The sequence below is a fragment of the Cherax quadricarinatus genome, chromosome 12 (assembly GCF_038502225.1).
Source record: "Cherax quadricarinatus isolate ZL_2023a chromosome 12, ASM3850222v1, whole genome shotgun sequence".
Taxonomy (NCBI): domain Eukaryota; kingdom Metazoa; phylum Arthropoda; class Malacostraca; order Decapoda; family Parastacidae; genus Cherax; species Cherax quadricarinatus.
The window spans coordinates 49531726-49603814 of NC_091303.1; positions in this window are offsets into that span (position 1 = coordinate 49531726).

Genomic DNA, 72089 nt, shown 5'->3' on the forward strand with positions numbered 1-72089 from the left:
TGCAGTTTCAGGGCCCTTAGTCTATCCTCATAGGGAAGGTTTCTGATACATGGGATCAACTTTGTCATCCTCCTTTGTACATTTTCCAGAGAATTTATATCCATACCCCCGGCCGGGATTGAACCCGCGGTCATAGAGTCTCAAAACTCCAGCCCGCGGGTTCAATCCCGGCCGGGGGTATGGTTTATTTGCAATCGTGTCATTACGATTTCTTAAGTCAATTTATATCCATTCTGTAATACGGTGACCAAAACTGTGCAGCATAATCTAAATGAGGCCTAACCAAGGATGTATAGAGTTGAAGAACAACCTGAGGACTCCTATTATTTATGCTTCTTGATATGAAGCCAAGGATTCTATTAGCTTTATTGCGAACACTTATGCACTGTTGTCTTGGTTTCAGATTACTGCTAACCAGAACTCCTAAATCTTTTTCGCAATCCGTAATATTAAGATCTACATTATTTAGTTTATATGTGGCATGGTTATTGTCCTGTCCAACATTTAGAACTTTGCATTTGTCTATATTAAACTGCATCTGCCACTTCTCCGACCACTGCATCAGTCTATTCAAATCTTCCTGGAGTGCTCGAATGTCCTCGTCAGAATGAATTCGACGGCCTATTTTGGTGTCATCGGCAAACTTGCCGATGTCGCTCTTTATGCCCTCATCTATGTCGTTTATGTAGATTGTGAACAGCAGGGGGCCCAACACTGACCCCTGTGGAACACCGCTCGTGACGCTTCCCCACTCTGATTTCTCCCCATTTATGCAAACTCTCTGCTGCCTATTTGTCAACCATGCCTCTATCCAGGAAAAAATTTCTCCTCCTATTCCATGTGCTTTAATTTTCCTCAATAGTCTCTGATGTGGGACCCTGTCAAAAGCCTTACTGAAGTCCATATACACAATATCATATTCATTACTATGATCTACCTCCTCAAATACCTTAGTGAAAAAAGTTAATAAATTCGTAAGGCAGGAACGCCCCTTTGTAAAACCATGCTGAGATTCGTTGATTAATTTATGCTTTTCAAGGTGGCTACGAACTGCCTCGGCAATTATTGATTCCATAAATTTTCCCACTATGGAGGTTAGGCTTATTGGTCTATAGTTCGAAGCTAAGGACCTGTCACCTGTTTTGAAAATAGGTATCACATTTGCCATTTTCCACTTATCTGGCACCATGCCAGTTTGTAGTGATATGTTGAAAAGATTAGCCAAAGGTGTGCTAAGCTCCTCTTTACATTCCTTTAGAACCCTTGCATACAGTTCATCAGGGCCTGGGGATTTGTTAGGTTTTAATTTATCTATTTGCCTAAGGACCATGTCACTTGTGACCCTAATAGTGCACAGTTTATTATCGTCCTGTTCTACATAATTTATCATTACTGGAATATCGCTGGTATCCTCCTGTGTAAAAACTGAGAGGAAGTATGTGTTAAAAATTCTACACATTTCCTTATCACTGTCAGTGAGCTGACCCGAGGAACTTTTGAGTGGGCCTATCTTGTCCCTGATCTTACTTCTGTATACCTGAAAGAATCCTTTTGGGTTAGTCTTCGATTCTCTTGCAACTTTAACCTCATAATCTCTTTTGCTTTTCTAATTCCCTTTTTTATTTCTCTCTTTAACTGAATATATCGATTTCTCAATTGCCCCTCTCCTCTTTTGATTTGCCTATATATGCCTCTCTTTTGACCAATCAGATATTTTAATCTATTGTTCATCCATTTAGGATCATTTTTGTTTGATCTGATTTCCCTATTTGGAACATAATTTGACTGAGCAGCTAGAACTATGCCCTGGAAAGCATCATATCGGCAACCATCACCACCTACCTGACCCTTAGTCAGGTCATTCCAGTTCAGCCCACCTAAGTAATTTTTCAGTCCTATGAAATCAGCCAAGCGAAAGTCAGGGACGGAGACTTGATTGCCATTATTAGGGGAATTCCATGATATATTAAAACTGAGTGATTTGTGATCACTTTCCCCAAGCTCATCATTAACCTCAAGATTATTAATTAGTGTTTCCCTACTGGCAAGAACCAAGTCAAGGAGGTTATTTCCCCTAGTTGGCTCTGTCACAAACTGTTTTAAAAAATCCTGGATCGTATCAAGAAAGTCACCTGACTCTAAATTTCCTGTCAAATTGCTCCAGTCAATCTGTCTATAGTTGAAATCTCCCATTAGCACAACATTTTCGTATGTAGATGCCTTACGAATTTCGTCCCATAGAAGTTTACTGCACTCCCTATCAAGATTTGGGGCCCTGTAAATCACACCCAAAATTAGTTTTTCTCGGCCCTCGAGAAGCTGTAACCAAACAGATTCAGTGGCTGACGCTTCTAATTTAATATCTTGTCTAACACAACAATTTAAATTGTCTCTGACATACATCGCTACTCCACCACCTTTCCTGTTGACCCTGTCAGTGTGGAATAATTTATAGCCTTGTATGTGACATTCAGAGGGCATCTCTCTATCTTTCAGATTAAGCCAGGTCTCTGTTATAGCAATAATATCTATGTTTCCTGCACTTGCAATTAATCTTAGCTCATCTATCTTATTTCTTACACTCCTGCTATTAGTATAGTAAACCTTAAGGGAGCTAGTCCCTTGCTGCCCTCTGCTGTCCCCCCTTTGTTTGCTGACCTGATCTATTGTCTTTATTTATAACTTCATGCTGAATGCCTTTTATACATTTACTGTTTCCAACCCAAGTGTTGCAACCTGCTTGTTTCCCACACACACCCATACCTCTATCTTCCATCAGTTTAAAATCATAGGCATTTCACCAATGGCCTTCTCAATCGAGTCTGCAAGTGCTACCACCCCAGCCCCAGAGAGATGTACCCCATCCCTTGCATACATATCATGTTTGCCATAAAAGTTGTTCCAGTTGTCAATGAATGGGATTGCAAGTTCCTTGCAGTATCTGTCTAGCCAGCAATTTACACCAATTGCCCTAGACAACCATTCATTTCCTACTCCCCTTCTAGGCAAGATGCTACATAAGATTGGGATCCCTCCCTTAGACTTAATGAAATCTATAGCTGACCTGTACTTATCTAGCAGCTCTTCTCTCCTACCCTTCCCAATATCATTTCCACCAGCACTGAGACAGATAATGGGCTTGTTCCCATTACCTGACGTGATATTATCCAGCCTGTTGACAATGTCCCCAACACCAGCTCAGGGAAGCACACTCTGTCTCTCATCTTCTTATTCCTATTACAAAAAGCACGGTCAATATATCTTACCTGAGAGTCACCAACCACAAGAATGCGCTTACCTCCATTAGCAGGGGCAGTAGTACCCTTACCTTCACTGGCCACTGAAGTACATTCATCCTGAAGAACAGAGAAGCGATTTCCTACCTTCAGATCTTCACTCTTAACTTTCCTTGATTACAATAAAAATATGTATTCCATCGTTACATTCCACATGATGTACGACTGCTAAACCAGTTTTTTCTAATTCCCACCATAAGGCGGGAATTAGAATATATATATATATATATATATATATATATATATATATATATATATATATATATATATATATATATATATATATATTATGCAAGACAAGCCACCGGGGGTGGAAATCTTTAGCTCGAGTGCTTTCTCACTTCTCAGTGCGTCATCAGGACCCTTGTTTCAGTTGCAAGGTAGCAATTGAAGCATGGGAAGTTTTCTCAGAGTAGTGCAGTGCAGGTCTGTCACCGGGTGCAGCTTGTCTTAGAATGTGGGGTCAACGGTTGGTGCCAACCCCGCACCACCACCATTCCCCTTCTCCCCATATGGGGTAGGAGGGTTTTTGAGATGATGTATTATGAAATTAGAAGATATAATAGCCAGCCCCAAGCTGGCTTGGGAAACTATTCTCATTGGGTACTATGTACATGGATTGATATTATTCTGTGTAACCTTTTTAATTATTAAAAGAAAGGAATAGAATGTACTCTTTGTTTAAATGTCCTCCTCTGGTGTACAAGAATGTTCCCAGGGGTACTTGAAAGTATCTCTTATTAAATATTGTCTACAGTCCTTCTAAGCGTCGGTTTATGTATCTTGGGAATTTTCTATACCATTCCGATAATATTTCTATGATCCAAATTTCTACTTCTTATATCCTTTAACCCACTACATACGTTATCACGTAATTTTGTGTACCTGTCAATTTATGGTACAGAAACAGTTAAGCGCGTTGTATAACAAATCACAACTGACATAACATGAAGGTGAGCGTCACTAAGCCATCATGAGACCATCTGGCATAATGAGCAATCCTGTGATTTTGTATAACATTGTTGTTTAAGATTGTATACAATAGACTCTACTATATAACTATCGAGCTTGTATAACCCATAATTTGAGTTATATACGGTATTCCTAATATGTTTCAAGAGGGAAGATTAAATTATGTTTCTTTCCATGACAGAATTGTTTGGTAAAATAATCTGGGCAGCATCCCTCCCCGGTGGGTTATTACAGGAACTAACGTGGTTAAAGGTAGTGTTTGACTCCTGCATTGCCCTGACTGAGTATTTATGTTGGGGTATTCTGGTTTCTAGAAATTTTCCTATTTAATCAATATATGAGAGAAGACACCGAGTAAATAGGAACTTGTAAACCCCACCTACTTCGTTGGAGGGTGTGTTTTTAATCACCCATCGTTTCAGTCCCTATGTTTTTGAAAGCAAGGTTTATACTGATCTTTTTTAATGCCTCATGCAGGCAAACCAGATTCTCGTTGTATGGTAAAACTAGTAAATTTTTTCTGGCTATCGCTTCCTTAGAATCAGTCCTGTAGAAAATCTTTCTTGCTGACATTAGTGCCTTCTCGACAAAATTCATAGGATATCTCAGTTTTGTGGCTATGTTGAATATCTTGCTCATTTCGTCCTCTAAGTACTCTGGACTGCAGATGCGCAAGGCTCTCAAGAACACTGTGAGGAACACATTTTTTTTTACCCTGATTTCGTGATTGGAATAGTACTGAATGTATGACGACACGTTGATGGTCTTCTTATAAACTGTAAATTTGAATTTTCTATCAACACGGCGGATTAGACCAATGAGTCAGGGTAGGAACTCATCAATGTTATGATCTCTAGGCCACAGGCAAAGAACATCATCTACGTATGTGAACTAACTAGCTTTATCTGAGAGAATGTCTTTAAGAAGTCTGATTTCATAGACTTCCATATACAAGTTACTGAGTAAGAGGCTAAGGGGGATTTCCCATTGCCATACCTTGTTTTTAAGCATAGTATTTCCCTTCAAACACGAACTTACAATCGGTAACACAAAGTTTTATCAATTCGCTTATTATTTCCGTGGGGTAGGGCAAGGGGAAGTTTTCTAGTTCCTCTTCAAGGAACGAAAGCAAGTTAGGGACAGGGCTTTGGTGAACAGAGCCGTGGCATCAAAGTTCACTAGGGTAAAGTAATGAGGGACATTTAATTTCTGGAGCCTTTCAGTAAAGTCAATATTAATTTTAATGTGTGTGCCTGAGATCTTACCGACCATGGGAATTAGAAGTATAACCAGCCATTTAGATTATATGCTGCTGACCCTACTGAATTTACAATAGGACGGACTGGGTATCCTGGCTTATGAGTCTTGATTACCCCATATAGGCGTGGTAGAGTTGCCGACCTAGCCGACAGATAATTAATTAATCATTCCCTTTCAATCAAGTTTTAAGGTGTTTATTGAAATGGCTGTTGACCTGGTCGGTGGGGCTCTTAATGAGCGATTCATACGTTTCATTATCACTCAATAAATGATTCGTTTTCCCTAAATATAAAGTTTTTTCCGAAATAACAACCACCTTAGATTTATCACCCCTTGATAGGTGCAGAGTCTGGTCACTATTGAGCTCTTTGTAAGATTTTGTGAATCTTAATGGGCAGCTGGGGAGCATCGGCTGGAGTAATGTTCCGTATACCATACCTTAGCATATAGTAAATGTATCAGAGGTCAAGTCATCGTGTTTTTCCAGCATGCAAAACGATTTTGCTAAGTTTTGCTAATTAACATCATTAGTTGAGAGCGTAAAGCTTAATCCAAACCCTAGTGATGCCTGTTGATCACTGCTTAATTCCTTGCTAGACAGGTTCATAACGAACTCCGGATTCGCATGTGTGGTCCAACAACTCTGTGCTATGAGATTATTTAACTTCCTAGTACGATTTCGTTCGGTGTTCTGTCTGATTCTTCTAAGTTCCCTATGAACATAACCAAGCAAGTAGTCGTGCTACGTTAGTTGTGAATGGTTATATAACGCGTTTAGGTGTTACTGTACCATACATTGACAGGTACACAGGATTACGTGATAACATAATTAAAGTGGAGTTAAAGGATATTAGAAGTGGAAATTTGGATCATAGAAATGTCGGAATGGTATAGATGATTCCCCAATATGGCCTTATTGACCAGCACTGAGAAAGATAGACAATATTTAGCAAGAGATACTTCTAAGTACCCCTGTGAACATTCGAGTACCCCAGAGGAGGACATTTAAATGGAAAAAGAATACATTTTATTCCTTTCTTTTATTAATTAAATAGGTTACACAGAATAATAACAATCCATGTATACAGTATTCAATGAGAAAAGTATTTTCTCAATTCACACCCAGCCAAGCTAGGTGTTTTACCGTCCCCCGTCATGCGTTGTTCTGTGGATTAGAGCGTCATGTATTTTCGGTCACCATGAGGCGGGCCAAAGCAGCATGGGTTCGAGTCCTTGGCTAGTCAGTGTTGTTATATATATATATATATATATATATATATATATATATATATATATATATATATATATATATATAATATGAAGGTGTGTTGATATGCTGCAGTGGCAAGCCTTTGGCAAGACGGTGATAGTGAATGTTTCTACTTTCTCGGCTCACGATAGGCTGACTGGAGTCATAGCTTTAAGCCTTTCGTGTTGCAATCAACAGATCATCAGGAGCTTCCACTGCTGCAAGCTCCTGATGTAAACACAAATTCGCATATACGTACATTTGCTCTCAAGAACATATGCACAAGTATTCAAATAAAGGTACATACACGTACAGAAATACAGCTGCCCAAACATTCACACAAACACCTGTACCTCTGATGATAAAAGTGTAATGAACATTTGTCCATGCTGAAGGGTATTCACATGTTGACAAAAAATCAGCAATTGCAAAGAAATTGCTTATCTCGGCTCTCAGCCTCAATCTTCTTTAAACCGCTGATGAGAACTCTCGGTGGAAGCCAAAATATACAGTTTCTTTTCAGCTAATGTTTCCCTATCTGCATGTGGAACTCACCTCAGCACGAGTACATGTCTGTATATTTTCCTGTATGGGAATTATATGACCCTCCTCCACTTTTTCTTTTGCATGAATTATTTTAGAGGAGGCTGGGCGCAGCGACCACAATATATTTAGTATTATTAACCCTTCATCCTTAATAATCCGAGGGGAGATTACTACTTCCCTTTAAATATAGGTACCCAAAGGAAGGAAAAGAAAGGGGAATAACAATTTTGTTAAATTAGTTGTGAAGGTAATCAAGCCTGGCAGTATATTACGGCCCAGGTAGGGTAGCTTAATTTCTGGCATTAATTATGAAGATTCTCGCAGTGATCCCTGTTTGGTGTACTATTACAACGAGGCAGGCCAAAGCAGCATGGGTTCGAGTCCTTGGCTAGTGCAGTGTTGTTATTGATGAATATCATTCGTTCGTGGTCACAATAATATAAAATACTGCTCGTTGTACTAGTACACCAAACAGGGACTAGAATGAAATTAGCCTAGAGTCATCCACACCATCGTGTGCCCTTGGGTAGCGAGTATAACATCCAGTTCCGCTGGATGCGCTACTCTTAAAGATCGCATGGTCCAGTGTATTAGGGCGTCATGTGTTTTCGCCCACCATGAGGCAGAACAAGGCAGCATGGGTTCGAGTACTTGGCTAGTGCAGTGTTGTTATTGATCAATACCACTCGTTCGTGGTCACAATAATATATATATATATATATATATATATATATATATATATATATATATATATATATATATATATATATATATATATATATATATATATATATATATATATATATATATATATATATATATATATATATATATATATAATATATATATATATATATATATATATATATATATATATATATATATATATATATATATATACATATAGTAGGTTGGTAGACAGCAACCACCCAGGGATGTACTACCGTCCTGCCAAGTGAGTGTAAAACGAAAGCCTGTAATTGTTTTACATGATGGTAGGATTGCTGGTTTCTTTTGTCTGTCTCATAAATATGCGAGATTACAGGTACGTCTTGCTATTTCTACTTACATGTACGTGTTTATTTATACACACTCATCTGAGTTTTCTTTGATTTTATCTTAATAGTTCTTGTTCTTAATACTTTTTCTTTTATATCCATGGGGAAGTGGAATAAGAATCTTTCCTCCGTAAGCCATGCGTGTTGTAAAAGTCAACTAAAATGCCGGGAACAATGGGCTAGTAACCCCTTTTCCTGTAATAATTACTAATAAGAATAGGGAGAAAATTGTCAAAGTGGGAAGTCTGAATGTGCGTGGATGTTGTGGGGATGATGAGAAAGAGATGATTGTGGGTGTTATGAATGAGAAGAAGCTGGATGTTCTGGCTTTAAGCGAAACAAAGCTGAAGGGGGTGTGAGAGATTCAGTGGAGAGGAATAAATGGGATTAGATCAGGGGTTTCAAATAGAGTTAGCTCTTAAGGTGTACCAATAATGTTGAAGGTTTAGCTATGGCAGGAAAAGAGGGACTATACATGTATTAATTCAAGGATTATGTGAAGTAAACTAAAGGTTGGATGTGAAAAGTGGGTTATAGTAAGCGTACATGCACTTGGAGAAGAGAGAAGTGTGGAGGAGAGAGAGATTTTGGGAAATGTTGAGTGAATGCATAGGAAGTTTTGAATCAAGTGTGAGAGTACTTGTGGTTGGGGATTTGAATACTAAAGTGGGTAAAAATGTTGTGGAGGGAGTAGTAAGTAAATTTGGAGTGCCAGGGGTAAATGAAAATGGGGAGCCTTTAATTGAGCTATGTGTAAAAAGAGGTTTGGTAATAAGTAATACATATTTTATGAAAAAAGAGGATAAATATACAAGGTATGATATAACACATAATGAAAGTAGTTTATTAGATTATGTATTGGTGGATAAAAGGATGTGTAGGCTCCAGGGTGTACACGTTTATAGAGGGGCAACTGATATATCTGATCATTATTTAGTTGTAGCTACAGTTAGAGTAAGAGGTAGATGGGAAAAGAGGAAAATGGCAACAACAAGCAAGAGGGAGGTGTAAGTGTATGAACTAAGGGAGGAGGAAGTTCAGGTGAGAGAGTGGTGAGAGAGTGCAAAAGGAGAGCAGATGATAGAGTGGGAGAGGCACTGTCAAGAAATTTTAATGAAAATAAGAAAAAAATTTGGAGCGAGTTAGACAAGTTAAGAAAGCCTTGGGAACGAATGGATATGTCAGTTAAAAACAGAGTAGGGGAGTTAGTAGATGGGAAGATGGAGGTATTGGGTAGATGGCGGGAATATTTTGAGGAACTTTTAAATGTCGACGAAGAAAGGGAGGTGGTAATTTCACAGGCCAGGGAGGTATACCATCTTGTAGGAGTGAAGAAGAGCATGATGTGAGTGTGGGATAGGTGCGTGAGGCATTACGTAGAATGAAAGGCGGTAAAGCAGCTGGAACTGACGGGATCATGACAGAAATGTTAAAAGAAGGGGCGGGGGGGGGATATTGTGTTGGAGTGGTTGGTATTTTTGTTTAATAAATGTTTGAAAGAGGGGAAGGTACCTAGGGATTGGCAGAGAGCATGTATAGTCCTTTTATATAAAGGGAAAGGGGACAAAAGAGATTGTAAAAATTATAGAGGAATAAGTTTACTGAGTATACCAGGGTTATTACTGAAAGAATTAGAGGTAAGACAGAATGTAGAATTGCAGATGAGCAAGGAGGTTTTAGAGTGTTTACATTGAAGCATATATGTGAACAGTATTTAGATAAAGGTAGGTAAGTTTTTATTGCATTTACAAATTTAGAAAAGGCATATGATAGAGTGGATAGGGGAGCAATGTGGCAGATGTTGCAAATATATATGGAATAGGTGGTACGTTACTAAATGCTGTAAAGAGTTTTTATGAGGATAGTGAGACTCAGGTTAGGGTGTGTAGAAGAGAGGGAGACTACTTCCCGGTAAAAGTAGATCGTAGACAGCGATGTGTAATGTCACCATGGTTGTTTAATATATTTATAGATGGGGTTGTAAAAGAAGTAAATGCTAGGGTGTTCAGGAGAGGGGTGGGATTAAATTATGGAGAATCAAATACAAAATGGGAATTGACACAGTTACTTTTTGCTGATGATACTGTGCTTATGGGTGATTCTAAAGAAAAATTGCAAAAGTTAGCTTCACGTCATCCATAAACAGGGACATTTCGGAGTCTATTCCTTCCTTCATTTTTTTTTATTTTTTTTTATCACACCGGCCGATTCCCACCAAGGCAGGGTGGCCCGAAAAAGAAAAACTTTCACCATCATTCACTCCATCACTGTCTTGCCAGAAGGGTGCTTTACACTACAGTTTTTAAACTGCAACATTAACACCCCTCCTTCAGAGTGCAGGCACTGTACTTCCCATCTCCAGGACTCAAGTCCGGCCTGCCGGTTTCCCTGAATCCCTTCATAAATGTTACTTTGCTCACACTCCAACAGCACGTCAAGTATTAAAAACCATTTGTCTCCATTCACTCCTATCAAACACGCTCACGCATGCCTGCTGGAAGTCCAAGCCCCTCGCACACAAAACCTCCTTTACCCCCTCCCTCCAACCCTTCCTAGGCCGACCCCTACCCCGCCTTCCTTCCACTACAGACTGATACACTCTTGAAGTCATTCTGTTTCGCTCCATTCTCTCTACATGTCCGAACCACCTCAACAACCCTTCCTCAGCCCTCTGGACAACAGTTTTGGTAATCCCGCACCTCCTCCTAACTTCCAAACTACGAATTCTCTGCATTATATTCACACCACACATTGCCCTCAGACATGACATCTCCACTGCCTCCAGCCTTCTCCTCGCTGCAACATTCATCACCCACGCTTCACACCCATATAAGAGCGTTGGTAAAACTATACTCTCATACATTCCCCTCTTTGCCTCCAAGGACAAAGTTCTTTGTCTCCACAGACTCCTAAGTGCACCACTCACTCTTTTTCCCTCATCAATTCTATGATTCACCTCATCTTTCATAGACCCATCTGCTGACACGTCCACTCCCAAATATCTGAATACGTTCACCTCCTCCATACTCTCTCCCTCCAATCTGATATTCAATCTTTCATCACCTAATCTTTTTGTTATCCTCATAACCTTACTCTTTCCTGTATTCACCTTTAATTTTCTTCTTTTGCACACCCTACCAAATTCATCCACCAATCTCTGCAACTTCTCTTCAGAATCTCCCAAGAGCACAGTGTCATCAGCAAAGACCAGCTGTGACAACTCCCACTTTGTGTGTGATTCTTTATCTTTTAACTCCACGCCTCTTGCCAAGACCCTCGCATTTACTTCTCTTACAACCCCATCTATAAATATATTAAACAACCACGGTGACATCACACATCCTTGTCTAAGGCCTACTTTTACTGGGAAAAAATTTCCCTCTTTCCTACATACTCTAACTTGAGCCTCACTATCCTCGTAAAAACTCTTCACTGCTTTCAGTAACCTACCTCCTACACCATACACTTGCAACATCTGCCACATTGCCCCCCTATCCACCCTGTCATACGCCTTTTCCAAATCCATAAATGCCACAAAGACCTCTTTAGCCTTATCTAAATACTGTTCACTTATATGTTTCACTGTAAACACCTGGTCCACACACCCCCTACCTTTCCTAAAGCCTCCTTGTTCATCTGCTATCCTATTCTCCGTCTTACTCTTAATTCTTTCAATTATAACTCTACCATACACTTTACCAGGTACACTCAACAGACTTATCCCCCTATAATTTTTGCACTCTCTTTTATCCCCTTTGCCTTTATACAAAGGAACTATGCATGCTCTCTGCCAATCCCTAGGTACCTTACCTTCTTCCATACATTTATTAAATAATTGCACCAACCACTCCAAAACTATATCCCCACCTGCTTTTAACATTTCTATCTTTATCCCATCAATCCCGGCTGCCTTACCCCCTTTCATTTTACCTACTGCCTCACGAACTTCCCCCACACTCACAACTGGCTCTTCCTTCCTTCATGTCGTTCACAATTACCAGAAACAGCACCGGTCCTAGGACTGAACCCTGTGGCACCCCACTCGTCACAGGTGCCCACTGACACCTCGCCACGTACCATGACTCACTGTTGTCTTTCTGACCGGTATTTCCCTAATCCATTGTAGTGCCTTCCCTGTTATCCCTGCCTGGTCCTCCAGCTTTTGCACTAATCTCTTGTGTGGAACTGTGTCAAACGCCTTCTTACAGCCAAAGAAAATGCAATCTACCCACCCCTCTCTCGTCTTACTGTTGTAAACCTGTCACAGAGCTCCAGTAGGTCTGTGATGCAGGATTTCCCGTCCCTGAAGCCATGCTGGCTGTTGTTGATAAGCCATTCATAAGAACATAAGAAAGAAGGAACACTGCAACAGGCCTACTGACCCATGCGGAGAAGGTCCATGTCCCCCCCTGGATAAGCCCAATGACCACCCCCCGATTAGCCCGATGACCCACCCCGGCTGGTCACCTTCACTCAAGGAAGGAGCACGGCACCAGACCCAGCAACACAAGCTAGTCAGGTCCAACTCACACCCACCCACACCCACTCATGTATTTATCTAACCTATTTTTAAAACTACACAACATTTTAGCCTGAATAACTGTACTCAGGAGTTTGTTACACTCATCCACAACTCTATTACCAAACCAGTGCTTTCCTATATCCTTTCTGAATCTGATTTTTTCCAACTTGAGACCATTGCTTTCTAGGTGCTCCACCACTCTTTTCCTGATAATTTTCTCCATGACCTTGCAGATTATACAAATCAGTGACACTGGTCTGTAGTTTAATGTTTCGTGTCTGTCTCCTTTTTTTTTTTAAATTGGGACTACATTTGCTGTCTTCCATTCTTCCGGTAGTCGTCCTGTTTCGATAGATGAGTTGAAGATATTTGTTAGTGGTACACAAAGTGCCTCTCTCAGGGCCCATAGAGAGATGTTATCTTGCCCCATCGCCTTTGAGATATCTAGCTTGCTTAGCAGCCTCTTCACTTCTTCCTCGGTTATATGCATTGTGTCCAACACTTGATGGTGTACCCCAGCTCTCCGCCATTCTGGAGGCCCTTCTGTCTTCTCTGTGAACGCTTCTTTGAATCTCATGTTGAGCTCCTCACATACTTCGCAGTCATTTCTTGTGACCTTCCCTCCTTCCTTCCTCAGCTTGATTACCTGGTCCTTGACTGTTGTTTTCATCCTGATGTGGCTGTACAACAGCTTTGGGTCAGATCTGGCTTTTGCCGCTATGTCTTTCTCGTATTGTTTTTGGGGCCTCCTTTCCTGTGCATATTCATTTCTGGCTTTACGACTGTTCTCCTAATTCTCCTGGGTTCTTTGCCTTCTATACCTCTTCCATTCTCTAGCACATTTGGTTTTGGCCCCCCTGCACCTTTGGGTGAACCATGGGCTCATCCTGGATTTTTCCTTATTCCTGTTACCCGTGGGTACAAAGCTCTCCTCAGCTTCCTTGCACAATGTTGCCACATATTCCATCATCTCGTTTACTGACTTCCCTGCCAATTCTCTGTACTACTGAATCCCGTTAAGGAAGTTCTTCATTCCCACATGGTCCCCTTTCTTGTAGTTTGGCCTCATTCGTCCGGCCCTTCCTTCTTCCTCTACCTGTAACTCTTATGTATTTGAAGTTCAGAACCACATGATCACTGGCCCCCAAGGGGTCTTTCATATGTGATGTCCTCAATATCTGCAATACTCATGGTGAATACTAGGTCCAGTCTCGCTGGTTCATCATCGCCTCTCTTTCTGGTAGTGTCCCTTACATGTTGGTATATGAGGTTTTCCAGTACCACTTCCATCATCTTAGCCCTCTACGTTTCTTGGCCCCCATGTGGCTCTAAGATCTCCCAGTCGATTTCCTTGTGGTTGAAGTCATCCATGATCAGTAGCTTTTTGCCCTGCTCGCATGAGCCCTTCTGGCCACTTCAGCCAGTGTGTCAGTCATCGCTCTATTACTCTCATCATACTCTTGCCTTGGCCTCCTGCTGTTGTGTGGTGGGTTATACATCACTGTAATTACCACCTTGGGACCTCCATACTGAAGCATTCCTATTGTGTGTTTGTGTGTATTTAGCAATGATTCTTTACAGTTCAATAAAAAAATAAGAGAGGAGCTCGAATTCCCGATAAGCCAGCAGCTTATTGTTTAGGCCCTCTCATGTCACCGACCATCTCTTGCAGGGCAATTGGTCTTGCAGCTGGTTAATCCTCCGGAAGACTGGACATGTCCTCGTTATGCTCTGTGTAAAAATGATCGGTATTCATCTGAATTCACTTTGTAACAGTGTGATATTGTTGGCAGAGGTGTTCTCTTGCTAGCTTCACAGAGAATCCCTGCCCAAACTCACCCCATAATGTATACTTGTATCTACTAATTATCCTTTTCATAGTTTGCAACTCGCCCCCCCCCCACCTCCCGAAGAAGTCGATATCCGTAAATAGTAATAGAGAGTTGAATACAGAGATTCTTAATTAATCGGGGGAGCTCTTTCCCGGTTAAGAACTGAGAGAGGAGGCGAACTCCGATTAAGAATCTATGCAGGAGAGAGGTCGAGAACCAAGGCCAAAAATAAGGAATATGTTGTGCATTTCCGGTGTGCGCCTTAAACAGACAATTTTGAAATGTTAAAAATAATAATGTTATGAATGAAAACTAATTTCTCAATATTCATATTTAAATAAAGAGAACTTTTTTTTTAATTTCGTTTTTTTATGAAAGAAGGAGGGGGCGTGAAGATGATCATCTGCAATAGTGGATGTAACACAAAATAGGCTACGAACACTAGAGAAACCCTGCAGCTGTCGATGGTTTCTTGTGAACCCCCCTGGGTTTACCTTGCAATGCTTTGCCTCCTTAATTAGATTTTTCCCAGGTGTGACCTTAGTAGGTATATATGAAGAACATTACTTCAACTTATCGTATACTGGGCTGGAATCTCTCAACCATTTTCGCAGGTGACTTTATTGCTCACCATCCTACATTATTCAACTGCAGGTTCCAACGGGGGACTTGAAACGACGACAGTTGTCAACTTTCTGAGAGCAAGGGATCCTTCCATTCAGGGTCATCTCTTCACGTTGTCCTGAACGGGTAGCATACAAAATACATGAGAGTATTCTTCTAGCCAGTACGGATTGTCATTTATTTCACTGCAGGGTCACTCCTGGAGAAAATGTGGGATCTGATCCTATCCCAGTTATAATCCACCAGACTTAAACATGCTCCTAATAGATGACTAATGGATTTTTCGGAAGGATGATGCTCCTCTTGGATACTCAATCGAACGACTAGCTCAACTGATGAGGTCGTGATTATATGAATAGTCGAATAAGGGAAGCTAGTACAACAAGTTGGCCCATGTGCTCTGTGAGGGAAAAGTTCAACAGATAGGAGTAGCGAGCGAGTATATGGTAACGATAGTTTGACTGCCAGCTGCTTGTTAAGGTAGGGTCAGTCTAGCTCCCGCTATCCTCCCTCCTTTTTCCCCACCCCGAAAGGTGACGTGTGGGGCACCAGCCAAGCAGTAATCACTCGACTCGCAGCTCCCAGCACAACTGTAAGTAAAAGCCTCTTCTCCTATTCTAGTGGATATTGGTTGAAAGCTTCACTTTCAGTTTTAAGCTCCACATAAGACTTTTCGAAAATCACCGCCTTTAAGTATCTTACACTTATCATGGAGAGTGATTTCTTAAGCAGTGGGTAACCTGTCTCTCTTTCCAGCTTGGAATGACAGCTCGGGTCACCTGCCAACCAACGAGAAGTGTTGAAGGAGACGGACTGAAACCGGTCTTGGGACGTCACCTTATAATCTTCCTACCTGATTAATTGTACAGGACACTACCCCTCATCTTTGTAGTGGTAAATTATTATTATTACAATCAAGGGGGAAGCGCTAAACCCGGAGGATTATACAGCGCCTGGGGGGGTATGTGGAAGGCATTCAGGCTTAATTTGGGGAACTGGAGCACAGATCCAATTCCATAAATCAAGAGCCCCTCACCAACATCAAGGAACCTTCCTTGAGGGATGTAGTGGTAAAGAACCTGCGTTCCTGTCATCTGGACTGACTATTCAAGGCTATAGACTCTGTGAAGAACTAGTCGTTGGGTTGTCACCAACACCTGTGACCCCCCCCCCCCCCCACATCAGTAACGGCTACAATTTCTACAAGACGGTGTCAACCTCAACCAGACACCCCAGTATAACTGTACATATTAGCGTTGAATTCAAATGTCATTTTTTTCCATTTCATTTTTCATTTTTTTTTTTTCCAAGTAGGATACACCTTCATTTTATAATGTTTTATCTTTGCATTACTAGGTAATAAAGTGTTTATCTTTGTGAATTATTTCTTTTTCTATTCATTAATTTTCCTGAGGAGGAGCCAACCTTGGTAATACTGTCTGAAGTTGTTACAAGGCTGAGTAAGCCTTCACAAGCTCTCAGAAACCATTCAGTAAAACAAGTTGTCAATGGAAACAAAGTTACGGCATTACCATACGGAAAGTTCCGGACATTCAACCACCATCTTCCTGTCTACACTAGATTAATCGGGAGGAAATAGTATATTATTACATTGAACTCTATCGTATAATTTAAGATATGCACTAATGGGAGTCTTTATTGCCGGCAATAAATATACCCATTTTATGCATGTTATTCGTCGATCTGAGCGCTATGTGACCTTTTAGATTCAAGCAATATGTAAATCTTACGGCTTCCTCCAGAGCAAAGATCTCTCAAGAAGTAAAGGCGGACTCCAGGAAAACGTGTTGGCTGCAGTGGCCACTAATGTTTGTGTGTGAAGTCACTGTGTTGACTCTGGGGAGGTGTGAGTCGCAGATAAGGCCCACCGCCCCCTTCTCCAATCCTGAGAAACAGGTTTCATGGATACACTTTCAAAATAGTATTTGCTGCATCATTTCGGGGTATTTGAGAATCTTGTTGTGAACCTAATAATTATATTAGCATTATAATTATTAGTATTATTAATTATTTTCTATATTATCATTATTATTATCATTATTATTATTGCTAGGAATCTGTATATAAAGAAATTTGATAAACTGGTACATAAATAGGCTCCATAAGTATTAGCAATAAAATAGGTCGTAATGACAGCAGTTTGACTACGTCTTAGTAGAAAAAAAAAGAGTGGATGAGTTGACTTCAGGAGGTGCATGTGTTGAGACTGGCGACAGATACATCAGATCATTATTTAGTCGTAGCTACAGTAAGAGTAAGAAATAGATGGAATACAAGGAGAATATTATCAATGGGTAAGAGAAAATTGAAAGTAATTAAAATATATACTGTCTAGAGAGGGAAGTAGAAGTAGCACAGGGAAGAATTACGAGTGAATTATGAGTGTGCAGGAGAAGTTTATGGATAAAGGAGAGCGGGCGAGGGAGAGAAGAGGAGCAAGCAGTTGGTGGATGTGGTAAAGAAGGTGGCAAGCAAGAAAAAGTTAGCACTATTTATTTTTGTCAATGCAAATGTGATATACGGAGAATATGGAGGGAATAAGAGAGGTTAAAAAAATGAGAGAGAGAGAGAGAGAACGAGAGGATTTATATAAAATAAATGTGGATAATAAAATGTTTTGGAGTGAGATCAATAATTTGTGAAAGTCTATGGAAGAAATGGATTTAATAGTTAAATACGAAAGAGGGGAGTTACTAGATGAGAAGGTGGAGACACAGAGAAGATGGAGAGACTATTTTGAGAGTTGTTAAATGTTGATAAAGAAAGGCAGTGATTTTATGCTTTGGGCAGGAGGTATAAAATCTTTAAAGAGTGAGGAATACTAGATGTGAGAACAGAGGAAGTGCATGCGGCAGTTATTAGAATGAAAGGTGTTAAAGGAATTGGGAAAGGGATTAAGACAGAAATGATAAGAGCAGGTCTGGATATAGTTATGAAGTGGATGATGCATTTGTTCAATATATGAATGAAAGGGATGGAAGGTAACTAGGGATTGATAGTTATCCCTTTTCATAAGGGATAAGAAGATGAAGGATAGTATTAGAATTACTGGGGAATATTCCCATTGCATATACCGGATAATGAATCTTCAAGAATATTAATTAAGAATTAAGGATAGGACAAAGAGCAGTAGTGCAGAAGAACAGAGGGTTTAGGAAGAGCAGGTGATGTGTAGACAAAGTAAATACAAAGAGCCATATAAATGAACCTTAAAGGTAAAGCATCAGTTCCATTTATGGATTGAGAAAATCTGTATTGTAGGGTGAAGAGGAGGCAGTGTGGCAGATGCTGCAAATGTATGGAATATTGGTAAGTTATTCAAATGTATGGAATATTGGTAAGTTATTCAAATGTATGGAATATTGGTAAGTTATTCAAATGTATGGAATATTGGTAAGTTATTCAAATGTATGGAATATTGGTAAGTTATTCAAAGCAATAAACAGTTTTAATGTGGATAGCGAGGCTCAGGTTAGCTTATGTAGGATATATTAGGATTATTTTACAGTAAAAGTAACTTAGGCATGGTTCAAAATTTATAGATATGGTTGTAAAATATGTATACTCTGGGATTCTGACTGAAAGATAAAGAGCTAATTCAAAGTGGGAGTTATCATAATTGTTTTTTGCCTGTGATACAGCACTTTTGGGAGAATATAAAGAGAAGCTGGAAAGGTTGGCAGATTTTTTTTTTTTTTTTTGGGGGGGGGGATGTAAAAGAAGGAAATTAAAAGTGAACGTAAGAAAGAGCAATGTAATGAAAGTAACAGACTGAAGAGAGGGAGAGCAAATAAGCTAACGGTACAAAAAGAAATAAGTAGGGGGACGGCCCAAGAAAATATTGGATGGTAGAGAAATAAATGGCTTTGAGCGCTAAGCACTTGGAGATCAAACAGCTGTGTTACACAGAAGTGTGTGGATGCAAGCTTTGTTTTGTGATTTGATGTGCTGTTGGAGTGTGATTCAGGTTACGTATACAATTATGAAAGGACTCAGGAAAAATGGTTAGCTGTACATAAGATATTTAGATGGGAAGTACAGTGCTGCAGTCTGAAAGAGTGATGTTGACATTCAGTAGGTTGTCTTGGTTGTGACTGAATGATAAATGATGACAGTGTTCCTCATTTTCTGGTCACTCTACCTTGGTGGGAGACAACCGCTCAGGTAAAAGTTTTTTTTGACATTGTCATGAAAATAATAAATTACTATTATTATTATTGTTGTTGTTGTATTCATTATCTTATTGGTTTATGATAACAGAAATCATAATAACTAATAACAATCATAATTCATTTAATAATACTAAAAGAATAAAATATTTAATAATATTTTTAATATTACAATTAAAAAATAAGTTATTGTATTGAAATTATTAGTATTGAGTTTATTGTAATTATCTTATTATTATTGCCATTATCATAATTTTTTAATCACACAGGCCTTCTGTTATACGAGTACATTTTCCTACGTGAAACATATATCAGTCGTTACTTAACATTAACGGCACGATGTCCAGCAGCCGCAACCCGGTCATCCCTTCGGGGTGTCGTTCGGTTACCACCAGGGCTGTAGATCAAAGTGGTTAATATTATAATTCGCTCTAATGTACGTATATTTCAGCCTTTCACATCTGAAATGCTTAGTGAAACTCGCTTGGTTTGGGTGAAATCATCCACACATGACGGGGTGATTTGGCAATTCCAGTCAAATCTCACCCGTACCTATCAGCTGCAGCTAACATAACAAGGTATGGGTATGGCTGGACTTACATGGGTATTGTAACTGACCCAATTTTCCCTAGTTTGTGGTAGGGAAAGTAGACCCTGATATCGTTGTCAGTGGTGACCTGTACTTAGCTCAGTGGTGACGTGTACTTAGCTCAGTGGTGACCTGTACTTAGCTCAGTGGTGACCTGTACTTAGCTCAGTGGTGACCTGTACTTAGCTTGAGTGGTGACCTGTACTTAGCTTGAGTGGTGACCTGTACTTAGCTCTGTGAAGATCTGTCCGGTGTGTTCTCCGTGAATCTGATAAAATGTCCTCTCTTGAGCTACTCTACCAGCAGCTAAAAGAGGAGCTTATGGTTGCTAAGCTTGAGATACGGCGACTGACAGAGGAAAACAAGAGGATTCGAAGTAATTTTCCTGTTGTGAGTCCTCAGGTCAAGAGAGGAACCTGGTCAGTGGCCGGCCAACATGGAACAAAGCTGAAAATCAAGAAGTCTGTTGGAGTGGTGGAAACAACGAAGATCCAGAAGATTGCTGTGGAGACTTCCAACCCATTTTCGGTGTTACCAGACGAATGTGTGTTGTCTACTGGGAACGTCACAATGAGCACCAAGGGAGCACTGGCAGAGGAGAGTCGACATCCCTAGAAACCCCAACGAAGACCATCGAAAACGTCACTACGAACTCCTCCAATGAAGGTAAGAACATTGTTTTAGTTGTGGAGAGTCAAGTGAAATTTATGGATAGGGCATTTTGTCTTAGGGAAAGGAAGAGGAGGCAGAGGGCATGTTTTCCTGAGGATGGGATGGGGAATATTTTTAGCCATCTGGACGACATCATGAAAGGTAATGGGAGCAATCCTATTATCTGCCTCAGTGCGGGAGGCAACGATGTTGGCAGTCGTAGGAGTGAAGACCTGATTAGCAGGTATAGGACAGCAATAAAGATAATTAGGAAGAAAGGTGGGAACCCCGTGATATGTGGCATTTTGCCCAGGAGAGGAGTTGGAAGTGAATGGTTGTTCAGGGCAATTGATATCAACTGTTGGCTGGACAAACACTGTAAGGAATGTGCAGTGACATTCATAGACAACTGGGACCTCTTCTATGGCAAAAATGACATGTATGCCAGGGATGGGGTTCACTTATCTAGGTTTGGGGTGGGAGCACTGGCCAACGAAGTGGAGGGAGCTGTTAGGTCTTTAAACTAGAAATAGATAGTGGTATGGGTTTTCGTGGAAAATCAATGTATTCTGGGTGTTGCGATAGTGTGAGTTTTAAGGAAATCAGTTATAGGAAGAATGAGGAAGAATTATTGGTGACATAGGACAGCCAATGGCATTAGGTGATAAGGAGAGTAACAAGCATAGTGGAGGAACAGAAATCGGCAGGAAGAAAAAAGAGAAGGGAGGGTTTCTGAAAATATATTATAAAAACAGTCGTAGTGCGAGAAATAAGATGGACGAATTGAGATTAGTTGCAAGTGCGGGTAACATTGATGTTTTTGCCATAACTGAGACGTGATTTATTATGAAAAATAGGAACATACCTGCTGAATGTCACATTCAGGGTTTTAAATTGTTCCAAGTAGACAGAAATATCGGAAAGGGGAGTGGGGTGGCACTCTGTCAGAGATCGTTTAAATTGTTGCATAAAAACTGGTTTAAAATCCGAAACACATACTGAGTCTGTTTTGGTAGAGTTTTCAGAGGGATATGAAAAATTTATTCTAGGCATGATATACCGTCCCCCAAACTTGGATAGAGACCAAGGAAGACTACTGTGGGAGGAAATTGTTAAGGCCACAAGGCACGATAACGCTGTAATTCTAGGAGACTTCAACTTTAGTCAGATTGGAATTTTTTGAATTTTGTGACATGGTTCTGGCAAACAATGAATCACTTGTTAATAATTCAGAAATTTCAGAAGAATTTCGCACAAGTGACCACAAATCAATTACCTTTAGCATTGAATGGAAGTATGATATCAGGGATAATTCAGTAACAGTCCCAGATTTTCGCTTAGCGGATTACAATGGGCTTAGAGAACACTTATCATCTGTTGACTGGGGTAACGAAGAGAGCTATCAATATGACAGTTATCTAAACACTATACATGCTGCCTTGAACATTAAAATGGTATAAAATACCGACAGGTTGTTAGGTAAGACACATATGCAACAGTTAGGTATCTTTATTGTGAAACGTTTCGCCTACACAGTAGGCTTCTTCAGTCAAGTACAGGAAAGGTTGATAGAAGCAGAAGATACTTGAAGACGATGTAATCAGTCCATCACCCTTAAAGTTTTGAGGTGGTCAGTCCCTTAGTCTGGAGAAGAGCATTGTTCCATAGTATGGAACAATATGGAGAAGAAGTGACAGGATGGAGCTTTTATAGCGCCAAGAGGTGAGACGTAGGAGAGGTAAGAACTCAGATGTTGAGAGGTCCCTCTCAAATCCAGCCCCTCTCACTAGTGGAAGTTGTCGAAGTTGATTGCAGGTCTGTACCAAGATACCCTTGTGTTGCAGTGTCTGACAGATTGAACATTAAAATTGTATAAAATACCGACAGGTTGTTAGGTAAGACACATATGCAACAGTTAGGTATCTTTATTGTGAAACGTTTCGCCTACACAGTAGGCTTCTTCAGTCAAGTACAGGAAAGGTTGATAGAAGCAGAAGATACTTGAAGACGATGTAATCAGTCCATCACCCTTAAAGTTTTGAGGTGGTCAGTCCCTCAGTCTGGAGAAGAGCATTGTTCCATAGTATGGAACAATATGGAGAAGAAGTGACAGGATGGAGCTTTTATAGCGCCAAGAGGTGAGACGTAGGAGAGGTAAGAACTCAGATGTTGAGAGGTCCCTCTCAAATCCAGCCCCTCTCACTAGTGGAAGTTGTCGAAGTTGATTGCAGGTCTGTACCAAGATACCCTTGTGTTGCAGTGTCTGACAGATTGAACATTAAAATGGTATAAAATACCGACAGGTTGTTAGGTAAGACACATATGCAACAGTTAGGTATCTTTATTGTGAAACGTTTCGCCTACACAGTAGGCTTCTTCAGTCAAGTACAGGAAAGGTTGATAGAAGCAGAAGATACTTGAAGACGATGTAATCAGTCCATCACCCTTAAAGTTTTGAGGTGGTCAGTCCCTCAGTCTGGAGAAGAGCATTGTTCCATAGTATGGAACAATATGGAGAAGAAGTGACAGGATGGAGCTTTTATAGCGCCAAGAGGTGAGACGTAGGAGAGGTAAGAACTCAGATGTTGAGAGGTCCCTCTCAAATCCAGCCCCTCTCACTAGTGGAAGTTGTCGAAGTTGATTGCAGGTCTGTACCAAGATACCCTTGTGTTGCAGTGTCTGACAGATTGAACATTAAAATGGTATAAAATACCGACAGGTTGTTAGGTAAGACACATATGCAACAGTTAGGTATCTTTATTGTGAAACGTTTCGCCTACACAGTAGGCTTCTTCAGTCAAGTACAGGAAAGGTTGATAGAAGCAGAAGATACTTGAAGACGATGTAATCAGTCCATCACCCTTAAAGTTTTGAGGTGGTCAGTCCCTCAGTCTGGAGAAGAGCATATTGTTCCATACTATGGAACAATGCTCTTCTCCAGACTGAGGGACTGACCACCTCAAAACTTTAAGGGTGATGGACTGATTACATCGTCTTCAAGTATCTTCTGCTTCTATCAACCTTTCCTGTACTTGACTGAAGAAGCCTACTGTGTAGGCGAAACGTTTCACAATAAAGATACCTAACTGTTGCATATGTGTCTTACCTAACATACATGCTGCCCAGAGAACATACCTCCCATATAAAGAAATTAGATAGAATAGAAATGACCCATAATAGATGAATAATGTGCTCAAATACCTTTTAGGACAGAAAAAAGGAATTTATAGGCGTATCAAAAGAGGTGAGGGTCATCTTATGAATCCGTATATTGACATTAAGAGGGACGTTAAAAAGGGGATAAGAAAAGCTAAACGGGACTATGAAATTAAAGTTGCTAGGGATTTGAAAACTAACCCGAAAAGTTTTGTCCAGGTTTATAGAACAAAAGTTAGAAATAAGATAGTTCCCCTTGTGATGAATGGTTTGAAAAACCGACAAGTTGAAGATTGAGACACTTATGCAGCATATGGAAATCTTTATTCAGGAAACGTTTCGCCACACAGTGGCTTCATCAGTCCAATACAAAGAGGAAGACGTAAGGAGAGGAGGAGAATGAGGTAATCAGTCCCTCAACCTGGAGTCGATGTGTTCAGTCCATCAATCTGAACACATCGACTCCAGGTTTAGGGACTGATTACCTCATTCTCCTCCTCTCCTTACGCCTTCCTCTTTGTATTGGACTGATGAAGCCACTGTGTGGCGAAACGTTTCCTGAATAAAGATTTCCATATGCTGCATAAGTGTCTCAATCTTCAACATAGTTCCCCTTAAAAACAACTCTGGGCCTCTTACTGACAAGGAGAATGAAATGTGCTCTATTCTTAATAATTATTTTCTCTCGATTTTCACTCAGCAAGACACTAGCAATAAGTAAGTAAGTAAGTTAATACAATATCCCAGTAATTAATTTTTATAGTGGGCTTGATGATAAATTATGTAATATCACAGTCACTATCGAATTGGTTATCAAACAAATAGACCGGTTAAAGCAAAATAAATCCCCGGGTCCTGATGAAATTTTTTCAAGGCTTCTTTAAAAGTGTAAAATTGAACTTTGTGAACCATTGACTAATATTTTTAATATTTCTCTTCAAACAGGTGTAGTGTCTGATATGTGGAAGATGGCTAATGTAATTCCTATTTTTGTAAAGTAAAAGGACACATGTGCAACTAATGTGACATTTATTGTGGCAACGTTTCGCTCTCCAGGAGCTTTATCAAGCCATTACGATTTATTATGGCAACGTTTCGCTCTCCAGGAGCTTTATCAAGCTTGATAAAGCTCCTGGAGAGCAAAACGTTGCCACAATAAATGTCACATTAGTTGCACATGTGTCCTTTTACTTTACATATTGTCGGTAATTCTACCAACTTTATTACAATTCCTATTTTTAAAACAGGGGACAAGTCGTTACCATCAAATTACCGCCCAATAAGCCTAACCTCAATTGTAAGCAAATTACTAGTCAATTATAGCTAATATTATAAGCCATCTCGATAAGCATAGTTGATTAATGATACTCAGCATTGATTCACGAAGGGCCGTTCATGCCTAACTAATTTATTAACCTTCTTCAGTAAAGCTTTTGAGGCCGTTGATCATGATAAAGAATTCGATAATGTTTATTTAGATTTTAGTAAGGCTTTTGATAGAGTACCGCACCATAGACTGTTAAAGAAAATGGCAGCTCATGGCATTGGGGGAAAAGTGCTGTCATGGATCGAGTCATGGCTCACTAATAGGAAGCAGAGAGTATGCTTAAATGGGGTTAAATCCGAGTTGGAATCTGTAACAAGTGGCGTACCACAGGGATCAGTCTTAGGCCCGTTGTGGTTTATAATATATATCAACGACCTTGATGAAGGTATTACTAGTGATATAAGCAAATTCGCCGCTGACACAAAGATAGGTAGGATAAATAAGAACACAAGAACAGGTAAGACACATATGCAACAGTTAGACAACTTTATTCCGAAACGTTTCGCCTACACAGTAGGCTTCTTCAGTCGAATACAGAAAGTAGGCAGGAACAGTAGAGATGTGAAGACGATGTAATCAGTCCATCACCCTTAAAGTCGTAGAATTTGAGGTTGTCAGTCCCTCGGCCTGGAGAAGTTCAGTTCCATAGACAGGAACTATCTGAAGATCAAGCGACAGTGCGGAGACTTAAATACTGTCGGAAGGAGAGGTGCAGGGTAGTAGTAGTAGTAGTAGTAGTGAGAGGCAATTGAGAGGTCATGTCCCTCTCAGATCCAACCCTTCTCACTTGAAAAGCTTGTCCAAGGTGTTTTCTGTACCAAGATGCCACCTTGGACAAGCTTTTCAAGTGAGAAGGGTTGGATCTGAGAGGGACATGACCTCTCAATTGCCTCTCACTACTACTACTACTACTACTACCCTGCACCTCTCCTTCCGACAGTATTTAAGTCTCCGCACTGTCGCTTGATCTTCAGATAGTTCCTGTCTATGGAACTGAACTTCTCCAGGCCGAGGGACTGACAACCTCAAATTCTACGACTTTAAGGGTGATGGACTGATTACATCGTCTTCACATCTCTACTGTTCCTGCCTACTTTCTGTATTCGACTGAAGAAGCCTACTGTGTAGGCGAAACGTTTCGGAATAAAGTTGTCTAACTGTTGCATATGTGTCTTACCTAACAACCTGTCGGTATTGTATACCATTTTGATGTTCATCTTGTCAGACACTGCAACACGTGGCATCTTGGTACAGAAAACACCTTGGACAAGCTTTTCAAGTGAGAAGGGTTGGATCTGAGAGGGACATGACCTCTCAATTGCCTCTCACTACTACTACTACTACTACTACCCTGCACCTCTCCTTCCGACAGTATTTAAGTCTCCGCACTGTCGCTTGATCTTCAGATAGTTCCTGTCTATGGAACTGAACTTCTCCAGGCCGAGGGACTGACAACCTCAAATTCTACGACTTTAAGGGTGATGGACTGATTACATCGTCTTCACATCTCTACTGTTCCTGCCTACTTTCTGTATTCGACTGAAGAAGCCTACTGTGTAGGCGAAACGTTTCGGAATAAAGTTGTCTAACTGTTGCATATGTGTCTTACCTAACAACCTGTCGGTATTGTATACCATTTTGATGTTCAACACAAGAACATAAGAATGTAGGAACACTGCAGAAGGCCTACTGGCCAATGCGAGGCAGGTCCTTATCAAAACGACATCTACCTAAAGCTACTCAAGAAATAACTCCCGTACCCCATGACACCAATCAAACCCAGCCCCTCCCACTCATATATTTGTCCAGTCTCTTCTTAAAGCTACCCAAGGTCCTGGCCTCTATCACCCCACTGGGAAGACTGTTCCACGCATCTACAACTCTGTTAGAAAACCAGTACTTACCTATGTCCTTTCTAAATCTAAATTTATCCAACTTAAATCCATTATTCCTGGTTCTTACCTGGTTCGACACCCTCAGTACTTTATTAATGTCTCCCTTGTTTATGCCCGTCATCCACTTATACACTTCAATGATATCTCCCCTCATTCTACGCCTCTCCAGAGAGTGGAGATTTAAGGCTTTAAGTCTATCTTCATACGTGAGGTTCCTTACATTGTAAATCATTTTAGTCATTCTTCTCTGTATGTTCTCTAATGAGTCTATGTCCATCCTGTAGTAAGGGGACCAAAACTGAGCAGCATAATCTAAATGAGGCCTCACTAGTGATGTATAGAGCTGTAAAATAACTTTTGGACTTCTGTTACTTATACTTCTTGAGATAAATCCAAGTAATCTGTTGGCCTTGTTGCGCACACTAAGGCACTGCTGTCTTGGCTTTAGATTTCTGCTTACCATGACTCCCAAGTCTTTTTCACATTCTGTATGACCAAGCTCTACTTCACCTAGATTATAGCTTCGAGGGTTATTTTCATTACCAAGGGCAAGTACCTTACACTTATCCACATTAAACTTCATCTGCCATTTTTCAGACCAAGACATTAATTTGTTCAAATCGTCCTGGAGTTCATTGATATCCTCCTCAGAGTGAATTATACGGCCTCTCTTTGTATCATCAGCAAACTTACTCATGTCACTAGTAATCCCTTCATCAAGGTCATTAATGTAAATTATGAACAAGAGAGGGCCTAAAACTGATCCTTGTGGAACGCCACTAGTGACTAATCCCCATTCAGATTTCACTCCATTAATGGTAACTCTCTGCTTTCTATTGGTAAGCCATGCCTCAATCCATGCTAGAACTTTACCTCCTATACCATGAGCTGCCACTTTTCTTAAGAGTCTCTTGTGAGGTACTCTGTCGAAGGCTTTACTAAAATCCAAATAAACAATATCATATTCCTTATCACTGTCAACTGCCTCAAATGTTCTATTGAAGAACGTCAGTAAGTTTGTCAGGCAGGAACGACCTCTCGTGAATCCATGCTGAGATTCATTTATCAAGTTATGCTCTTCAAGGTGACTTCTGATAATGTCAGTTATAATTGATTCTAATAACTTGCCCACTATAGATGTCAGGCTTATTGGACGGTAATTTGAAGGAGTGGACTTATCCCCTGATTTGAATATAGGAACCACATTAGCCGTCTTCCACAACTCTGGCACTGGTAAGGATGGACGCATTGAATACACTCGTTAATGGCTGACTAAGCTCCATCTTGCATTCCTTAAGTACCCTTCAAAACAACTCATCGGGTCCCGGGGACTTATTTTGTTTCTGTTTGTCTATCTGTTTAATAACCATGTCCCTCGTGACAGTAATATTAGTTAACTTAAATTCATCAGGAACTAAATAATTGTTAATTACTGGAATCTCATTTACATTTTCCTGTGTAAAAACTGACAGAAAGTAGTCATTAAATAAGGAACACATTTCCAGTTCATTATCCGTCAGCTGTCCATTCCCAGATTTCAGAGGTCCTACTTTTTCCTTCACCTTCGTCCTATACACTTGAAAGAACCCCTTTGGATTAGTCTTTGATTCATTAGCAACTCTAATTTCATAGTCACGTTTAGCCTTTCTAATCGCCTTTTTTACTTCTCTTTTAAGCTGAACATATTGGTCAGTAAGGTTAACCTCTCCTCTTCTGATGCGCCTATAAATTCCCCTTTTCTCCCCTAATAGATGCTTTAGCCTCCTGTTAACCCATTTAGGATCGTTATTATTAGACCTAATTTCTCTCTGGGGAATGTATATACTCTGGGCACTGTGTACATTATTAAGAAAACAATCATAAAAGCAGATCCCTTCATATTCGTAAGTATGATTATCGTCAATAAAATCATTAGCTAGATAACCCCAATCAAGATTAGACAGATGTTCCCTAAGTCCATTATAATCGGCAGAACGAAAATCAGGGATTTTTACTGTATTATCATTATTCTTGCATTCCCAATTAATGCTAAAGGTGATGGATTTGTGATCACTTGCGCCAAGCTCTTCAGTGATCTCCAGATTATTCACGAGTGTTTCCTTATTTGACAAGACTAGGTCTAGCAAATTATTACCCCTGGTAGGCTCAGTTACACTCTGTTTCAGAAAACAGTCCTGAACTGCTTCCATGAAGTCACTGGACTCTAGATTACCTGTCAAAGAATTCCAGTCAATTTGGCTAAAGTTAAAGTCCCCTACTATGACTATGTTACTGTGTCCAGAAGCCCTAACAATTTCGTCCCAAAGAAGTCTCCCTCTATCGTGATCCAAGCCTGGAGGTCGGTATATTACACCTAGAATTAGTTTTTCTTGACCCTCCACGAACTCTACCCAAACAGACTCTGTTACTGCTCCATCTATTTTTATACCTGATTTTATGCAACAATTAATATTTTCTCGAGAATACAATGCAACTCCTCCCCCCTTCCCATTACATCTATCCACATTGAACAACTTAAATCCCTGAATATTACACTCAGCAGTCATATCCCGACTCTTTAAATCATACCACGTTTCAGTTAATGCAATGATATCAAAGTTCCCAGCACATGCTACCAAACGTAGTTCATTAATTTTATTTTTTGCACTTCGACTGTTAGCATAAAATACCATCATATGTTTTTTCTTCTGCACATTTTTCCTGTTCATCTTTGTTTTTACACAATTTCTGAAATTATCATCACCCAGAGTTACTCCATGACAGTTACTATTAAGATTCTTAATATCAGAGCATAAGTCAATATATCCATACTCATTATTAATCATTTCTAAACCCATACCTCTAACTAATCCTAGTTTAAAGTCCTAACAACCCCCTCAACTGAGTTAGCAAGAAAACCCACACCTGCCCTGGATAAGTGAACCCCATCCCTGGCATACATGTCATTTCGGCCATAGAAGTTGTCCGAGTTGTCAATGAATGGTACTGCATTATCCTTACAGTGTTTATCCAGCCAACAATTAATACCAATTGTTCTGGACAACCATTCATTACCAACACCTCTTCTTGGCAAAATGCCACATATAACAGGGCGCCCCCCTTCTTCCTAATCATGTCTGTAGCTGTCCTGAACTTTCTAACTAAATCCTCACTTCTACGCTTGCCTACATCATTGCCTCTAGCACTGAGGCAAATAATAGGATTGATCCCATTACCGTTCATGATGTTGTCAAGCCGGCTAACAATGTCCTCCATCCCAGCCCCAGGAAAGCATACCCTTTGTCTCCTACTCCTGTCCTTCAAGCAGAATGCCCTATCCATGTATCTAACCTGGCTATCCCCAACAACAACAATATTCTTACCTTCCTTGTTGTCGTTCGTCGTGACGATCCCAGTAGTAGACTCACATTCGTCGGGTAGCACCGAGAATGCGTTGGAGGTTTCCACGGGAGTTTCCACAGCAGTCTCTTTCTTCTTCATCGTTTCTGGCTTTCCATTCGTCTTCTTGATCGTCAACTTCGTCGTCCCCTTCTGTCCAGCCCACTGACCACGATGCCTTCTTGACCTGAGGACTCGAAACAGGAGGACTACTACGAATCCTCTTGTTTTCCTCGGTCAATCGCCGTATCTCCATCTTCGCTGCCCTCAATTCTTCCTTAAGTTGCTGGTAAAGTTGCTCGATGGAGGGCATCTTGGTTCAGTCCACGGGAGCAAACAAGACACTTCTTCACAGAGTTAAGTACAGGTCACCACTTCTTGAGATAAATCCAAGCAATCTGTTTTCCTTGTTGCGCACACTAAGGCACTGCTGTCTTGGCTTTAGATTTCTGCTTACCATGACTCCCAAGTCTTTTTCACATTCTGTATGACCAAGCTCTACTTCACCTAGATTATAGCTTCGAGGGTTATTTTCACTACCAAGGGCAAGTACCTTACACTTATCCACATTAAACTTCATCTGCCATTTTCAGACCAAGACATTAATTTGTTCAAATCGTCCTGGAGTTCATTGATATCCTCCTCAGAGTGAATTATACGGCCTCTCTTTGTATCATCAGCAAACTTACTCATGTCACTAGTAATCCCTTCATCAAGGTCATTAATGTAAATTATGAACAAGAGAGGGCCTAAAACTGATCCTTGTGGAACGCCACTAGTGACCAATCCCCACTCAGACCTCACTCCATTAATGGTAACTCTCTGCTTTCTATTGGTAAGCAATGCCTCAATCCATGCTAGAACTTTACCTCCTATACCATGAGCTGCCACTTTTCTTAAGAGTCTCTTGTGAGGTACTCTGTCGAAGGCTTTACTAAAATCCAAATAAACAATATCATATTCCTTATCACTGTCAACTGCCTCAAATGTTCTATTGAAGAACGTCAGTTGTGTACGAATGGTATATAATACCGACAAGATGAGATTAAGACACATGTGCAACATCTGGGTATCTTTATTGTAGAAGTTTCGCCATCCAGTGGCTTTATCAATACAAATTCTAGGACATAACTTGAAGACAGTAGAACTATGTACAGAAGATGAGGTAATCAGTCCCTCAACCTAGGAGTAGGTGCGAAGAGCACCTTCCTTCAGGCAGGAACGACCTCTCGTGAATCCATGCTGAGATTCATTTATCAAGTTATGCTCTTCAAGGTGACTTCTGATAATGTCAGCTATAATTGATTCTAATAACTTGCCCACTATAGATGTCAGGCTTATTGGACGGTAATTTGAAGGAGTGGACTTATCCCCTGATTTGAATATAGGAACCACATTAGCCATCTTCCACAACTCTGGCACAACACTGGTAAGGATGGACGCATTGAATACACTCGTTAATGGCTGACTAAGCTCCATCTTGCATTCCTTAAATACCCTTGAAAACAACTCATCGGGTCCCGGGGACTTATTTTGTTTCAGTTTGTCTATCTGTTTAATAACCATGTCCCTCGTGACAGTAATATTAGTTAACTTAAATTCATCAGGAACTAAATAATTGTTAATTACTGGAATCTCATTTACATCTTCCTGTGTAAAAACTGACAAAATATAGTCATTAAATAAGGAACACATTTCCAGTTCATTATCCGTCAGCTGTCCATTCCCAGTTTTCAGAGGTCCTACTTTTTCCTTCACCTTCGTCCTATACACTTGAACCCCTTTGGATTAGTCTTTGATTCATTAGCAACTCTAATTTCATAGTCACGTTTAGCCTTTCTAATCGCCTTTTTTACTTCTCTTTTAAGCTGAACATATTGGTCAGTAAGGTTAACCTCTCCTCTTCTGATGCACTTATAAATTCCCCTTTTCTCCCCTAATAGATGCTTTAGCCTCCTGTTAACCCATTTGGGATCGTTATTATTAGACCTAATTTCTCTCTGGGGAATGTATGTACTCTGGGCACTGTGTACATTATCAAGAAAACAATCATAAAAGCAGATCCCTTCATATTCATAAGTATGATTATCGTCAATAAAATCATTAGCTAGATAACCCCAATGAAGATTAGACAGATATTCCCTAAGTCCATTATAATCGGCAGAACGAAAATCAGGGATTTTTACTCTATTATCATTATTCTTGCATTCCCAATTAATGCTAAAGGTGATGGATTTGTGATCACTTGCGCCAAGCTCTTCAGTGATCTCCAGATTATTCACGAGTGTTTCCTTATTTGACAAGACTAGGTCTAGCAAATTATTACCCCTGGTAGGCTCAGTTACGCTGTTTCAGAAAACAGTCCTGAACTGTTTCCATAAAGTCACTGGACTCTAGATTACCTGTCAAAGAATTCCAGTCAATTTGACTAAAATTAAAGTCCCCTGCTATGACTATGTTACTGTGTCCAGAAGCCCTAACAATTTCGTCCCAAAGAAGTCTCCCTCTATCGTGATCCAAGCCTGGAGGTCGGTATATTACACCTAGAATTAGTTTTTCTTGACCCTCCACGAACTCTACCCAAACAGACTCTGTTACTGCTCCATCTATTTTTATACCTGTTTTTATGCAACAATTAATATTTTCTCGAGCATACAATGCAACTCCTCCCCCCTTCCCATTACATCTATCCACATTGAACAACTTAAATCCCTGAATATTACACTCTGCAGTCATATCCCGACTCTTTAAATCATAGCACGTTTCAGTTAATGCAATGATATCAAAGTTCCCTGCACATGCTACCAAACGTAGTTCATTCATTTTATTTCTTGCACTTCGACTGTTAGCATAAAATACCATCATATGTTTTTTCTTCTGCACATTTTTCCTATTCATCTTTGTTTTTACACAATTTCTGAAATTATCATTACCCAGAGTTACTCCATGACAGTTACTATTAAGATTCTTAATATCAGAGCATAAGTCAATATATCCATACTCGATGGAAATAAATGGTATAAAATACCGACACAATGGCAATATAAACACAAATGCAGTATAATGTGATCCTTTATTGACTACGTTTCGCCCACACAGTGGGCTTTTTCAAGTCACAAACAGAACTACCTGGGGTGGAAGGAACGCGAGTATTTATAGTCCGGCTGAGGTCAGGTGAAGAATGCTGCATCTGATGATGTACCGAGTGTGGTTATAGAGTCTAAAAACTTGGGTAGCTTGGAAAGGAGATTGGATAAGTTTGTGAGCAGACTTTCTACAGTGTTCTTATGTGGGATAGCGATGAAGAAGTTTCTTGGCAAGTGGTTCAGCTATGTTATAGAAGCCACTATTCTGGTTGAAGTTGTCGGATATAGAAATAAGTGATGATTCCAGGATTCTTCGGTATTGAGTGTTCTCTTCTGTGGCGATAAGTCTTGAGTTTCTGTAGTTTATCAAGTGGTTGTGTGAATTACGGTGTTGTACGCAGGCATTCCTTGTGTCGTCAGACCTGCTTGCGTATTGGTGTTCTGAAATACGTGTTTGGAGGTCCCTTGATGTTTCGCCCACGTATAACTTGTTGCAGTCATTACAAGGGATTATGTATACCCCTGCAGAGGATGGAGGCTTGTCCTGCCTACTACTGGTGATGTCCTTGATGGTCGTGATTGTGGAGGTAGATACTTGGAATGATGTTTTGGCAAAGATGTTGGAAACATGTTTGGCAATGGAGTTGGTGGGAAGGACTATGTATCTCTTCTCGGCAGTGTCTTCTCTGGGTGTGTTGAAGATGTTTAATGCTCGCCGTCTGCAGTCTCTGATGAAGTGACGAGGATAGTGGAGTTTAGAAAATATTTGTTCAATTATAGTGCATTCTTCCTCAAGGAACTCGTTGCTGCAGATTCTGAGTGCACGCAGGAAGAAGCCTATAATTACACCACGTTTGGTTTTGGTGTCGTGGTGAGAGTAGAAGTGGAGAAGATCGTTTTGGTTGGTGGGTTTTCGATAGACTTTAAAACGAAGTTCGTGGTCAGCTTTGCAGAGCAGGACATCAAGGAAAGGAAGAGTGTTGTCGACTTCTTCTTCAAGTGTGAACTGGATTGAAGGCTCGACCTGGTTGAACTTGTCTTGGAGAGCTTGAACGTTGAAGCGTTTAGGAGTTATGAGGAGAATGTCGTCAACATAACGGAGCCAGGTGACAGACGAAGGAATAAGGGTGGAGAAACGTTCGGCTTCTAGATGTTCCATGTATAGGTTCGCCAGGACTGCACTGAGTGGCGAACCCATGGGTAGTCCAAAAGTCTGCTGAAAGAGGTGATTTTCGAAAGAGGAACACGTAAAGCCAACACATAGTTCAACAAGGTCGATGAAATCGCTGGCTGGAATGGGAAGATCAAGTGAATCGTCAATTTTCCTGCGCAAGAGATCGATGGCTTGTGTAGTAGGTACTTTGGTGAATAGGGAAGTCACGTCAAGGCTGGAAAGTTTCTTGTTCCTGATGTTGATGTTGCGAATGCGATTGAGAAGATCACCTGAGTGTTTGAGATGTGCTGGACTGATAGTGCCCAAGAGTTTAGAGAGGTGTTTGGCGAGAATTCCTGAGAGCTGGTGGGGAGCACTGCCGGGGCAACATGAACAGACGCACCGCCGAAATCATTCGCAGCAGAGTTACCACAGCGAATGTTCAACAGAAGATCAGACTTACTAGGAAACTACAAACACTCTGCTATAATAGTAATTGGAAAAGTTTAGGAAGGCCTGAAATTATTCAAAATCTTTCATCTCGTCCACTGTCAACCACAGAAACTGAAGCCCTCAGCTTAGGCCTCAAATTCGCAACAGGAATTACGAAACCAAAACAAGACCTCAATTTCATCGCCAAAAACTACAGACACAATGACTCCGACTTCCAAAAAGGCTATCTTCAAGGCATCATCTCAGCAGCCATCTCAATACGCAGCTCCCCAGTCATACCTCGACGTTACATCAATGCACTCAAAGGTTTAGCAGAAGACACGACCATCAGGGTCACCACCGCTGATAAAGGAGGTGGTGTTGTTATCATGAACACTGACGATTACAGGAACAAAATGCTCAATCTACTTAATGACCCAGATACCTACAAACCTCTCACAACTAACCAAGTGGACAACCTTACTAAAACTTTTCTTCAAAGGACTCGCCGCATTCTGAGGGGCTCAGAACAAGGGAAGAAACTTCTGCACACCATGCCCAGCAACCCCAGACCTGCCAGAATGTACGGCCTGCCAAAGACTCACAAGCCTGGTATCCCACTGAGGCCCATATCCTCGGGAATAGGCAGTGCTCCCCACCAGCTCTCAGGAATTCTCGCCAAACACCTCTCTAAACTCTTGGGCACTATCAGTCCAGCACATCTCAAACACTCGGGTGATCTTCTCAATCGCATTCGCAACATCAGGAACAAGAAACTTTCCAGCCTTGACGTGACTTCCCTATTCACCAAAGTACCTACTACACAAGCCATCGATCTCTTGCGCAGGAAAATTGACGATTCACTTGATCTTCCCATTCCAGCCAGCGATTTCATCGACCTTGTTGAACTATGTGTTGGCTTTACGTGTTTCTCTTTCGAAAATCACCTCTTTCAGCAGACTTTTGGACTACCCATGGGTTCGCCACTCAGTGCAGTCCTGGCGAACCTATACATGGAACATCTAGAAGCCGAACGTTTCTCCACCCTTATTCCTTCGTCTGTCACCTGGCTCCGTTATGTTGACGACATTCTCCTCATAACTCCTAAACGCTTCAACGTTCAAGCTCTCCAAGACAAGCTCAACCAGGTCGAGCCTTCAATCCAGTTCACACTTGAAGAAGAAGTCGACAACACTCTTCCTTTCCTTGATGTCCTGCTCTGCAAAGCTGACCACGAACTTCGTTTTAAAGTCTATCGAAAACCCACCAACCAAAACGATCTTCTCCACTTCTACTCTCACCACGACATCAAAACCAAACGTGGTGTAATTATAGGCTTCTTCCTGCGTGCACTCAGAATCTGCAGCAGCGAGTTCCTTGAGGAAGAATGCACTATAATTGAACAAATATTTTCTAAACTCCACTATCCTCGTCACTTCATCAGAGACTGCAGACGGCGAGCATTAAACATCTTCAACACACCCAGAGAAGACACTGCCGAGAAGAGATACATAGTCCTTCCCACCAACTCCATTGCCAAACATGTTTCCAACATCTTTGCCAAAACATCATTCCAAGTATCTACCTCCACAACCACGACCATCAAGGACATCACCAGTAGTAGGCAGGACAAGCCTCCATCCTCTGCAGGGGTATACATAATCCCTTGTAATGACTGCAACAAGTTATACTTGGGCGAAACATCAAGGGACCTCCAAACACGTATTTCAGAACACCAATACGCAAGCAGGTCTGACGACACAAGGAATGCCTGCGTACAACACCGTAATTCACACAACCACTTGATAAACTACAGAAACTCAAGACTTATCGCCACAGAAGAGAACACTCAATACCGAAGAATCCTGGAATCATCACTTATTTCTATATCCGACAACTTCAACCAGAATAGTGGCTTCTATAACATAGCTGAACCACTTGCCAAGAAACTTCTTCATCGCTATCCCACATAAGAACACTGTAGAAAGTCTGCTCACAAACTTATCCAATCTCCTTTCCAAGCTACCCAAGTTTTTAGACTCTATAACCATACTCGGTACATCATCAGATGCAGCATTCTTCACCTGACCTCAGCCGGACTATAAATACTCGCGTTCCTTCCACCCCAGGTAGTTCTGTTTGTGACTTGAAAAAGCCCACTGTGTGGGCGAAACGTAGTCAATAAAGGATCACATTATACTGCATTTGTGTTTATATTCCCATATCCATACTCATTATTTATCATTTCTAAACCCATACCTCTAACTAATCCTAGTTTAAAGTCCTAACAACCCCCTCAACTGAGTTAACAAGAAAACCCACACCTGCCCTGGATAAGTGAACCCCATCCCTGGCATACATGTCATTTCGGCCATAGAAGTTGTCCCAGTTGTCAATGAATGGTACTGCATTATCCTTACAGTGTTTATCCAGCCAACAATTAATACCAATTGTTCTGGACAACCATTCATTACCAACACCTCTTCTTGGCAAAATGCCACATATAACAGGGCGCCCCCCCCCTTCTTCCTAATTATGTCTATAGCTGTCCTGAACTTTCTAACTAAATCCTCACTTCTACGCTTGCCTACATCATTGCCTCCAGCACTGAGGCAAATAATAGGATTGATCCCATTACCGTTCATGATGTTGTCAAGCCGGCTAACAATGTCCTCCATCCCAGCCCCAGGAAAGCATACCCTTTGTCTCCTACTCCTGTCCTTCAAGCAGAATGCCCTATCCATGTATCTAACCTGGCTATCCCCAACAACAACAATATTCTTACCTTCCTTGTTGTCGTTCGTCGTGACGATCCCAGTAGTCGACTCACATTCGTCGGGTAGCACCGACAATGCGTTGGAGATTTCCACAGGAGTTTCCACAGCAGTCTCTTTCTTCTTCATCGTTTCTGGCTTTCCATTCGTCTTCTTGATCGTCAACTTCGTCGTCCCCTGCTGTCCAGCCACTGACCACGATCCCTTCTTGACCTGAGGACTCGAAACAGGAGGACTACTACGAATCCTCTTGTTTTCCTCGGTCAATCGCCGTATCTCCATCTTCGCGGCCCTCAATTCTTAACATAAGAACATAAGAAAGGAGGAACACTGCAGCAGGCCTGTTGGCCCATACTAGGCAGGTCCTTTACAATTCATCCCACTAACAAACATTTGACCAACCCAATTTTCAATGCCACCCAAGAAACAAGCTCCGATGTGCAAGTCCCACTCAAATCCAACCCCTCCCACTCATGTACTTATCCAACCTAAATTTGAAACTACCCAAAGTCCTAGCCTCAATAACCCAACTAGGTAGACTGTTCCACTCATCAACTACCCTATCTATCCTATCTAAATTTGAAACTACCCTAAGTTCTAGCCTCAATAACCCAACTAGGTAGACTGTTCCACTCATCATCTAACCTATTTCCAAACCAATACTTTCCATCTTATCCATCCTAAATTTGAAACTACCCAAAGTCCTAGCCTCAATAACCCAACTAGGTAGACTGTTCCACTCATCAACTACCCTATTTCCAAACCAATACTTTCCTATGTCCTTTCTAAATCTAAACTTATCCAATTTAAATCCATTACTGCGGGTTCTCTCTTGGAGAGATATCCTCAAGACCTTGTTAATATCCCCTTTATTAATACCCATCTTCCACTTATACACTTCGATCAGGTCTTCCCTCATTCTTCGTCTAAAAAGTGAATGTAACTTAAGAGTCTTCAATCTTTCTTCATAAGAAAGATTTCCAATGCTATGTATTAATTTAGTCATCCTACGCTGAATGTTTTCTAACGAATTTATATCCATTCTGTAATATGGAGACCAGAACTGAGCTGCATAATCTAGGTGAGGCCTTACTAATGATGTATAAAGCTGCAGTATGACCTCTGGACTTCTGTTGCTTACACTTCTTGATATAATGGCTTGATAAAGCTCCTGGAGAGCGAAACGTTGCCACAATAAATGTCACATTAGTTGCACTTGTGTCCTTTTACTTTACATATAAATCCCAGTAATCTATTTGCCTTATTACGTACGCTTAGGCATTGCTGTCTTGGTTTAAGGTTCCTGCTTACCATAACCCCCAAGTCCTTTTCGCAATCTGTATGGCTAACTTCTACTTTATTTAACTTATAAGTGCTAGGGTTATGGACACCCCCGAGCTTCAGAACCTTGCATTTATCTACATTGAACTGCATCTGCCACTTTTCTGACCAAGAATAGAGTTTGTCTAAATTCTCCTGAAGTTCCCTAACATCTACGTTTGAATCAATTATCCTACCTATCTTTGTGTCATCGGCGAATTTGCTCATATCACTAGTAATTCCTTCATCAAGATCATTGATATATATTATAAACAACAACGGGCACAAGACTGATCCCTGTGGAACACCACTTGTTACTGAACCCCACTCGGATTTAACCCCATTCATGGACACTCTCTGCTTCCTGTCTGTGAGCCATGATTCGATCCACGAGAGCACCCTTCCCCCAATGCCATGAGCTGCTACTTTCTTTAACAGTCTTTGGTGCGGAACTCTATCAAATGCCTTACTAAAATCTATGTTATTTCTACTCTAATTCTGGTAATAGCTTGCAGGAGTGAGTGACCACTATCTAACAGTGATGCAAGACCAGAACTCAGAACCCTGCAATATGCATCCTCAACAGGTGAGCAATACTTGCACTGGCAGCGGTGTCATGACAAGTTGCCAGATGCTGATGCCGTAGTCGTCATACATAGGCCTTCTATCACTATTTTGTAAACCCTTCACCCGTGATGTTTATAACCATATATGCTCATGCATCCCGCATTCCTCAAGTGATTTCACTTTTCACTTATGACAGAATACACTTCACATTTGGTGTTACATTTTATATGTATAATGGCATACAACTGTTGTTACGTCACTGCTTCAGCAGGCCTACTCCTGCCACCATCCCTTGTTGTATATTTTATTTTTCCTTTCTCCTTTTGCTTATTAACTTTTTCACTCTCACTGTATGGTGCCCCACATTTCACTTGTTAGCCAAGCGCTGGTAATTCTTGAACACCCACACTCTCTTTGATCTCTGTATATTTGAATCTGTGTGGCAACCGTGCCTAGTGGACCCCCAACGGTTTGGCACTTTGAAATATTAACGATTTAGGCTTCCTCTCGGCTTTTTTTTTAACTAATATCTTTAGTTATCACTCGTAGGATTGTTCACTGACGTTGTCACTACCACTGATTACTGCTAGCAGTTACTGCACGCCTTAAAAACACTAAGGTTCTCTGAGCCTTGTGCCCCCACGTCTGCACCCACCATAAGAACATAAGAATGTAGGAACACTGCAGAAGGCCTACTGGCCCATACGAGGCAGGTCCTTATCAAAACGACATCTACCTAAAGCTACTCAAGAAATAACTCCCGTACCCCTTCACACCAATCAAACCCAGCCCCTCCCACTCATATATTTGTCCAGTCTCTTCTTAAAGCTACCCAAGGTCCTAACCTCTATCACCCCACTGGGAAGACTGTTCCACGCATCTACAACTCTGTTAGAAAACCAGTACTTACCTATGTCCTTTCTAAATCTAAATTTATCCAACTTAAATCCATTATTCCTGGTTCTTACCTGGTTCGACACCCTCAGTACTTTATTAATGTCTCCCTTGTTTATGCCCGTCATCCACTTATACACTTCAATGATATCTCCCCTCATTCTACGCCTCTCCAGAGAGTGGAGATTTAAGGCTTTAAGTCTATCTTCATACGGGAGGTTCCTTACACAGTAAATCATTTTAGTCATTCTTCTCTGTATGTTCTCTAATGAGTCTATGTCCATCCTGTAGTAAGGGGACCAAAACTGAGCAGCATAATATAAATGAGGCCTCACTAGTGATGTATAGAGCTGTAAAATAACTTTTGGACTTCTGTTACTTATACTTCTTGAGATAAATCCAAGTAATCTGTTGGCCTTGTTGCGCACACTGAGGCACTGCTGTCTTGGCTTTAGATTTCTGCTTACCATGACTCCCAAGTCTTTTTCACATTCTGTATGACCAAGCTCTACTTCACCTAGATTATAGCTTCGAGGGTTATTTTCATTACCAAGGGCAAGTACCTTAAACTTATCCACATTAAACTTCATCTGCCATTTCTCAGACCAAGACATTAATTTGTTCAAATCGTCCTGGAGTTCATTGATATCCTCCTCAGAGTGAATTATACGGCCTATCTTTGTATCATCAGCAAACTTACTCATGTCACTAGTAATCCCTTCATCAAGGTCATTAATGTAAATTATGAACAAGAGAGGGCATAAAACTGATCCTTGTGGAATGCCACTAGTGACTAATCCCCATTCAGATTTCACTCCATTAATGGTAACTCTCTGCTTTCTATTGGTAAGCCATGCCTCAATCCATGCTAGAACTTTACCTCCTATACCATGAGCTTCCACTTTTCTTAAGAGTCTCTTGTGAGGTACTCTGTCGAAGGCTTTACTAAAATCCAAACAAACAATATCATATTCCTTATCACTGTCAACTGCCTCAAATGTTCTATTGAAGAACGTCAGTAAGTTTGTCAGGCAGGAACGACCTCTCGTGAATCCATGCTGAGATTCATTTATCAAGTTATGCTCATCAAGGTGACTTCTGATAATGTCAGCTATAATTGATTCTAATAACTTGCCCACTATAGATGTCAGGCTTATTGGACGGTAATTTGAAGGAGTGGACTTATCCCCTGATTTGAATATAGGAACCACATTAGCCATCTTCCACATCTCTGGCACAACACTGGTAAGGATGGACGCATTGAATACACTCGTTAATGGCTGACTAAGCTCCATCTTGCATTCCTTAAGAACCCTTGAAAACAACTCATCGGGTCCCGGGGACTTATTTTGTTTCAGTTTGTCTATCTGTTTAATAACCATGTCCCTCGTGACAGTAATATTAGTTAACTTAAATTCATCAGGAACTAAATAATTGTTAATTACTGGAATCTCATTTACATCTTCCTGTGTAAAAACTGACAAAAAATAGTCATTAAATAAGGAACACATTTCCAGTTCATTATCCGTCAGCTGTCCATTCCCAGATTTCAGAGGTCCTACTTTTTCCTTCACCTTCGTCCTATACACTTGAAAGAACCCCTTTGGATTAGTCTTTGATTCATTAGCGACTCTAATTTCATAGTCACGTTTAGCCTTTCTAATCGCCTTTTTTACTTCTCTTTTAAGCTGAACATATTGGTCAGTAAGGTTAACCTCTCCTCTTCTGATGCGCCTATAAATTCCCCTTTTCTCCCCTAATAGATGCTTTAGCCTCCTGTTAACCCATTTGGGATCGTTATTATTAGACCTAATTTCTCTCTGGGGAATGTATATACTCTGGGCACTGTGTACATTATTAAGAAAACAATCATAAAAGCAGATCCCTTCATATTCATAAGTATGATAATCGTCAAAATCATTAGCTAGATAACCCCAATCAAGATTAGACAGATGTTCCCTAAGTCCATTATAATCGGCAGAACGAAAATCAGGGATTTTTACTGTATTATCATTATTCTTGCATTCCCAATTAATGCTAAAGGTGATGGATTTGTGATCACTTGCGCCAAGCTCTTCAGTGATCTCCAGATTATTCACGAGTGTTTCCTTATTTGACAAGACTAGGTCTAGCAAATTATTACCCCTGGTAGGTTCAGTTACACTCTGTTTCACAAAACAGTCCTGAACTGTTTCCATGAAGTCACTGAACTCTAGAATACCTGTCAAAGAATTCCAGTCAATTTGTCTAAAGTTAAAGTCCCCTACTATGACTACGTTACTGTGTCCAGAAGCCCTAACAATTTCGTCCCAAAGAAGTCTCCCTCTATCGTGATCCAAGCCTGGAGGTCGGTATATTACACCTAGAATTAGTTTTTCTTGACCCTCCACGAACTGTGTGTGTGTGTGTATGTAAGTATATGTGTGTGTATTTATGTGTGTGAATGAGCTACACTCACAGTCGTATGATAGTGTGTTAGTTACTATTTTTAAGTTCACATGTAACATTAATATTTTAAAAAGTATCGGCTGATATAAGTCGGTAGTTATCTGATAGAAATACCGCAACAATAGCCGATACCAAGCGATCCCGATACTTTGGCATATCCTTACACCTCACATAATTACATTTATTTCTTCCTATTAATAATCTTTTAACCCTTTTATTCAGTAAAATTGGTAAATTCGTAACCTATGACACGGATTACATAGATTCCATTTTACTAACAACAAATTTACCTACGCTCAAACGAAGCTTAATAGGTACTATCCTGGCCTAAGATGAATCGGCTATTAAATACTGAAGCCGTTCATAAGAGGTAAACCGTTATTGGTGCCATTTGTGAACATTTCAAGCTCCGCTGCTGAAAGTTTTAGAAGTTATTGAAGCTGTTCCAGGATGCTGGAAATGAGTTCAGTAGCTTTGGTCGTACTGCAACTGAACATGTCAATTGCTTCTAGAATTTGATCCTTGCTAACCTACACAAGTGAAGAAATTTTGAAGTCGATTGGTTGAGGCATTCTCTTCGGTTATGAGCAAATTAAAATCGGAGTAGGAGGAAAAAAAAAATTAGACAACCACTTAAATGTGCTCATTTGAGGATACCTAAAAATAACAGTATTTCAAGTTAATAAAAGAGGAATACCGGTGTAGCAGTGAGCCAGACAAGTTCTGAATAGTATATTGTGAGACCTTCGTAAGTATTCCTGTGGTGTTTCCACGTAAAGAAATATTTTTCTGTGTAGGGTTACTGCGTGAAGTATAAATAATTCGGAAGAGCAAGTGAGTGAGTTCATGTTGAAAGCATTCACATAAAACTAGTGGAAAAAAATGAAATTGAGAAGTTGAAATGTATAAATATTGGATTTTTTCAAGAGGAAATACTGTAGTATTTGCTTCATTAGAAATAAAGTGCAGTTTCTGTGAGAGAGATAAATATGGAAAAATCTATGTAGTTACATTCCGTTACAGTTATAATAAACCTATTGATCATTAATGAAGTATATATATATATATATATATATATATATATATATATATATATATATATATTTATATATATATTTATATATATATATTTGTAGATGAATGGTTCAGAGAACCGACATGTTGATAAATTAGACACATGTGCAACTCTTGGGTATCTTTATTGAGGAAACGTTTCGCCACACAGTGGCTTCATCAGTCCATACATAGGAGAAACTTGAAGAACATGTCGGTTCTCTGAACCATTCATCTACAAACCTGTCAGAAACTGCAACTTCTTGGGATCTTAATACTTAGGAATTCTTCGCTAATTCTTGGGCACAACCTACTTCCACATTGAACAAATGTGACACTATCTATGACTGCTGCACCTCTCCTGCCATACGGTTTATAAGCTGCTTCTCCGCTCATCTGCCGTATTCTACTCAAGATTGATGGACTGAACACATCGACTCAAGGTTGAGGGACTGATTACCTCATTCTCCTCCTGTTCTTCAAGTTTCTCCTATGTATGGACTGATGAAGCCACTGTGTGGCGAAACGTTTCCTCAATAAAGATAGCCAAGAGTTGCACATGTGTCTAATTTATCAATATATATATATATATATATATATATATATATATATATATATATATATATATATATATATATATATATATATATATATATATACATACATACATATATATCGTGCCGAATAGGTAAAACTTGCTATTTTGGCTTCAATAGCAACGCTCTTCTTTCCGAATAAGGCAAGCGAAAATTTGAGTATGCAATTTCACAAAAAAATAATTCTGAACCTAACGAAAATATGTATTTCATTGTGTTCGTTCATTATTAAATTATTGTAAACTTATCTAAAATATGTTTAGATGGATTAGGCTATATTAAATTCTGCTTGTTATAATAAGGTTAGGTCAGTTTTCTGAGGTTCTTTTAGTACAAAATTATTAATTTTAACATTAACATAAATTAAAAAAAATCTCTAAACGTATAAGAGAAAATTTCGAAAGGACTTAATTTTAAATGAGTTCTTGCCAATTGACCAGTTTTACCTATTCGGCACCACACACACACACACTATTTATATATATATATATATATATATATATATATATATATATATATATATATATATATATATATATATTATGTATATTTTATGCATATATGTAATTTTAGTTAAGTTCAGATTGATTTTTGCAGATATATGGTACAAGTGTCCCGCCGTTTATTCAGAAGCAAACACCCCTGCTGTATAGGCCTAACTCGCCGGTTTGGCTTAGTAAATCTATTGTAAATTGCTCACACTGCTACGACTATATTACACAGGACACTAGTATATACTTTCTTCAACAGCAGTTCGGTTTTAGGTTGCCTCTGGTTTCTTTTCTGGTTGCTCGTGAAGGAGGAGGTTAGGAGATTGTGTGTAAGGACTATAAGCGGCGTCATCCGACCCCTGGAAGCCGCTCTCAACAAGGAAATGAACATTCCTTTTCCCCACTTGGGCTCCAGAGGAGACACTTCTCGTGCTGTCATTGATCGCAGCTCCACCTGACAATCAACAAAACACCTGAAATTTCCTGGATGGGGTCAGTCAGCGTTTTTTTTTCGTTTATCTGTTGATCTAAGATACCTCGAAGTGGAGGTTCTTCAGTTTGTGTCGGTGATTAAGACACATTTGCAATTCTTAAGCATATTTTTTGACCAAACGTTTCGACAGTATGCAGGTTTCATCAGTCTGGTTCAGAAATTGTCCCACTTTTGGACAGTAGAAGAAGTATATAGTTATTTTAATGTGATCAATGACTCAGCTTTGATAGATGAAGATCGCTCGTTTTTATAATGGATTTAAAGTGAGGTTTAGTAGCTGGTAATAAAGTTACAGGTAAGACACATATGCAACAGTTAGGTATCTTTATTATGAAACGTTTCGCCTACACAGTAGGCTTCTTCAGTCAAGTACAGAAAAGTTGATAGAAGCAGAAGATACTTGAAGACGATGTAATCAGTCCATCACCCTTAAAGTTTTGAGGTGGTCAGTCCCTCAGTCTGGAGAAGAGCATTGTTCCATAGTATGAAACAATATTGTTTCATACTATGGTAATAGAGGTAATAGAGGTAATATGGTAATAGAGTCGTGGATGAGTGGAACAAACTCCCGAGTACAGTTATTCAAGCTAAAATATTGTGTAGTTTTAAAAATAGGTTAGATAAATACATGAGTGGGTGTGAGTTGGACCTGATTAGCTTGTGCTACTAGGTCTGGTGCCGTGCTCTTTCCTTAAGTGGAAGTAACCTGACCTGGTGGGTCATTGGGCTTATCCTGGGGGGGGGGAGACATGGACCTGCTCCGCATGGGTCAGTAGGCCTGTTGCAGTGTTCCTTCTTTCTTATGTTCCTTACATCTGTTTCTTCTTTCTCGAGTAACGCTACATCGGTCGGATACGGCCGATGAGCAAAAATGATTAAATACATGCATAATAACCATTGTAAAAAAAATAGTGAAATTCCAAGCGCTTTTTTATAGTACCTGGAGTTTACCTGGAGAGAGTTCCGGGGGTCAACGCCCCCGCGGCCCGGTCTGTGACCAGGCCTCCTTGATAATCTGAGAAGCACTCGGAATTTCACTATTTTTTCACAGTGGTTGTTCTTCATATTGTGAAATCACCTGTTTACTGTGATCTTATTGCATATATATATATATATATATGCAATATATATATATGCAATATATATATATATTCATGGTAGTAGGTTGGTAGACAGCAACCACCCAGGGAAGTACTACCGTCCTGCCAGATGACTGTGAAACAAAAACCTGTAATTGTTTTGCATGATGGTAGGATTGCTGGTTTCTTTTTCTGTCTCATAAACACGCTAAGATAACAGGGATATCTTGCTACTCCTACTAACACTTTGGTCACACTTCACAGACACGCACATGCATATATATATATACATACATCTAGGTTTTTCTCCTTTTTCTAAATAGCTCTTGTTCTTTTTTATTTCTTCTATTGTCCATGGGGAAGTGGAAAAGAATCTTTCCTCCGTAAGCCATGCGTGTCGTATGAGGCGACTAAAATGCCGGGAGCAATGGGCTAGTAACCCCTTCTCCTGTATACAATTACTAAAAAAGAGAAGAAGAAAAACTTTATAAAACTGGGTTGCTTAAATGTGCGTGGATGTAGTGCGGATGACAAGAAACAGATGATTGCTGATGTTATGAATGAAAAGAAGTTGGATGTCCTGGCCCTAAGCGAAACAAAGCTGAAGGGGGTAGGAGAGTTTCAGTGGGGGGAAATAAATGGGATTAAATCTGGAGTATCTGAGAGAGTTAGAGCAAAGGAAGGGGTAGCAGTAATGTTAAATGATCAGTTATGGAAGGAGAAAAGAGAATATGAATGTGTAAATTCAAGAATTATGTGGATTAAAGTAAAGGTTGGATGCGAGAAGTGGGTCATAATAAGCGTGTATGCACCTGGAGAAGAGAGGAATGCAGAGGAGAGAGAGAGATTTTGGGAGATGTTAAGTGAATGTATAGGAGCCTTTGAACCAAGTGAGAGAGTAATTGTGGTAGGGGACTTGAATGCTAAAGTAGGAGAAACTTTTAGAGAGGGTGTGGTAGGTAAGTTTGGGGTGCCAGGTGTAAATGATAATGGGAGCCCTTTGATTGAACTTTGTATAGAAAGGGGTTTAGTTATAGGTAATACATATTTTAAGAAAAAGAGGATAAATAAGTATACACGATATGATGTAGGGCGAAATGACAGTAGTTTGTTGGATTATGTATTGGTAGATAAAAGACTGTTGAGTAGACTTCAGGATGTACATGTTTATAGAGGGGCCACAGATATATCAGATCACTTTCTAGTTGTAGCTACACTGAGAGTAAAAGATAGATGGGATACAAGGAGAATAGAAGCATCAGGGAAGAGAGAGGTGAAGGTTTATAAACTAAAAGAGGAGGCAGTTAGGGTAAGATATAAACAGCTATTGGAGGATAGATGGGCTAATGAGAGCATAGGCAATGGGGTCGAAGAGGTATGGGGTAGGTTTAAAAATGTAGTGTTAGAGTGTTCAGCAGAAGTTTGTGGTTACAGGAAAGTGGGTGCAGGAGGGAAGAGGAGCGATTGGTGGAATGATGATGTAAAGAGAGTAGTAAGGGAGAAAAAGTTAGCATATGAGAAGTTTTTACAAAGTAGAAGTGATGCAAGGAGGGAAGAGTATATGGAGAAAAAGAGAGAGGTTAAGAGAGTGGTGAAGCAATGTAAAAAGAGAGCAAATGAGAGAGTGGGTGAGATGTTATCAACAAATTTTGTTGAAAATAAGAAAAAGTTTTGGAGTGAGATTAACAAGTTAAGAAAGCCTAGAGAACAAATGGATTTGTCAGTTAAAAATAGGAGAGGAGAGTTATTAAATGGAGAGTTAGAGGTATTGGGAAGATGGAAGGAATATTTTGAGGAATTGTTAAATGTTGATGAAGATAGGGAAGCTGTGATTTCGTGTATAGGGCAAGGAGGAATAACATCTTGTAGGAGTGAGGAAGAGCCAGTTGTGAGTGTGGGGGAAGTTCGTGAGGCAGTAGGTAAAATGAAAGGGGGTAAAGCAGCCGGGATTGATGGGATAAAGATAGAAATGTTAAAAGCAGGTGGGGATATAGTTTTGGAGTGGTTGGTGCAATTGTTTAATAAATGTATGGAAGAGGGTAAGGTACCTAGGGATTGGCAGAGAGCATGCATAGTTCCTTTGTATAAAGGCAAAGGGGATAAAAGAGAGTGCAAAAATTATAGGGGGATAAGTCTGTTGAGTGTACCTGGTAAAGTGTATGGTAGAGTTATAATTGAAAGAATTAAGAGTAAGACGGAGAATAGGATAGCAGATGAACAAGGAGGCTTTAGGAAAGGTAGGGGGTGTGTGGACCAGGTGTTTACAGTGAAACATATAAGTGAACAGTATTTAGATAAGGCTAAAGAGGTCTTTGTGGCATTTATGGATTTGGAAAAGGCGTATGACAGGGTGGATAGGGGGGCAATGTGGCAGATGTTGCAAGTGTATGGTGTAGGAGGTAGGTTACTGAAAGCAGTGAAGAGTTTTTACGAGGATAGTGAGGCTCAAGTTAGAGTATGTAGGAAAGAGGGAAATTTTTTCCCAGTAAAAGTAGGCCTTAGACAAGGATGTGTGATGTCACCGTGGTTGTTTAATATATTTATAGATGGGGTTGTAAGAGAAGTAAATGCGAGGGTCTTGGCAAGAGGCGTGGAGTTAAAAGATAAAGAATCACACACAAAGTGGGAGTTGTCACAGCTGCTCTTTGCTGATGACACTGTGCTCTTGGGAGATTCTGAAGAGAAGTTGCAGAGATTGGTGGATGAATTTGGTAGGGTGTGCAAAAGAAGAAAATTAAAGGTGAATACAGGAAAGAGTAAGGTTATGAGGATAACAAAAAGATTAGGTGATGAAAGATTGAATATCAGATTGGAGGGAGAGAGTATGGAGGAGGTGAACGTATTCAGATATTTGGGAGTGGACGTGTCAGCGGATGGGTCTATGAAAGATGAGGTGAATCATAGAATTGATGAGGGAAAAAGAGTGAGTGGTGCACTTAGGAGTCTGTGGAGACAAAGAACTTTGTCCTTGGAGGCAAAGAGGGGAATGTATGAGAGTATAGTTTTACCAACGCTCTTATATGGGTGTGAAGCGTGGGTGATGAATGTTGCAGCGAGGAGAAGGCTGGAGGCAGTGGAGATGTCATGTCTGAGGGCAATGTGTGGTGTGAATATAATGCAGAGAATTCGTAGTTTGGAAGTTAGGAGGAGGTGCGGGATTACCAAAACTGTTGTCCAGAGGGCTGAGGAAGGGTTGTTGAGGTGGTTCGGACATGTAGAGAGAATGGAGCGAAACAGAATGACTTCAAGAGTGTATCAGTCTGTAGTGGAAGGAAGGCGGGGTAGGGGTCGGCCTAGGAAGGGTTGGAGGGAGGGGGTAAAGGAGGTTTTGTGTGCGAGGGGCTTGGACTTCCAGCAGGCATGCTTGAGCGTGTTTGATAGGAGTGAATGGAGACAAATGGTTTTTAATACTTGACGTGCTGTTGGAGTGTGAGCAAAGTAACATTTATGAAGGGATTCAGGGAAACCGGCAGGCCGGACTTGAGTCCTGGAGATGGGAAGTACAGTGCCTGCACTCTGAAGGAGGGGTGTTAATGTTGCAGTTTAAAAACTGTAGTGTAAAGCACCCTTCTGGCAAGACAGTGATGGAGTGAATGATGGTGAAAGTTTTTCTTTTTCGGGCCACCCTGCCTTGGTGGGAATCGGCCGGTGTGATAATAATAAAAAAAAATAATAATATATATATAATATATATAATATATATATATATAATATATATAATATTTATATATATAATATATATATGGTATAAACCTTGGTAATAAATACCGACAAGTTGGTTTAGAAAGACACGTAAGCAAACACTATAACATATTTATTAGAAAACGTTTCGGTCCTGGAACCTTGATCAAGGTTCCAGGACCGAAACGTTTTCTAATAAATATGTTATATATATATATATATATATATATATATATATATATATATATGTATATATATATATATATATATATACATATATATATATATATATAATGTCATGCCGAATTAGTAAAATTTGCGATTATGGCCTAAATAGCAACGCACTTCTTGCCGAATAAGGCAAGCGAAAGTTTGTGTATGCAATAATTTCGCAAAAATCATTCTGAACCTAAGAAAAAAATATATTTCATTGAGTTTGTTTATTATTAAATGATTGTAAACTTACATAAAATATATTTAGTTGGATAAGGCTAAATTAAGCTGCGCTTGCTAGGTAAGGTTAGGTAAGTTTCTTAAGGTTCTTTTGGTACAAAATTATTAATTTTTATATTAACATAAATGAAGAAAATATATTTTTAAATGTATGAGATTTTCTTAGAAATTATTTAAATTTAAACGAGTTCTTGCTAATTGACTGTTTTATCTATTCGGCACGACATAATATATATATATATATATATATATATATATATATATATATATATATATATATATATATATATATATATATATATACACAATGTGTGCTTGTGGAAATCACAAAAATATGTGGTCATGTGTCCCACGTATGTGCTCGCATCAGGGGTGACATATCCAGCGGTACCGGCAAGGTGATGCTTGAAGCATTGATGTCCGAGTGGGCTAAGGCCTCTAGGAATTTAGGCGGGCTTCTTATTAACCACATAGAGACAGAAACACACAAGATTAATTGGTCAGTGTATTTCGATCCTCTTTTTGGATTCTCTTCTGGGATCTACTGCAGCAGATACATAAACAGAACAGAACGGAGGATTCATGGGCAAGTGGGGACAGGACGAAGAATAGACGGTGAGAGGAATGTCTTGAGTCGAAGAGAAAAGTCGGGACTAAACCCAATTGCTAGGCCTTGTAAGCATGGACGAAGACGACGTAGAAGATATGAGAACACAATAGAGGCTGACTGCAACTTGCATGATAGCAGAAAGCTTAAGCTTGCTGGTGATTGGTGGCTGGTTGCTAGCGACGACATAAGAACATAAGAAAGAAGGAACACTGCAACAGGCCTACTGACCCATGCGGAGCAGGTCCATGTCCCCCCCCCCTGATTAGCCCAATGACCCACTCCCCCCGGACTAGCCCAATGATCCACCCAGTTTGGTCACCTCCACTCAAGGAAGGAGCACGGCACCAGACCCAGCAGCACCTATTTTTAAAACTACACAACGTTTTAGCCTCAATAACTGTACTCGGGAGTTTGTTCCACTCATCCACAACTCTATTACCAAACCAGTGCTTTCCTATATCCTTCCTGAATCTGAATTTTTCAAACCTGAAACCATTGCTGCGGGTCTTGTCTTGGCTGGAAATTTTCAGCATGCTATTTACATCCCCTTTATTTATTCCTGTTTTCCATTTATACACCTCGATCATATCCCCCCTAATTCTACGCCTTTCAAGAGAGTGCAGATTCAGGGCCCTCAGTCTATCCTCATAGGGAAGATTTCTGATTCATGGGATCATCTTTGTCATCCTCCTCTGTACGTTTTCCAGAGCATTTATATCCATTCTATAATACGGTGACCAGATCTGAGCAGCATAGTCTAAATGAGGCCTAACCAAGGATATATAGAGTTGAAGAACAACCTGAGGACTTCTATTATTTATACTTCTAGATATGAAGCCAAGAATTCTGTTAGCTTTGTTGCGAACACTAATGCACTGTTGTCTTGGTTTTAGATTATTGATAACCAGAACTCCTAAATCCTTTTCGCAATCAGTAGTATTAAGGTCTACATTATTTAGTTTATATGTGGCATTTAACTGTCCAACATTTAGAACTTTGCATTTGTCAATATTAAATTGCATCTGCCACTTCTCCGATCACTGCATCAGTCTATTCAAATCATCCTGGAGTGCTCTAGTGTTCTCATTAGAATGAATTGGACGGCCTATTTTGGTGACATCAGCAAATTTGCTTATATCGCTATTTATTCTCTCATGTATGTCGTTTATGTAAATTGTGAAAAGCAACGGGCCCAACACTGACCCCTGAGGAACACCGCTTGTGACAAGCCCCTATTCTCATTTCTCCCGATTTATGCAAACTCTCTGCTGCCTATTTGTCAGCCATGCCTCTACCCAGGAAAAAATTCTCCTATTCCGTGTGCCTTAAGTTTCCTCAATAGCCTCTGATGTGGAACTCTATCGAAAGCCTTACTGAAGTCCATATACACAATATCATATTCATTACCATGATCTACCTCCTCAAACACCTTAGTGAAAAAAGTTAGTAAATTCGTAAGACAGGAGCGCCCTTTTGTAAAACCGTGTTGAGATTCATTAATCAATCTGTGCCTATCAAGATGGCTACGAATTTCTTCGGCAATTATCGATTCCATATATTTTCCCATTATGGAGGTAAGGCTTATTGGTCTATAGTTCGAAGCCAAGGACCTGTCACCTGCCTTGTAAACAGGTATTACATTTGCCATTTTTCACTTATCAGGCACTGTGCCAGTTTGTAGTGATATGTTAAAAAGATTAGCCAAAGGTATGCTAAATTCCTCTTTACATTCCTTTAACACCCTTGCAAACAGTTCATCAGGACCTGGGGATTTGTTAGGTTTTAGTTTCTCTATTTGTCTGACGACCATGTCACTAGTTACCGCAATCGTGCATAGTTTACTATCATTCTGTTCTTGCGAGGGAAAAGTTCAATAGATAGGAGTAGCGAGGGAGTATATAGTAACAATAGTTTCACTGCCGGCTACTTGTTAAGGTAGGGTAAGTCAAGCCCCCGCTATTCCCATTTTTTTCCCCCACCCCTAAAGTGATAGTTTGACTGCCGGCTGCTTGTTAAGGTAGGGTCAGTCTATCTCCCGCTATCCCTTCCCCTCCTCCCCCCCCCGAAAGGTGACGTGTGGGGCTTCGGTCCAAACAGTAATCACTAGACTCACAGCTCCCAGCACTACTGTAAGTACATGCCTGCCTTGTATTCTAGTGAATTTATTGGTTGAAAGCTTCACTTTTGACCATAATAAACTTAGTCCTTTCAGTCTTGCTCTAAGTTGACTGTTGTAATAATCACCACATCTTTTAGGTATTGTACTTATCATGGAGAGTGATTTCTTAAGCAGTGGGTAACCTGTCTATCTTTCCAGCTTGGATGACAGAGAGGGTCACCTGCCAATCAACGAGGAAAACTGATGGAGATGGACTAACGTCCTGAGACTTCCCCTTTTTGGATTTAATTACCTGTGCACCTGTATGAAATTACAGGACGTAACCCCTCATCATTGCAGCGGTAAAGAACCTGCTTTCCTGTCATCGGGATAGAATACTCACGGTTATACTGTGAAGAACGAACCGGTGGGTTGTAACCAACACCTGCGACCCTCCCCCACATCATCAGCAACTGCTACGATTTCAACAACACTCAGTGTCACCATCACCAGACACCCTTATATATATTAGTGTTGAGTTCAAATGTTATTTTATTCATTTCATTTTTCATTTTTCTTTCAAATAGGATATACCTTTCATGTTTTATTGTTTTATGTTTGCTTTAATAAACAATAAAGTGTTTATCTTTGTGAATTATTATTTCTTTTTCTATTCATTAATTTTCCTGAGGAGGAGCCAGCCTTGGTAACACTGTCTGAAGTTGTTACAGGGCTGAGTAAGCCTTCACAGTTCTACATAATCTATTATTTCAGGAATATCGCAAGTATTTTCCTGGGTGAAAACTGAGAGGAAGTAGGTATTGAGAATTTCACACATATCCTTATCACTGTCAGTGATCTGACCAGAGTTACTCTTAAGTGGGCCAATCTTGTTCCTAATATTACTTCTGTATAACTGAAAGAACCCTTTTGGGTTAGTCTTTGAATCCCTTGCGACCTTAGACTCATAATCCCTTTTTGCTTTTCTTATTCCTTTCTTTATTTCTCTCTTTAATTGAATATATTGATTTCTTAACTGCCCATTCCCTCTTTTGATACCCCTATATATGCCTCTCTTTTGACCAGTGAGATGTTTTAATCTATTGCTCCCCCATTTGGGATCATTTTTGTTAGATCTAATTTCCCTACTCGGAACAAAAGTTATCTTGGCAGCTAGAACTATGCTCTGAAAAACGTCGTATTGGCAACCAAGATCACCTACCTGACCCACAGTCAGGACATCCCAATTTAGCCCACCCAGGTAATTTTTCAGTCCCATGAAGTCGGCCAAGCGAAAATCTGGGACAGAGATTTGATTGCAGTTATCTGGGTAATTCCATGATACATTGAAACTAAGTGATTTGTGATCACTTTCCCCAACCTCATCATTAACCTCAAGATTATTAATTAGTGAATCTTTGTTGGCAAGAACCAAGTCAAGCAGATTGTTTCCTCTAGTTGGTTCCGTCACAGCCTGTTCTATAACGAAATTCTGAACCGTATCAAGGTCACTAGACTCAAGATTTCCTGTCATATTGTTCCAATCAATTTGTCTAAAGTTAAATTGATTGGAACAATATGACAGGAAATTTTGAGTCTAGTGACTTTCTTGATACTGTTCAGGAGCTGCTGCTCGGTTATTGGTCGGTTGTGGAGTGAAGAGTTTACTTCGAGTTGTGACGTTGTTTTACAACTTCCAGCTTGCCGAGAGCGGCTCCATTTTCAAGACGTTTAAATCGTTGCATGGAGAGGATAATGAGACGAGTCTTCAGGTATTTCTTGGAGTCATCCTGCGACGACTGTTGAATGGCCTGTAGGAGTGTAGAAAGTCAAGTGAAACGCCACAGCTGAGTGTGGGATCGGTGATATACCTGACAGTCTTGTTGGTAAGGTGTGTGTGCAATTCAGGTAACAGAATTGTTTGACTCTGATGAATTGTGGTGTAGAAGTTGATTCAATTCCAATGAAGATAAGAATGTGAATAGTCATCAGGAATTATATCAAGGCTTGAGTCATGAGATGGCATTGTTGGGGAGGTTTTTGTCCTCTTTGCTGGCGGTGAAGGTGATACAGGCGAGGATTCCGTTTCGTCTGCAGTAGAAGAAGAGGAAGATGTCGGTTGCAAGAAAGTTTCTGATTGGTGGGTTTCCATGGGGAGTGACGGTAGTAGAGGCCTCTCATTGATAGGTGTTGGAGTGACGTCATTTGAAGGTGGTGGTGGTGGAGCTGCTCCTTGGAAGTGACTGGTGTCGAAATTACGACTGGATGTGAGTTGGTGTTGAGAATGGCAGGAGTTGGTGGAGAAGCTGGGAAGGTGAACTCGGGCATATTGTTTAATCTGAAGAGTTCATTGATGGCTGTGTTGAAAGTCCCAGGAACAGCAGCATTGTGCATGTGTGCATAGACCATGCAGTAGTAGATTTTTGTTTGATTGAAGTCAGGTGCGATGGTGGTGGAGGGTTGAGTGGAAGCCTGGAGGATTTTCGTTGTATCTGCCTGCAGCTTAGCAATCGCAGCATAGGTGGGTGACCTTGAAGATGACTTTTTCAGTGCTGCTTCTTGAGTTTTCATCATAATGTCTTTTCGAGTGGGACATTTTGCTGCAAGAGTGTGGTGATCGTTGCTTTTACAGTTCAGGCATGTTGGTGTAGACGGAGCAGAGGCAGTACAGGACTTAAAATCGTGACCCTCACTACCACATGTTGTGCAGAACTTCTTTCACAGGACAGGCCTTGGTGCTGTTCACAATTCCAGCAGTGTGGAATGTAGTGAAATCTTTCAGCATCGATGTAACTGGGGCTGATGAAGTAATAATAAACCGCAAGACCGTCAGTCTAAGCAGTGGTTGTCATGTTCACATCGGTGAAGGTGACCTTGAGCATGGACGAAGCCGTAGGGATTTCGTGATGCTCTCAACAGTGGCCCACGAGTTTTGATTCTCAATAGATGTCTTCAGTTTAGAGACTGGTTGTGATGTGAGAAGCTTATCGAGTTTTTTGAGGAATACTGATCTCCTTGCCCTGAAAGCAGGAGAGGACATGACAGTAAATTCTCGAGCAGTGAGAGTGGTGGTGGTGTCAGTAGTAAGTAGCTTCTCGGCTTCCACATCATCGTGATACAGGATAATGAAGGCCTCCTTTAGTGTTACTATAGTGTTGAACTTCACCTGCAACCCACCCTGAACGGCGGTTGCAAGAGCAAGCTGTTGGGTTTGATCTTGACACGATTTGCATAGCTCATCGTGGTGCCCAGTCTAGGATGAAGACGATAGTATAGGTTCCCCTCCCTAGCGGGGATAAATAAAAGAAATGAGAACATGAATATACAGGGAAGGTTACACCTCACCCCGTACACGAGAGTGGGTTTGGCAGGAGTCAAGTAGCGGGTGGGTGGGTGGGAAGACAGGTCCTGAAGTGAAGGTAAACATTTCAATAGGCAGTTCCTTTGTGTTATGTAATCCCTGATGTTATGCTGGCGTTCTGGTTTCCAATGTCACTGTGAGATGTTGAAATTGGGAGTTGTAGCTATGAGGGCAGATTCTATGATTTTGCGTTTGAAGCTTCAGTGTGATTTGTGTGTGACGGTGGCAGCTTCCCAGTGAATGTTCTGATTGTTAATACTGACGTGTTGAAACACGGCTAATGTTCAATTATCCTTGTTGATACCAATTGATGAACCTTACGGGAAGGATGTTATCCTGTAAACTTAGTCTGTGTCTGTGAAATTTTTTTAATTTTTTCACGGTTAATTAAGCAGCTTGGAATCCTTGTATTCTACATAATAAATAGAGAATGCCTCTTTTTATCGGCTTCAAACTTTTAAAGCTTGTGGGTTTCCTTGAACCGAATGTTTTCGTTTTTATTGAGCTGCAAACAGTATGGCCCATTTTTTTTACTTTTTTATCTAGATCTTTAAATAGATTTCCATACTTTAACTAATAAATAGCAGTTGTGATCGGCTGTCGGCTATCAATGCAGTGTGTTGGTTCACACTGTTAACATTTCAGGCAATATCTTGAGTGCATTTCTAATCAGCTTCAAATCCTAAACGCTTGTGTGTGTGTGTGTGTGTGTGTGTGTGTGTGTGTGTGTGTGTGTGTGTACTCGCCTCGTTGTACTCACCTTGTTGTGGTTGCAAGGGTCGAGTCATTGTTCCTGGTCCCGTCTCATCACGTCGCTACTGGGTCACTCTTCCTGCTCCATGTGCTTTATCATACCTCTTCTTAAAACTATGTATGGAGCCTGCCTCCACTACATCACTTCCCAGTCTATTCCACTTCCTGACAACTCTGTGACTGAAGAAATACGTCTTAATGTCCCTGTGATTCATCTGAGTCTTCAACTTCCAACTGTGACCCATTGTTGCTGTGGATATCTCTGGAACATAATGTCTCTGTCTACCTTGTCGATTCCTCTCAGTATTTTAGATGTCGTTATCATATCCCCCTATCTCACCTGTCTTCCAGTGTCGTCAAGTCAATTTCCCTTTGTCTCTCCACGTAGGACATTCCCGGTAGCTCCGGGACTAGTCTTGCTGCAAACCTTTGCACTTTCTCTAGTTTCCTCACATGCTTGGCTAGGTGAGGGTTCCAAACTGGCGCTGCATACTCCAATATGGGCCTAATGTACACAGTGTACAGGGTCCTGAATGACTCCTTATTTGGAAATCGGAAGGCTGTTCTTAGGTTTGTCAGGTGTGTGTGTGTGTGTGTGTGTACTCGCCTAGTTGTACTCACCTAGTTGAGGTTGCAGGGGTCGAGTCCAAGCTCCTGGCCCCGCCTCTTAACTGGTCGCTACTAGGCCACTCTCCCTGAACCGTGAGCTTTATCATACCTCTGCTTAAAGCTATGTATGGATCCTGCCTCCACTACATCGCTCCCCAAACTATTCCACTTACTGACTACTCTGTGTGTGTGAGTGTGTGTGTGTGTGTGTGTGTGTGTGTGTGTGTGTGTGTGTGTGTGTGTGTGTGTGTGTGCTATTTGGGCTTTGTAGATATTAATTGTCTAATTTTATGAAGCAATTATTTCAAAGTGGGGTTTCATATAAGACAATGTTTTTACAAGATTGTCTAGAATATTTAATTGCATGTAAGAGTATAAAGAAAAAACACAAACATTAAAAACTCGCATTTTTATGACATTTCTAAATTTCACGAATTAATTGAGCATTAAATCACTAACTTTCGTACGATACTAAAGCGCTATCTAACACTTTCATCAAAATTTGGAACATTCTAAAGCGCTGTCTAACACTTTCATCAAAATTTGGAACATTCTAAAGCGCTGTCTAACACTTTCATCAAAATTTGGAACATTCTAAAGCGCTGTCTAACACTTTCATCAAAATTTGGAACATTCTAAAGCGCTGTCTAACACTTTCATCAAAATTTGGAACATTCTAAAGCGCTGTCTAACACTTTCATCAAAATTTGGAACATTCTAAAGCGCTGTCTAACACTTTCATCAAAATTTGGAACATTCTAAAGCGCTGTCTAACACTTTCATCAAAATTTGGAACATTCTAAAGCGCTGTCTAACACTTTCATCAAAATTTGGAACATTCTAAAGCGCTGTCTAACACTTTCATCAAAATTTGGAACATTCTAAAGCGCTGTCTAACACTTTCATCAAAATTTGGAACATTCTAAAGCGCTGTCTAACACTTTCATCAAAATTTGGAACATTCTAAAGCGCTGTCTAACACTTTCATCAAAATTTGGAACATTCTAAAGCGCTGTCTAACACTTTCATCAAAATTTGGAACATTCTAAAGCGCTGTCTAACACTTTCATCAAAATTTATGTAAAAATTTCCAGAACATTTCCTTCAATCAGCTTCAGATTTCCCACCGTGGTGAAGAAGCTTCCGTCTATGCGGCGTACAAGTCGATCAGTCGCACAAGTCGACCCTTTAAGTTTACATGTCTTAGTTAATTCAGGTTCAGACCTATTTCTGCCCAAGAGGTAGACCTTCCTCCCCTCTCCCTACCCTCCATCCCTGAAAAAATAAGGCAGCGCCACTTCCATCAGTTGTCAAGTTGAGGGTATCTGGGTGAACTGACATGAGTCGTTGAGGGCATCTGGGTGAACTGACATGAGTCGTTGAGGGCATCTGGGTGAACTGACATGAGTCGTTGAGGGCATCTGGGTGAACTGACATGAGTCAGAAATGCGATTATTCTTATTTTCGGGATCAACGCCCCCTCGGCCCGGTCTATGACCAGGCCTCCCGGTAGATCAGGGTCTGATCAACTCTGCTGTATGTAGTCCAATGTATGAACCACAGCCCGGCTGATCCGGCACTGATTGTTCAGCTCCTCCTTGAAGGCAGACAGGAGTCTACTGGTAATACCCCATATGGCTGGTGGGAGGCTGTTGAACAGTCTTGGGCACCAGACATTTATTGTGTTTTCTTATAGTGTACTACTGGAGTTCTTACTTTACATTGGAGTATGTTGCACCGCCTGCCAAGTCTTTTCCTTTTGTAGGGAGTGATTTCTGTATTCAGATTAGGGACCAGTCCCTCTAGGATTTTCCAGGTGTATATTATTAAATATCTCTCTCGCCTGCACTCCAGTGAGTGCAATTGTCCAAGAGTTCCCAGTAGTTAAGGTGTTTGACGGAAATTATATGCACAGTAAAGGTTTTCTCTTGATATGCGATTTCACCTGACTTAAATGGAGATATTAATGTACAGCAGTATTCCAGCCTAGATAGAACAAGTGATTTAAAAAGGATCATCACTGATTTGGCAACTCTTGTTCTGAACATTCTCATTACCCATCCTATCATTTTCCAAGCTGATGTGAAGGTGAGATCTTCAGACATTACCATTCCCAGGTCCAACACTGGACCTCTGTTGTGTGATTAGAGTTTATATATAACAAAAGCATAAATAAAACCGCACCACTTCCATTGTACACTAGCCTAGGCTACTAATATATTTGTTACAGTAAATACATATTAAGGTAGAACTTTCGTTACATGAGTGTTGTTGATGTGTTGTGCAACTCACCAGTGTAGCAAATTTGTTCGTAGGGCAGAACCTCTTATTGGAAATCCTAATAGCGTGTCGGATCCAACGTCTCGGTTAGCTGTCTACTCCTCAGCCCACGATACTTACCCGCTAGAATCACGGAAAATACATAATCCAGTTTGTGTTGACGTTTTTGACAGGGCGGACTTGATATTCCCTGTATTTTGGATATTATTTTTAATAAAACGTGACATGATTTTTATTAAAATCAAGTTCCTGAGCAACAAAAAGAAAAACAGGTAAGAAGTAGCAAATAAAACTTGCAACTGAGGAACAGGTTGCGGTATTAGCATTATAGCATCAATCAGTATGCTAGTGATGTCACTTTCCTCCTTCGGTAATATGTCTTTATTTTCACCTCTGCCATGCATCAGCAACTTTTATACTCTGCATATTAGCGTCCCGTAGTTTTGAAGGTATTTATGCTTAAAAGTCGACTTATACGCCAGTATATATTGTATCCATTATATACTTGTTTACTCTTCGGTAGGATATAGTGGAGCAGAGACAGACATTGTCACTGATTGGAAGGACAAATTAGTGGAAGTGGGTTATACCAAAGAGTTGGGCCAAACATGGCAATTAGTTTAAAAAAAGATTTCCTCTGTACCAAAATTCCATGGTGTTGCTGTCCCAGATACATCAACCTGCCGATACTGTACACCATTATTATAAGGACGCTTCTGAAGCCTACTTAAACAAAGGAAGGCATCGTTAGTGGAATTAAAGGTGCAATATATCAATTTCATTTACATATGGTATCATTTTACATAAAGTTTCTGCTGTTTCCCACTTTTGAGCAACATCAATGGTTGATGTATCTTTTGAGGATGAAAGATTGTTGGCTTTAGAGTGACTTGGTGTATGTTTCTCAAATTTACCAACACAGTTAATAATTGGATTCTCTCTAGAAACCCAAGAATGCATCTTCTTAACGGCTTCAAACTTATAGTGATGATGTATATTTCTCAAAGGAAATTTTGCTTCGATTGGAGGCTGAAGTTTTAGCTTGCAAATATCATTAAACAAAATGGTATTTTGATCGGTTACAACATTAAATGCTGGAGAATCTCGAATGGAGAAAAATTTTAATAAATTTTGACATCTATAACTCCTGTTTCCTATTTCCATAAAGAAATTGGGAGAATGGAAATACGGGTTTTCATGCAATAATTTATGAATGCCTCATCTAATTCGCTTCAAAACGTTAAATCCGGTAAAATGATAGTTCAGCCCGTGAGCAGCATCAAGTGTTGATGTAATGTATGATAGTGGTTTCTGTGAGATAAACTGTCCTTAACATCTAGTGAAGGCACTGGACATGAGCCTCACTCCTGCTGGAGGCACTGGACATGAGCCTCACTCCTGCTGGAGGCACTGGACATGAGCCTCACTCCTGCTGGAGGCACTGGACATGAGCCTCACTCCTGCTGGAGGCACTGGACATGAGCCTCACTCCTGCTGGAGGCACTAGACATGAGCCTCACTCCTGCTGGAGGCACTGGACATGAGCCTCACTCCTGCTGGAGGCACTGGACATGTTTGTGTAAATAGTGAGGCACTGGACATGTTGGATAGGAAGCATAGGGCAATAGTGTCTATGGTACTTTTAATGATGCTGGAATATTGGATACATGTGGTGGAAACATATGAACTAAGGCGGGAGGGAAGATTTCTGTGGAGTTCAAAAAATGGATGAAATTTGATAACTGTGTAACGAGTGTAATTAACGACTGGAACAGGTGAACCACGTGTCCTCTGGCGTTCAAGATGGGCAGTAAATTATATATATTTAAGTGTTTAAAAGCAAAATGAAGTTTTTGGCTGGAGTAGTTGGTGTGAAGGGAGGGAAGCAAGAGGAAGGAGGGAAGCAAGAGGAAGGAGGGAAGCAACAGAAAGGAGGGAAGCAAGAGGAAAGAGGGAAGCAAGAGGAAGGAGGGAAGCAAAAGGAAGGAGGGAAGCAAGAGGAAGAGAAGAAAGAGGAAGGAGGGAAGCAAGAGGAAGGAGGGAAGCAAGAGGAAGGAGGGAAGCAAGAGAAAGGAGGGAAGCAAGAGAAAGGAGGGAAGCAAGAGAAAGGATGGAAGCAAGGTGTGAAGGGAGGGAAGCAAGAGGAAGGAGGGAAGCAAGAGGAAGGAGGGAAGCAACAGAAAGGAGGGAAGCAAGAGGAAAGAGGGAAGCAAGAGGAAGGAGGGAAGCAAGAGAGAGGAGGGAAGATTGAGACACTTATGCAGCATATGGGAATCTTTATTCAGGAAACGTTTCGCCACACAGTGGCTTCATCAGTCCAATACAAAGAGGAAGGCGTAAGGAGAGGAGGAGTATGAGGTAATCAGTCCCTCAGCCTGGAATCGATGTGTTCAGTCCATCAATCTTGTAGAATGTACAGCATAGGGCCGTAGACGTGGCTTATATACTGTAGTGAGGTGACTTGAAGCAGACGGAGGCGGGATCATAGTGGTACCATCCACTAGTCGAAGTAGGTCTTTGTCCAAAGGTTGGACAAGCGTTGAAGAATTCTTTGTAAGAAGATCCCATGATGCTGCAGTGTCCGACAGTTGTGATGAATGGTTTGAAAAACCGACAAGTTGAAGATTGAGACACTTATGCAGCATATGGGAATCTTTATTCAGGAAACGTTTCGCCACACAGTGGCTTCATCAGTCCAATACAAAGAGGAAGGCGTAAGGAGAGGAGGAGTATGAGGTAATCAGTCCCTCAGCCTGGAATCGATGTGTTCAGTCCATCAATCTTGTAGAATGTACAGCATAGGGCCGTAGACGTGGCTTATATACTGTAGTGAGGTGACTTGAAGCAGACGGAGGCGGGATCATAGTGGTACCATCCACTAGTCGAAGTAGGTCTTTGTCCAAAGGTTGGACAAGCGTTGAAGAATTCTTTGTAAGAAGATCCCATGATGCTGCAGTGTCCGACAGTTGTGATGAATGGTTTGAAAAACCGACAAGTTGAAGATTGAGACACTTATGCAGCATATGGGAATCTTTATTCAGGAAACGTTTCGCCACACAGTGGCTTCATCAGTCCAATACAAAGAGGAAGGCGTAAGGAGAGGAGGAGTATGAGGTAATCAGTCCCTCAGCCTGGAATCGATGTGTTCAGTCCATCAATCTTGTAGAATGTACAGCATAGGGCCGTAGACGTGGCTTATATACTGTAGTGAGGTGACTTGAAGCAGACGGAGGCGGGATCATAGTGGTACCATCCACTAGTCGAAGTAGGTCTTTGTCCAAAGGTTGGACAAGCGTTGAAGAATTCTTTGTAAGAAGATCCCATGATGCTGCAGTGTCTGACAGTTGTGATGAATGGTTTGAAAAACCGACAAGTTGAAGATTGAGACACTTATGCCTTCCTCTTTGTATTGGACTGATGAAGCCACTGTGTGGCGAAACGTTTCCTGAATAAAGATTCCCATATGCTGCATAAGTGTCTCAATCTTCAACTTGTCGGTTTTTCAAACCATTCATCACAACTGTCGGACACTGCAGCATCATGGGATCTTCTTACAAAGAATTCTTCAACGCTTGTCCAACCTTTGGACAAAGACCTACTTCGACTAGTGGATGGTACCACTATGATCCCGCCTCCGTCTGCTTCAAGTCACCTCACTACAGTATATAAGCCACGTCTACGGCCCTATGCTGTACATTCTACAAGATTGATGGACTGAACACATCGATTCCAGGCTGAGGGACTGATTACCTCATACTCCTCCTCTCCTTACGCCTTCCTCTTTGTATTGGACTGATGAAGCCACTGTGTGGCGAAACGTTTCCTGAATAAAGATTCCCATATGCTGCATAAGTGTCTCAATCTTCAACTTGTCGGTTTTTCAAACCATTCATCACACAGAGAGGAGGGAAGCAAGAGAAAGGAGGGAAGCTAGAGGAAGGAGGGAAGCAAGAGAAAGGAGGGAAGCTAGAGGAAGGAGGGAAGCTAGAGGAAGGAGGGAAGCAAGAGAAAGGAGGGAAGCAAGAGAAAGGAGGGAAGCAAGAGAAAGGAGGGAAACTAGAGTAAGGAGGGAAGCAAGAGGAAGGAGGGAAGCAAGGGGAAGGAGGGAAGCTAGAGGAAGGAGGGAAGCAAGAGGAAGGAGGGAAGCAAGAGGAAGGAGGGAAGCTAGAGGAAGGAGGGAAGCTAGAGGAAGGAGGGAAGCTAGAGGAAGGAGGGAAGCAAGAGAAAGGAGGGAAGCAAGAGAAAGGAGGGAAGCAAGAGAAAGGAGGGAAGCTAGAGTAAGGAGGGAAGCTAGAGAAAGGAGGGAAGCAAGAGGAAGGAGGGAAGCAAGAGAAAGGAGGGAAGCAAGAGAAAGGAGGGAAGCAAGAGGAAGGAGGGAAGCTAGAGGAAGGAGGGAAGCTAGAGGAAGGAGGGAAGCTAGAGGAAGGAGGGAAGCTATAGGAAGGAGGGAAGCTATAGGAAGGAGGGAAGCAAGAGGAAGGAGGGAAGCAAGAGAAAGGAGGGAAGCAAGAGAAAGGAGGGAAGCAAGAGAAAGGAGGGAAACAAGAGGAAGGAGGGAAGCTAGAGGAAGGAGGGAAGCAAGAGGAAGGAGGGAAGCTAGAGAAAGGAGGGAAGAAAGAGGAAGGAGAGACGCAAGAGGAAGGAGGGAAGCAAGAGGAAGGAGGGAAGCAAGAGGAAGGAGGGAAGCAAGAGGAGGGAGAGAAGCAAGAGGAAGGAGGGAAGGAAGAGATAAAAGGGAAGCTAGAGGAAGGACGGAAGCAAAAGAAATGAGGGAAGCAAGAGAAAGGAGGGAAGCAAGATGAAGGAGGGAAGCAAGAGAAAGGAGGGAAGCAAGAGGAAGGAGGGAAGCAAGAGAAAGGAGGGAAGCGAGAGAAAGGAGGGAAGCAAGAGAATGGTGGGAAATTAGAGGAAGGAGGGAAGCTAGAGAAAGGAGGAACCAAGAAAAAGGAGGGAAGCAAGAGAAAGGACGGAAGCAAGAGAAAGAGAAAGGAGGGAAGCAAGAGAAAGGAGGGAAGCAAGAGAAAGGAGGGAAGCGAGAGAAAGGAGGGAAGCGAGAGAAAGGAGGGAAGCAAGAGAAAGGAGGGAAGCAAGAGAAAGGAGGAACCAAGAAAAAGGAGGGAAGCAAGAGAAAGGAGGGAAGCAAGAGAAAGAGAGAGGAGGGAAGCAAGAGGAAGGAGGGAAGCAATAGAAAGGAGGGAAGCAATAGAAAGGAGGGAAGCGAGAGAAAGGAGGGAAGCGAGAGAAAGAAGGGAAGCTAGAGGAAGGAGGGAAGCAAGAGAAAGGAGGGAAGCAAGAGAATGGAGGGAAGGAAGAGGAAGGAGGGAAGCAATAGAAAGGAGGGAAGCGATAGAAAGAAAGGAAGCTAGAGGAAGGAGGGAAGCTATAGGAAGGAGGGAAGCTATAGGAAGGAGGGAAGCAAGAGGAAGGAGGGAAGCAAGAGAAAGGAGGGAAGCAAGAGAAAGGAGGGAAGCAAGAGAAAGGAGGGAAGCAAGAGAAAGGAGGGAAGCAAGAGAAAGGAGGGAAGCTAGAGGAAGGAGGGAAGCAAGAGGAAGGAGGGAAGCTAGAGAAAGGAGGGAAGAAAGAGGAAGGAGAGACGCAAGAGGAAGGAGGGAAGCAAGAGGAAGGAGGGAAGCAAGAGGAAGGAGGGAAGCAAGAGGAGGGAGAGAAGCAAGAGGAAGGAGGGAAGGAAGAGATAAAAGGGAAGCTAGAGGAAGGACGGAAGCAAAAGAAATGAGGGAAGCAAGAGAAAGGAGGGAAGCAAGATGAAGGAGGGAAGCAAGAGAAAGGAGGGAAGCAAGAGGAAGGAGGGAAGCAAGAGAAAGGAGGGAAGCGAGAGAAAGGAGGGAAGCAAGAGAATGGTGGGAAATTAGAGGAAGGAGGGAAGCTAGAGAAAGGAGGAACCAAGAAAAAGGAGGGAAGCAAGATAAAGGAGGGAAGCAAGAGAAAGAGAAAGGAGGGAAGCAAGAGGAAGGAGGGAAGCAAGAGAAAGGAGGGAAGCGAGAGAAAGGAGGGAAGCAAGACAAAGGAGGAAAGCAAAAGAAAGGAGGGAAGTTAGAGGAAGGAGGGAAGCTGGAGGAAGGAGGGAAGCTAGAGAAAGGAGGGAAGCAAGAGAAAGGAGGGAAGCAAGAGAAAGGAGGGAAGCAAGAGAAAGGAGGGAAGCAAGTTAAAGGAGGGAAGCAAGAGAAAGAGAAAGGAGGGAAGAAATAGAAAGGAGGGAAGCAATAGAAAGGAGGGAAGCAATAGAAAGGAGGGAAGCGAGAGAAAGGAGAGAATCGAGAGAAAGAAGGGAAGCTAGAGGAAGGAGGGAAGGAAGAGAAAGGAGGGAAGCAAGAGATAGGAGGGAAGCAAGAGAAAGGAGGGAAGCTAGAGGAAGGAGGGAAGCGATAGAAAGAAAGGAAGCTAGAGGAAGGAGGGAAGCAAGAGAAAGGAGGGAAGCAAGAGAAAGGAGGGAAGCAAGAGAAAGGAGGGAAGCAAGAGATAGGAGGGAAGCAAGAGAAAGGAGGGAAGCTAGAGGAAGGAGGGTAGCAAGAGGAAAGAGAGAAGCAAGAGGAAGGAGGGAAGCAAGAGGAAGGAGGGAAGCAAGAGGAAGGAGGGAAGCAAGAGGAAGGAGGGAAGCAAGAGGAAGGAGAGAAGCAAGAGGAAGGAGGGAAGCTAGAGGAAGGAGAGAAGCAAGAGGAAGGAGGGAAGGAAGAGGAAGGAGGGAAGCAAGAGGAAGGAGGGAAGCAAGAGGAAGGAGGGAAGCAAGAGGAAGTAGGGAAGCAACAGGAAAGAGAGAAGCAAGAGGAAGGAGGGAAGCAAGAGGAGGGAGTGAAGCAAGAGGAAGGAGGGAAGCAAGAGATAAAAGGGAAGCTAGGAGAAGGAGGGAAGCTAGTGGAAGGAGGGAAGCAAGAGAAGGAAGGAAGCAAGAGAAGGAGGGAAGCAAGAGATAAAAGGGAAGCTAGAGGAAGGAGGGAAGCAAGAGAAGGAGGGAAGCAAGAGAAAGGAGGGTGAAATTTGACTCCAAACTAACCATGAAGAATCATGTTGTAAATCTTGCAAACAAGGCAGCCAGGAAGCTTACAGCACTTCGCCGTATCTCGCATCTGCTTGACAGTAGGGGTTGCAAGATCCTGTACGAGGCACAAGTACGCTCACACCTTGAGTATGCTCCACTTTCTTGGTTTGCCTGCCCCCCCCCCCCTCTCATCTTCGACTGCTTGACAGAGTAGAGAACAGAGCAAGACGTCTCATCTCTAGCCTGGACCCATCCTGGATAGATCTGTCATTTCAGCAGAGCCTTCAACATAGGAGGGATGTGGATGGCCTTACTGTTATGTACAAGGCCAATATTGTCAAAATACCACACTTGGATCCACTTCGAGGACAGCGTGAAACAAGCTTTTATGCCACAAGACGGGCAGAAAGCAGCAACTTCACTCTGGCTGTACCCTTCTCCAGAACATCACTCCATCTGAGATCATACATACCCAGGATGACTCGAGTATGGAACACATTCGTACAGCATAATGATGTCAACGAGATAAAGTCAGTTGATTAAATGAAAATGCTGGCCCACAGATGGCTCCAACTTCATCCTGTTCCCTACTTGTATGTCTCATAACAATAAAAATGCTTTCAAATGAGCTGATGTAGGTAACAGCTCTTAGCTTGTCAATAAAGATAGGGATCCTTAACCTTGTCAAACACTATGTAAAAAAAAAAAAGAGAAAGGAGGGAAGCAAGAGAAAGGAGGGAAGCAGGAGAAAGGAGGGAAGCAGGAGAAAGGAGGGAAGCAGGAGAAAGGAGGGAAGCAGGAGAAAGGAGGGAAGCAAGAGAAAGGAGGGAAGCAAGAGAAAGGAGGGAAGCTAGAGGAAGGAGGGAAGCTAGAGGAAGGAGGGAAGCAAGAGAAAGAGAAAGGAGGGAAGCAAGAGAAAGAGAAAGGAGGGAAGCAAGAGGAAGGAGGGAAGCGAGAGAAAGGAGGGAAGCAAGATGAAGGAGGGAAACGAGAGAAAGGAGGGAAGCGAGAGAAAGGAGGGAAGCGAGAGAAAGGAGGGAAGCGAGAGAAAGGAGGGAAGCGAGAGAAAGGAGGGAAGCGAGAGAAAGGAGGGAAGCAAGAGAAAGGAGGGAAGCAAGAGAAAGAAGGGAAGCAAGAGGAAGGAGGGAAGCGAGAGAAAGAAGGGAAGCTAGAGGAAGGAGGGAAGCAAGAGAAAGGAGGGAAGCAAGGGAAAGGAGGGAAGCGAGAGAAAGGAGGGAAGCAAGAGAAATGAGGGAAGCGAGAGAAAGGAGGGAAGCAAGAGAAAGGAGGGAAGCAAGAGAAAGAAGGGAAGCAAGAGAAAGAGAAAGGTGAGAAGCTAGAGGAAGGAAGGAAGCAAGAGGAAGGAAGGATGGAGTTAGGTGAGTACCAACACTCTTGCTTGTCTCACCTCCTCACGTCAGAGTCTCGGGTTAGTGAGGCGTGACGAACTTGATCACACTGACAAGTTTTAATTGAGCAAAAATACGTCCATTTAGTTTGACATAAAGCGGCCGTAACACAGCTATGATGACAAGTTCGATCCTCACTACAGGACGTTCCTAGGTAAGGATAAGTAGGTAATGACCTGTAGATGGTAGTGCTTGTGGCCTCAGTTACTACATCTCTATATGTCGTGCCGAATAGGTAAAACTGGTCAATTAGCAAGAATTCATTTAAAATTAAGTCCTTTCTAAAGTTTTCCCTAATACGTTTAAAGATATTTTTTTTCCTTTGATGTTATTGTAAAAATTTAGAATTTTGCACCAAAAGAATCTTAAAAAAAACTTACCTAACCTTATTATAAAAAGCGCAATTTATTTTAACATAATCCAACTAAATATATTTTAGATACGTTTACAATAATTTAATACTAAACACAGTGAAATATATTTTTTTCGTTAGGTTCAGAATTATTTTTGCGAAATTATTGCATACACAAATATTAGTTTGTCTTATATGGCAAGATGAGCGTTGCTATTTAAGCCAAGATTGCAAGTTTTACATATATGTATGTATATATATATATGTCGTGCCGAATATGTAAAACTGGTCAATTAGCAAGAAGTCATTTAAAATTAAGTCCTTTCTAAAATTTTCTCTTATACGTTTAAAGATATATTTTTTCATTAATGTTGATGAAAAAATTTTTAATTTTGCACCAAAAGAACCTTAGAAAACTTACCTAACCTTACTATAACAAGAGCAATTTATTTTAGCCTAACCCAACTAAATATATTTTAGATTTGTTTACAATAATTTAATACTAAACAAACACAGTGAAATATATTTTTTTCGTTAGGTTCAGAATGATTTAGGCGAAATTATTGTATACACAAATTTTCACTTGTCCTATATGGCAAGATGAACGTTGCTATTTAAGCCAAGATCGCAAGTTCTGCCTATTCGGCACGACATATATATATATATATATATATATATATATATATATATATATATATATATATATATATATATATATATATATATATATATATATATGAAATCACGAAAGAAGTGATTGTGAATCTGCGGCTTAACCGGGACTTGATCCTGAGTTCCCATGCCCATCCCTGTGTGAATTGAACAAGGTGTGCATCACTCTATCAGCTGGACTACCTACCTTAAACACCAGGCACTCAGCAGTACTTTGTTCAGTTCACACAGGGCTGGGCATGGGAATGCAGGATCGAGTCCTGGCCAAGCCACAGTTTTGTTAATGATTCAAAATCACTTGTTTCGTGATTTCATTGATACAGAATGTTTAACTATGTTAGTCAGTTTCAAGATATGCAATTACTTTAACTGCAGTCAAGTCAGTGTCCCTAACTTCTACTTCGCCGATTTTATAGAAATGAGAAATTACCTGGGTGGGTTGAACTGGTGTGATCTGACTATGCATCTGGTAGGTGGTGATGCCGATATGACATTTTTCAAAGTATAGCGAAATTAGATCAAACAAAAATGACCATAAATGGACAAACAATGGATTAAGGCATGTCATAAGAGAGGTATTTACAGGCAAATGAAAAGTAAAAATGAGCAGTTAAGATATCAGTATATTCAATTAAAAAGAGAAAAAAAAGGAGTAAAAGCGAAAAGAGACTATGAGGTTAAAATTGCAGGAAATTCGAGGATTAACCCAAAAGGTTTATTTTAGGTATATATAAGTAAAACTAGGGAATAGATATGCCCACTCACGTTATGTGAATAACATGCTTAAAATATTTAACCCAGACAGGACTCGCAGCATTGCGTTCATATTGGAAAATTTTAAATTTATATAGGATATTGAAAAGCATTGATTTGGTATAGAGTTGTGAATGAATGGAACAAACTCTCGAGTAACGTCAGTGAAAGATGAAACATTGTGTTGTTTAAAAATAGTTTAGACACGTACGTGAGTGGGTGTGAGTTGGACCCGACACACTTGGGCCAGTAGGCGTGCTGCGGTGCTCATTCCTTCTTCAACGGGTGTGACTTGGGCCTACCTAGCATGAGCCAGTAGGCCTGATGTAGTGTACCTTCATTTTTATGTTCTTATAAGAATAGTTATTGTTTTTATGTATATTTTGAATTTAAGTTTTTGGTTCCCCTAATAAATAAAACATGTAAATAAGACTCCACAGTAAACTTTATGGATGGAGTCAGACTATTTAATTCCAATTGGAAATGGTTTATATTTATATTCTTGGTCATTAAACTTAAAACATCGTCCACATATCTTTAATGAAGCTCTGTGCTTATTTGTTCATTAGTTTATTTTTTATTATACTTTGGTTGTAGTTTAGTCTATGCAAAATATTTTGATGATTCTATTTACTCCTTTCGCAAGTCTCACTCAAATCACAACCCGTCTCACTCATGTATTTATCTAACCTAAATTTGAAACTACCCAACGTTTTAGCTTCAATAATCCTACTAGGCAGACTGTTCCACTCATCAGTTACCCTATTTCCAAACCGACGTCTTAAACATTTATTGAAACGGAACTAATAAACAAGGAATAGACTGGGATGTGCAAGTCTCACAGTGTACATGCAGTTAGTTATTTTTTATTTTCATTTTAAGGATTGAAGTATCTTTCACTGGTGATGAGTCTAATCCACAGGCTTTAATTAAATCCGGTTAACCTAACAAAGAAGGACGACGTTCAATCCAAACAAAATTTCTCAGTAAAATTCATTTATATATATAATCAGTTGCTTTACTATTCAAAGTTTCCTGGATTCTCTGCAGACTGGCTCACCAGCCTCCTCCTCCCGGTCGTCTGGCTCACCAGCCTCCTCCTCCCGGTCGTCTGGCTCACCAGCCTCCTCCTG